Source organism: Thalassophryne amazonica, chromosome 9 (assembly GCF_902500255.1).
Source record: "Thalassophryne amazonica chromosome 9, fThaAma1.1, whole genome shotgun sequence".
Classification (NCBI taxonomy): domain Eukaryota; kingdom Metazoa; phylum Chordata; class Actinopteri; order Batrachoidiformes; family Batrachoididae; genus Thalassophryne; species Thalassophryne amazonica.
The window spans coordinates 80,909,115-80,963,764 of NC_047111.1; the positions used below are offsets into that span (position 1 = coordinate 80,909,115).

General features: G+C 41.0%; 1 pseudogene; it reads right to left on the reverse strand.

Annotated features, from left to right (window-relative positions):
* Window positions 1-307: 307 nt before the first annotated feature.
* On the reverse strand, window positions 308-37,382 carry LOC117517968 (annotated as a pseudogene).
* Between the last annotated feature and the right edge of the window lie 17,268 nt (window positions 37,383-54,650).

The following is a 54,650-nucleotide window of genomic DNA, read 5'->3' on the forward strand; positions in this document are numbered from 1 at the left end:
GGTCATGGACGACCTTGTTTATATGCAAGGACACAGGCTACATGAAGGTGAAAATTTGTACACAAGGTCATCTCACTAATCACTTGGATATGTTTGATTTTGGGCACATTCTCTGCCCCCATTCTAATTTTGACCCCAAGGAGCTGGGTGTCTGAAACCCGGATAATTTGATGAGGTCTTCGTGAATTGTGATCAAAATTGCTATCTAGATTGTGCCTTACGAAGATCTTACACAAGTTTAAGGTGTGGGTTCACTGGTACAATTTAAGGCAAATATTGCCCTTGTTAACTTTACTTTCTGGTTCTGGTCTTCAAGATGCAATAATGTTTGCAATCAGATGATTCCTTGCAGTCTGGTGCAGCTGGCTGGATTGTTTATACATTGGTCATGGTGGTGGTTTAGGCTTCTCATAACCACACTTGAAGCAGAAGTGTTTATTTGTGAAATAAGTAGATTGGCCTCTGGAAGCCTGTAATGATTGGGGTGGGGTGGGGGTGGGGTGAGAGAAAGAAAGAGAGAGAAGCACAGTATGAAGCTACAATAGTGTAGAATGTGATCTGATAAACCAATGAATTACCTCTTACTGAACACTTGGGGGCCTCAAGACACCGAAAACTTGTGAAGCCCACCTCATTAATGAGGTATTCTGTAAACTGATCAGGTTTGAGGTGAATACTGTGATAATTCTTGCGAATATTGTCCTGCAAAGTCAGACAGAAAATAGGTATCTGTTACAATTCTGCTAATTTTATATACAATAATTTTCAGTACATCAATAACCTTTGACAAATAAAAGTGCTTTGAATTTTACTTTAACAACTTGGACCACAAAGTTGTTTCTGAAGTCATGGCCCACATCACAGTTTCTTACAGTCAGTTTCTTCCTCCTGGTGTATGACTCCCAGGACTGTGGCTCCAGGATGAACAGTCCTCCAGGATGGAGATGTCTGTAGACTCTCTGAAAGAGCCTCTTGAGTCCACAGTCTCCCCAATTCAGGTGAACCCACTTTGTCACACTTAGGCACAGGATCACATCATACTCTGGCTGCTGAGTCAGTAGAAGATCATCATTCATCAGCACATAATTAGCCTGAAAGATAGAAGAGCTGTGCTGAGCACTTCGACTTCCACAAAAAAAACTTTGAAGGCACTGCCTGCTGCAGCTGTACAAGAATAAAGGCTCTGAGGTGAAGAAATTCCATCACTGAGGGATAAGACCTGTCATCAAAACTCACAGACAGACAGACATCTTTTGTGAGACAATTACAATATTAATAGTCTATGACTTGACAGCTGCTGTGAACACTGAGCAAGAGACCATAAATAGAAATTATTGAGGAGGTTCCTGCAATGTTCTCCTCAAAGTGCAATGCATTTCCCAATTTCATTGTTACCCTGCAACAATGACAATAAAGACGATTCTATTATGTATATGAAATCATTTGACTTACAAATATGTAATGATTGTAGCCTATTTATGGCAAATAATTCATGTACATGCTTATAAACAGAGACCAATTTAGTGGGTGCAACTGAAGGGGCGGGGGGGGGGGGGGGCATCCTATGGAAAGTTCAATGTCTCAAACAGCAGAGAAAACACCAACTACTTCTGAAAAAAAAACAAAACAAAACCTGGAACAGCATGAGCTAAGAGCCCATCTACACAGCAATGAATTCAGGCATATCTGCAAAAGTTTTGTGTCGTATCAATGTTTTATCTGGCGTTTTCAGGTCGCAGAGTGGATAAATATTAAAGCATCACATTTACATGTGTACAACCAATTCACAACTTTGGCGAAACAATGCCACTTCAGACAGGGCAAAGCCTCTATCGATTCGATTAGAGTCTCCCAAGGATTTCTCAGCTGTTTCTAGGGCAATTTTTTCTGTAGAATTTATTAAAACCATGTCCATTTTTGTATCTTGCATATTTAATTAGCTAATTTGCAAAATTATGTAAATGTTACTATGTAAATGATCTGTGAGTGATGTGAGATACTCCAATTTGCATATCCAAGATGGCCACCAACCATCAAAAGCATTTCCTTTCAGACATTTTGGCATGAATGTCACTCCATATCTCTGAGCTGAGTTAAGCAGGTTGCTGCACGTCAGCGCAGGACGTCTTATTTTGGGAGGGAAAAAAACAATTGCAGTTTGGGAAAACATAAAACCAACTAACAATGAACATAAATAAATATAGAAATAAATAACTGTTTCCTGTGAACACCTAAGTGACTCTTACACCTCCACTTCATCCCTGTTTTGGAGGCATGGAGTGACATTCATGTCAAAATGTCTGAAAGGAAATGCTTTTGACAGACATTACAGATTTTATTTATTTTTATTTATGTCCAGAGGTCAAGGATACAGTGACCAATTTAAAATGTTGACAGAAAATTCACAAGAGGTATCGATAAGTGGAATCGATATCGATAACATTTTAACACCCATCCCTACCTGGGAACAAAAACTGCAGATGGACGTGGAGGACACCTGCAGACAGTTTGCTATTAAGGACACATTTGTCAGACAATGCAAATACAGTAAAACTCACATATAATGGATTCGGGTGGACCAGCGAATTTTGTCCATTATAATCATAAAACGGACACAATCCATTATGTATAAAACGGACAAAAACCGGTTATATATATGTAACGGACAGTAGTGGGCACAGCTAACCAAACAGTTAGCTTTGATAACCGCTAACCCACTAACCAGTGGTGGGCACAGCTAACAAAAAAAAATTAGCTTCGATAACAGCTATTCAGCTAACTGAAAAGTTATCTTTTATAAAGCTAAACTGATAAACCACCCAAAAATTTATCAGAAGCTACAGCCAACCAATAACTTTCAGTATTGCTTCTGGTACCCTTGCAACAAACAAGCTGATTTTGAGTTTTAACACCATGACTGCTTCTGGTAGCATCAAAGGCGACCACAGACCCAAACAATGAGTTAGCAAGTCTGTCTGTGTGTCCTGCCCACTGCTGGAAGCTCCTGTTTACTACATATTTTGTAGGAGTGAAGCAATTGAGAGGAGCTTAGCTCAATTCTACACACATAAAACAAGTCATTATTCCTTAACAGAATACAGCAGTGCCGCAGTGAGGCAGCGGTTGTGGAAAATAAAGCAGTTTTGACTTATGGTTTTGATTTATAATCATCAAAATAATCTGGATAGAATAACTCCATTAATGTCAATTCTGTCATTTGTACAAAGTTAAAATATAACACATATCTTTTGATTTTAAATAATGCACTAATTCTGAAGTTTTGTAACAAACACAGACAGATGCCAAAGGGTTTATGGGTAAATGAGCCTCCACGAACACTGATTGGTTGACTCATTCATTCTATGTAAAAACCAACACGTTAATGGAGGTGTGTGTTGGTGTTTACATATAAATGTGCTTTTGTAAAATATGCCTTTTTTATTTGTTAAAAAAAAAGAGCCAAAAAGTCAAGTTGTGATAAGACAACCGTCTGATATAACCAGGGTCAAAATAAATAGAACACTGCCTTCTACTGACGTCGAGATGCTCATACTGCCATGAACACTACTGGCCGGTAGATGGCAGTAGAGACCGTGAAAATGTGCCAAAACAAATATTCCAGATAATACGTGTCTGCTACTTTTGTGGAATTTAATAAACGTAAACTGAATTTCAGACATCTTATATATATGGCTCTGGAACAAAGGTGACAGAGTTTGACATAAGCAGGATTCTAAAGAGCAAAAAGAAGCGATTGCAGCTCACAATTAATCCAATTGAAAATAATGGAGAAGCAACCTGGGCTTCTTCTGGCATTTTTACATAAAACAAACAATAACAATGTCTATAAACCCAGAGAATATATTCACAAGAGTTTTAGGCACAATATACAAAGGGTTTAATGCTGTTGTCAATGTGGAGCCTGATCAGAGCATCTCAAATGCATTTCTCCTGTCGTCAATGTACTGAGATTACCCATAATGCACCTGGACACAGCATGTCCACACTAAAACCTTCAAAATTAGTGCATTACTTTAAAACTAAAACATATATCTGATATTTTCACTTTATAAAACTTCAGACGTGACGTTAATTTAAATAACTTGTCTGAAATTAGTTTGGTTAAAATATTAACCATAAGTTAAAACTGTAGGCCTCTGGATGACTTGGAAGATATTGCCAGCGCATCAGTATGGGGTCAAAAGAAATTAGGTTTTTTTCTTTTCTGTGACCAGTTCTCCTTTACTTGCAGAGGATAGAGCAGTTTCTCCTGGAACTAGTTCTCGTCTGTTTGCAGCGGACCGAAATGTACATATACTATCAATCAATTCAATCAATCAATTTTTTTTTATATAGCGCCAAATCACAACAAACAGTTGCCCCAAGGTGCTTTATATTGTAAGGCAAGGCCATACAATAATTATGTAAAACCCCAACGGTCAAAACGACCCCCTGTGAGCAAGCACTTGGCTACAGTGGGAAGGAAAAACTCCCTTTTAACAGGAAGAAACCTCCAGCAGAACCAGGCTCAGGGAGGGGCAGTCTTCTGCTGGGACTGGTTGGGGCTGAGGGAGAGAACCAGGAAAAAGACATGCTGTGGAGGGAAGCAGAGATCGATCACTAATGATTAAATGCAGAGTGGTGCATACAGAGCAAAAAAAGAAAGAAACAGTGCATCATGGGAACCCCCCAGCAGTCTAAGTCTATAGCAGCATAACTAAGGGATGGTTCAGGTTCACCTGATCCAGCCCTAACTATAAGCTTTAGCAAAAAGGAAAGTTTTAAGCCTAATCTTAAAAGTAGAGAGGGTGTCTGTCTCCCTGATCTGAATTGGGAGCTGGTTCCACAGGAGAGGAGCCTGAAAGCTGAAGGCTCTGCCTCCCATTCTACTCTTACAAACCCTAGGAACTACAAGTAAGCCTGCAGTCTGAGAGCGAAGCGCTCTATTGGGGTGATATGGTACTACGAGGTCCCTAAGATAAGATGGGACCTGATTATTCAAAACCTTATAAGTAAGAAGAAGAATTTTAAATTCTATTCTAGAATTAACAGGAAGCCAATGAAGAGAGGCCAATATGGGTGAGATATGCTCTCTCCTTCTAGTCCCCGTCAGTACTCTAGCTGCAGCATTTTGAATTAACTGAAGGCTTTTCAGGGAACTTTTAGGACAACCTGATAATAATGAATTACAATAGTCCAGCCTAGAGGAAATAAATGCATGAATTAGTTTTTCAGCATCACTCTGAGACAAGACCTTTCTAATTTTAGAGATATTGCATAAATGCAAAAAAGCAGTCCTACATATTTGTTTAATATGCGCTTTGAATGACATATCCTGATCAAAAATAACTCCAAGATTTCTCACAGTATTACTAGAGGTCAGGGTAATGCCACCCAGAGTAAGGATCTGGTTAGACACCATGTTTCTAAGATTTGTGGGGCCAAGTACAATAACTTCAGTTTTATCTGAGTTTAAAAGCAGGAAATTAGAGGTCATCCATGTCTTTATGTCTGTAAGACAATCCTGCAGTTTAGCTAATTGGTGTGTGTCCTCTGGCTTCATGGATAGATAAAGCTGGGTATCATCTGCGTAACAATGAAAATTTAAGCAATACCGTCTAATAATACTGCCTAAGGGAAGCATGTATAAAGTGAATAAAATTGGTCCTAGCACAGAACCTTGTGGAACTCCATAATTAACTTTAGTCTGTGAAGAAGATTCCCCATTTACATGAACAAATTGTAATCTATTAGACAAATATGATTCAAACCACCGCAGCGCAGTGCCTTTAATATCTATGGCATGCTCTAATCTCTGTAATAAAATTTTATGGTCAACAGTATCAAAAGCAGCACTGAGGTCTAACAGAACAAGCACAGAGATGAGTCCACTGTCCGAGGCCATAAGAAGATCATTTGTAACCTTCACTAATGCTGTTTTTGTACTATGATGAATTCTAAAACCTGACAAACTCTTCAAATAGACCATTCCTCTGCAGATGATCAGTTAGCTGTTTTACAACTACCCTTTCAAGAATTTTTGAGAGAAAAGGAAGGTTGGAGATTGGCCTATAATTAGCTAAGATAGCTGGGTCAAGTGATGGCTTTTTAAGTAATGGTTTAATTACTGCCACCTTAAAAGCCTGTGGCACATAGCCAACTAACAAAGATAGATTGATCATATTTAAGATCGAAGCATTAAATAATGGTAGGGCTTCCTTGAGCAGCCTGGTAGGAATGGGGTCTAATAGACATGTTGATGGTTTGGATGAAGTAACTAATGAAAATAACTCAGACAGAACAATCGGAGAGAAAGAGTCTAACCAAATACCGGCATCACTGAAAGCAGCCAAAGATAACGATACGTCTTTGGGATGGTTATGAGTAATTTTTTCTCTAATAGTTAAAATTTTGTTAGCAAAGAAAGTCATGAAGTCATTACTAGTTAAAGTTAATGGAATACTCAGCTCAATAGAGCTCTGACTCTTTGTCAGCCTGGCTACAGTGCTGAAAAGAAACCTGGGGTTGTTCTTATTTTCTTCAATTAGTGATGAGTAGAAAGATGTCCTAGCTTTACGGAGGGCTTTTTTATAGAGCAACAGACTCTTTTTCCAGGCTAAGTGAAGATCTTCTAAATTAGTGAGACGCCATTTCCTCTCCAACTTACGGGTTATCTGCTTTAAGCTACGAGTTTGTGAGTTCTACCACGGAGTCAGGCACTTCTGATTTAAAGCTCTCTTTTTCAGAGGAGCTACAGCATCCAAAGTTGTCTTCAATGAGGATGTAAAACTATTGACGAGATACTCTATCTCACTTACAGAGTTTAGGTAGCTACTGTGCACTGTGTTGTTATATGGCATTAGAGAACATAAAGAAGGAATCATATCCTTAAACCTAGTTACAGCGCTTTCTGAAAGACTTCTAGTGTAATGAAACTTATTCCCCACTGCTGGGTAGTCCATCAGAGTAAATGTAAATGTTATTAAGAAATGATCAGACAGAAGGGAGTTTTCAGGGAATACTGTTAAGTCTTCTATTTCCATACCATAAGTCAGAACAAGATCTAAGATATGATTAAAGTGGTGGGTGGACTCATTTACATTTTGAGCAAAGCCAATAGAGTCTAATAATAGATTAAATGCAGTGTTGAGGCTGTCATTCTCAGCATCTGTGTGGATGTTAAAATCGCCCACTATAATTATCTTATCTGAGCTAAGCACTAAGTCAGACAAAAGGTCTGAAAATCCACAGAGAAACTCACAGTAACGACCAGGTGGACGATAGATAATAACAAATAAAACTGGTTTTTGGGACTTCCAATTTGGATGGACAAGACTAAGAGTCAAGCTTTCAAATGAATTAAAGCTCTGTCTGGGTTTTTGATTAATTAATAAGCTGGAATGGAAGATTGCTGCTAATCCTCCGCCTCGGCCCGTGCTACGAGCATTCTGACAGTTAGTGTGACTCGGGGGTGTTGACTCATTTAAACTAACATATTCATCCTGCTGTAACCAGGTTTCTGTAAGGCAGAATAAATCAATATGTTGATCAATTATTATATCATTTACCAACAGGGACTTAGAAGAGAGAGACCTAATGTTTAATAGACCACATTTAACTGTTTTAGTCTGTGGTGCAGTTGAAGGTGCCATATTTTTTCTTTTTGAATTTTTATGCTTAAATAGATTTTTGCTGGTTATTGGTGGTCTGGGAGCAGACACCGTCTCTACGGGGATGGGGTAATGAGGGGATGGCAGGGGGAGAGAAGCTGCAGAGAGGTGTGTAAGACTACAACTCTGCTTCCTGGTCCCAACCCTGGATAGTCACGGTTTGGAGGATTTAAGAAAATTGGCCAGATTTCTAGAAATGAGAGCTGCTCCATCCAAAGTGGGATGGATGCCGTCTCTCCTAACAAGACCAGATTTTCCCCAGAAGCTTTGCCAATTATCTATGAAGCCCACCTCATTTTTTGGACACCACTCAGACAGCCAGCAATTCAAGGAGAACATGCGGCTAAACATGTCACTCCCGGTCCGATTGGGGAGGGGCCCAGAGAAAACTAAAAACATTTAACATGTAGGTATTCAAGTCTTGGGCTTCAAACTTCATAAATTTTGTAAATGTTAAGGTTTGTTCACCACTCCTGCAAAAATATGTTAGGAGTCTAAAATTGATTGGACCAAAATTTATCGGAAGATAATTAGTCTGCCGATGGTTTTCAAAGTTATCTGAAAAGCTAATATGATAATGAAAACATTAGCTTGGATAATTAGCGGTTAGCGGATTAGTGGAACTGTGCCCACCACTGCCGCTAACTGAAAAGTTAACTTTACAAAGATGGGTCAAAATGCACAGAGCTATTCACAGAGCACTGCCATCTACTGCTTGGCAGTGTGAATAGCGCCCGCCTAAATACCACACAGTTATTGCTCTGAATAACAAACAGAATTTTCAATTTTGCAAATGCCTTTTATAAAAAAAAAAATACATTTTACAAATACACATTTATTTGTAAAATCCAACACACACATTACAGTCACTTGTGTGTTGGTTTTTACATACAGTAGTGTTCAGAATAATAGTAGTGCTGTGTGGCTAAAAAGATTAATCCAGGTTTTGAGTATATTTCTTATTGTTACATGGGAAACAAGGTACCAGTAGATTCAGTAGATTCTCACAATCCAACAACACCAAGCATTCATGATATGCACACTCTTAAGGCTATGAAATTGGGCTGTTAGTAAAAAAAAAAAAAAAAAAAAGTAGAAAAGTGTGGCATTCAGTCAGTGAGTTCGTCAATTTTGTGGAACAAACAGGTGTGAATCAGGTGTCCCCTATTTAAGGATGAAGCCAGCACCTGTTTTGATTGTGGTGGAGGGTGGACTTTTTTCTGGTTCCGGAGCACAGCGGTGTTCTGCTGTATCTGTTAGCTGTTTGAACTGAGCTGTTTGAGTTCTTTGAATTAACAGTCTTTTTCAAGACTTTTTTACTTTTTTTTACCTTTTCACCGTGCTCCAACGCCTAAAGAAGACCTCTAACGGTCGAAGCATCGCGACGGAGCTCTTTTATCAGCTAACTTTCATCAGCGTTGGCAAGCTAACTAGCTTGCTAACGCTTTCGTTTTTATTTTTATTTTATTTTTTAGCACTGTTGTCGTGCTGCTCCACAGCCTGCCTAGTGGATTTTTATTTTATTTTAGCACTGTTGTCGTGCGTTACCTGTGCTGCTCCACAGCCTGTCCAGTGGATTTTTATTTTATTTTTTAGCACTGTTGTCGTGCGTTACCTGTGCTGCTCCACAGCCTGTTCAGTGGTTTTTTATTTTATTTTTTGGCGCTGTTGTCGTGCGTTGCCTGTGCTGCTCCACAGCCTGTTCAGTGGATTTTTATTTTATTTTTTACCACTGTTGTCGTGTGTTACCTGTGCTGCTCCACAGCCTGTCCAGTGGATTTTTATTTTATTTTTTTACCACTGTTGTCGTGTGTTACCTGTGCTGCTCCACAGCCTGTCCAGTGGATTTTTATTTTATTTTTAGCACTGTTGTCGTGTGTTACCTGTGCTGCTCCACAGCCTGTTCAGTGGATTTTTATTTTATTTTTTAGCACTGTTGTCGTGCGTTACCTGTGCTGTTCCACAGCCTGTCCAGTGGATTTTTATTTTATTTTTTACCACTGTTGTCGTGTGTTACCTGTGCTGCTCCACAGCCTGTCCAGTGGATTTTTATTTTATTTTTTACCACTGTTGTCGTGTGTTACCTGTGCTGCTCCGCAGCCTGTCCAGTGGATTTTTATTTTATTTTTTACCACTGTTGTCGTGTGTTACCTGTGCTGCTCCGCAGCCTGTCCAGTGGATTTTTATTTTATTATTTTATTTTATTTATTTATTTATTTATTTATTTTTTTTTTTAGCACTGTTGTCGTGCGTTACCTGTGCTGCTCCACAGCCTGTCCAGTGGATTTTTATTTTATTTTTTAGCACTGTTGTCGTGCGTTACCTGTGCTGCTCCACAGCCTGTCCAGTGGATTTTGATTTTTATTTTATTTTTTTGGGCGCTGTTGTCGTGCGTTACCTGTGCTGCTCCACAGCCTGTCCAGTGGATTTTTATTTAGCGCTGTTGTCGTGCGTTACCTGTGCTGCTCCACAGCCTGTCTAGTGGATTTTTATTTTGTTTTAGCACTGTTGTCGTGCGTTGCCTGTGCTGCTCCACAGCCTGTCCAGTGGATTTTTATTTTTATTTTATTTTTTAGCACTGTTGTTGTGCGTTACCTGTGCTGCTCCACAGCCTGTCCAGTGGATTTTTATTTTTATTTTATTTTATTTTTTAGCACTGTTGTTGTGCGTTACCTGTGCTGCTCCACAGCCTGTCTAGTGGATTTTTATTTTATTTTAGCACTGTTGTCGTGCGTTACCTGTGCTGCTCCACAGCCTGTCTAGTGGATTTTTATTTTGTTTTAGCACTGTTGTCGTGCGTTGCCTGTGCTGCTCCACAGCCTGTCCAGTGGATTTTGATTTTGATTTTATTTTTTTTTGGCACTGTTGTCGTGTGTTACCTGTGCTGCTCCACAGCCTGTCTAGTGGATTTTTATTTTATTTTTTACCACTGTTGTCGTGTGTTACCTGTGCTGCTCCGCAGCCTGTCCAGTGGATTTTTATTTTATTATTTTATTTTATTTATTTATTTATTTATTTATTTTTAGCACTGTTGTCGTGCGTTACCTGTGCTGCTCCACAGCCTGTCCAGTGGATTTTTATTTTATTTTTAGCACTGTTGTCGTGCGTTACCTGTGCTGCTCCACAGCCTGTCCAGTGGATTTTTATTTTATTTTTTACCACTGTTGTCGTGCGTTACCTGTGCTGCTCCACAGCCTGTCCAGTGGATTTTGATTTTTATTTTATTTTTTTGGGCGCTGTTGTCGTGCGTTACCTGTGCTGCTCCACAGCCTGTCCAGTGGATTTTTATTTAGCGCTGTTGTCGTGCGTTACCTGTGCTGCTCCACAGCCTGTCTAGTGGATTTTTATTTTGTTTTAGCACTGTTGTCGTGCGTTGCTTGTGCTGCTCCACAGCCTGTCCAGTGGATTTTTATTTTATTTTATTTTTTAGCACTGTTGTTGTGCGTTACCTGTGCTGCTCCACAGCCTGTCCAGTGGATTTTTATTTTTATTTTATTTTATTTTTTAGCACTGTTGTTGTGCGTTACCTGTGCTGCTCCACAGCCTGTCTAGTGGATTTTTATTTTATTTTAGCACTGTTGTCGTGCGTTACCTGTGCTGCTCCACAGCCTGTCCAGTGGATTTTGATTTTGATTTTATTTTTTTTGGCACTGTTGTCGTGCGTTACCTGTGCTGCTCCACAGCCTGTCTAGTGGATTTTTATTTTATTTTAGCACTGTTGTCGTGCGTTACCTGTGCTGCTCCGCAGCCTGTCCAGTGGATTTTATTTTATTATTTTATTTTATTTATTTATTTATTTTTTTTTTTTTAGCACTGTTGTCGTGCGTTACCTGTGCTGCTCCACAGCCTGTCCAGTGGATTTTTATTTTATTTTTTAGCACTGTTGTCGTGCGTTACCTGTGCTGCTCCACAGCCTGTCCAGTGGATTTTTATTTTTATTTTATTTTTTGGGCGCTGTTGTCGTGCGTTACCTGTGCTGCTCCACAGCCTGTCCAGTGGATTTTTATTTAGTGCTGTTGTCGTGCGTTACCTGTGCTGCTCCACAGCCTGTCTAGTGGATTTTTAGTTGTTTTAGCACTGTTGTCGTGCGTTGCCTGTGCTGCTCCACAGCCTGTCCAGTGGATTTTTATTTTTATTTTATTTTATTTTTTAGCACTGTTGTTGTGCGTTACCTGTGCTGCTCCACAGCCTGTCCAGTGGATTTTTATTTTGTTTTAGCACTGTTGTCGTGCGTTACCTGTGCTGCTCCACAGCCTGTCTAGTGGATTTTTATTTTGTTTTAGCACTGTTGTCGTGCGTTACCTGTGCTGCTCCACAGCCTGTCTAGTGGATTTTTATTTTGTTTTAGCACTGTTGTTGTGCGTTACCTGTGCTGCTCCACAGCCTGTCTAGTGGATTTTTATTTTGTTTTAGCACTGTTGTCGTGCGTTACCTGTGCTGCTCCACAGCCTGTCTAGTGGATTTCTATTTTGTTTTAGCACTGTTGTCGTGCGTTACCTGTGCTGCTCCACAGCCTGTCTAGTGGATTTTTATTTTGTTTTAGCACTGTTGTCGTGCGTTGCCTGTGCTGCTCCACAGCCTGTCCAGTGGATTTTTATTTTTATTTTATTTTATTTTTTAGCACTGTTGTTGTGCGTTACCTGTGCTGCTCCACAGCCTGTCCAGTGGATTTTTATTTTTATTTATTTTTTAGCACTGTTGTTGTGCGTTACCTGTGCTGCTCCACAGCCTGTCCAGTGGATTTTTATTTTGTTTTAGCACTGTTGTTGTGCGTTACCTGTGCTGCTCCACAGCCTGTCTAGTGGATTTTTATTTTGTTTTAGCACTGTTGTCGTGCGTTACCTGTGCTGCTCCACAGCCTGTCTAGTGGATTTTTATTTTGTTTTAGCACTGTTGTTGTGCGTTACCTGTGCTGCTCCACAGCCTGTCTAGTGGATTTTTATTTTGTTTTAGCACTGTTGTTGTGCGTTACCTGTGCTGCTCCACAGCCTGTCTAGTGGATTTTTATTTTGTTTTAGCACTGTTGTCGTGCGTTGCCTGTGCTGCTCCACAGCCTGTCCAGTGGATTTTTATTTTTATTTTATTTTTTAGCACTGTTGTTGTGCGTTACCTGTGCTGCTCCACAGCCTGTCCAGTGGATTTTATTTTATTTTTATTTTTTTAGCACTGTTGTTGTGCATTACCTGTGCTGCTCCACAGCCTGTCTAGTGGATTTTTATTTTATTTTAGCACTGTTGTCGTGCGTTACCTGTGCTGCTCCACAGCCTGTCTAGTGGATTTTTATTTTGTTTTAGCACTGTTGTCGTGCGTTGCCTGTGCTGCTCCACAGCCTGTCCAGTGGATTTTTATTTTTATTTTATTTTATTTTTTAGCACTGTTGTTGTGCGTTACCTGTGCTGCTCCACAGCCTGTCTAGTGGATTTTTATTTTATTTTAGCACTGTTGTCGTGCGTTACCTGTGCTGCTCCACAGCCTGTCTAGTGTCGGATTCCCTGTTTGGGAATCCGCTAGCTTAGCGTAGCTACTAGCTCTTAGCCGTTTTAGCATGGCGGCTTCTCCTGTCTCTCCCGTACTTTTCTGCTCTGGGTGTGAAATGTTTAGTTATTCCTCGGCCTCTTTTAGCAGTAACGGTACATGTAATAAGTGCAGCTTATTCGTAGCTTTGGAGGCCAGGCTGGGCGAATTGGAGGCTCGGCTCCGCACCGTGGAAAATTCTACAGCTAGCCAGGCCCCTGTAGTCGGTGCGGACCAAGGTAGCTTAGCCGCCGTTAGTTCCCCCCTGGCAGACCCCGTGCAGTCGGGAAGGCAGGCTGACTGGGTGACTGTGAGGAGGAAGCGTAGCCCTAAACAGAAGCCCCGTGTACACCGTCAACCCGTTCACATCTCTAACCGTTTTTCCCCACTCGACGATACACTCACCGAGGATCAAACTCTGGTTATTGGCGACTCTGTTTTGAGAAATGTGAAGTTAGCGACACCAGCAACCATTGTCAATTGTCTTCCGGGGGCCAGAGCAGGCGACATCGAAGGACATTTGAAATTGCTGGCTAAGGCTAAGCGTAAATTTGGTAAGATTGTAATTCACGTCGGCAGTAATGACACTCGGTTACGCCAATCGGAGGTCACTAAAATTAACATTGAATCAGTGTGTAACTTTGCAAAAACAATGTCGGACTCTGTTGTTTTCTCTGGGCCCCTCCCCAATCAGACCGGGAGTGACATGTTTAGCCGCATGTTCTCCTTGAATTGCTGGCTGTCTGAGTGGTGTCCAAAAAATGAGGTGGGCTTCATTGATAATTGGCAAAGCTTCTGGGGAAAACCTGGTCTTGTTAGGAGAGACGGCATCCATCCCACTTTAGAGGGAGCAGCTCTCATTTCTAGAAATCTGGCCAATTTTTGGGATCCTCCAAACTGTGACTGTCTAGCGTTGGGACCAGGAGGCAGAGCTGTGGTCTTATACACCTCTCTGCAGCTTCTCTCCCCCTGCCATCCCCCTATTACCCCATCCCCGTAGAGACGGTGCCTGCTCCCAGACCACCAATAACTAGCAAAAATCTATTTAAGCATAAAAATTCAAAAAGAAAAAATAATATAGCACCTTCAATTGCACCACAGACTAAAACAGTTAAATGTGGTCTATTAAACATTAGGTCTCTTTCTTCTAAGTCCCTGTTGGTAAATGATATAATAATTGATCAACGTATTGATTTATTCTGCCTAACAGAAACTTGGCTACAGCAGGATGAATATGTTAGTTTAAATGAGTCAACACCCCCGAGTCACACTAACTGTCAGAATGCTCGTAGCACGGGCCGTGGCGGAGGATTAGCAGCAATTTTCCATTCCAGCTTATTAATTAATCAAAAACCTAGACAGAGCTTTAATTCATTTGAAAGCTTGTATCTTAGTCTTGTCCATCCAAATTGGAAGTCCCAAAAACCAGTTTTATTTGTTATTATCTATCGTCCACCTGGTCGTTACTGTGAGTTTCTCTGTGAATTTTCAGACCTTTTGTCTGACTTAGTGCTTAGCTCAGATAAGATAATTATAGTGGGCGATTTTAACATCCACACAGATGCTGAGAATGACAGCCTCAACACTGCATTTAATCTATTATTAGACTCTATCGGCTTTGCTCAAAAAGTAAATGAGTCCACCCACCACTTTAATCATATTTTAGATCTTGTTCTGACTTATGGTATGGAAATAGAAGACTTAACAGTATTCCCTGAAAACTCCCTTTTGTCTGATCATTTTTTAATAACATTTACATTTACCCTGATGGACTACCCTGCAGTGGGGAATAAGTTTCATTACACTAGAAGTCTTTCAGAAAGCGCTGTAACTAGGTTTAAGGATATGATTCCTTCTTTATGTTCTCTAATGTCATATACCAACACAGAGCAGAGTAGCTACCTAAACTCTGTAAGGGAGTTAGAGTATCTTGTCAATAGTTTTACATCCTCATTGAAGACAACTTTGGATGCTGTAGCTCCTCTGAAAAAGAGAGCTTTAAATCAGAAGTGTCTGACTCCGTGGTATAACTCACAAACTCGTAGCTTAAAGCAGATAACCCGTAAGTTGGAGAGGAAATGGCGTCTCACTAATTTAGAAGATCTTCACTTAGCCTGGAAAAAGAGTTTGTTGCTCTATAAGAAAGCCCTTCGTGAAGCTAGGACATCTTTCTACTCATCACTAATTGAAGAAAATAAGAACAACCCCAGGTTTCTTTTCAGCACTGTAGCCAGGCTGACAAAGAGTCAGAGCTCTATTGAGCTGAGTATTCCATTAACTTTAACTAGTAATGACTTCATGACTTTCTTTGCTAACAAAATTTTGACTATTAGAGAAAAAATTACTCATAACCATCCCAAAGATGTATCGTTATCTTTGGCTGCTTTCAGTGATGCCGGTATTTGGTTAGACTCTTTCTCTCCGATTGTTCTGTCTGAGTTATTTTCATTAGTTACTTCATCCAAACCATCAACATGCTTATTAGACCCCATTCCTGCCAGGCTGCTCAAGGAAGTCCTACCATTATTTAATGCTTCAATCTTAAATATGATCAATCTATCTTTGTTAGTTGGTTATGTACCACAGGCCTTTAAGGTGGCAGTAATTAAACCATTACTTAAAAAGCCATCACTTGACCCAGCTATCTTAGCTAATTATAGGCCAATCTCCAACCTTCCTTTTCTCTCAAAGATTCTTGAGAGGGTAGTTGTAAAACAGCTAACTGATCACCTGCAGAGGAATGGTCTATTTGAAGAGTTTCAGTCAGGTTTTAGAATTCATCATAGTACAGAAACAGCATTAGTGAAGGTTACAAATGATCTTCTTATGGCTTCGGACAGTGGACTTATCTCTGTGCTTGTTCTGTTGGACCTCAGTGCTGCTTTTGATACTGTTGACCATAAAATTTTATTACAGAGATTAGAGCATGTCATAGGTATTAAAGGCATTGCGCTGCGGTGGTTTGAATCATATTTGTCTAATAGATTACAGTTTGTTCATGTAAATGGGGAATCTTCTTCACAGACTAAAGTTAATTATGGAGTTCCACAAGGTTCTGTGCTAGGACCAATTTTATTCACTTTATACATGCTTCCCTTGGGCAGTATTATTAGACGGTATTGCTTAAATTTTCATTGTTACGCAGATGATACCCAGCTTTATCTATCCATGAAGCCAGAGAATACGCACCAATTAGCTAAACTGCAGGATTGTCTTACAGACATAAAGACATGGATGACCTCTAATTTCCTGCTTTTAAACTCAGATAAAACTGAAGTTATTGTACTTGGCCCCACAAATCTTAGAAGCATGGTGTCTAACCAGATCGTTACTCTGGATGGCATTTCCCTGATCTCTAGTAATACTGTGAGAAATCTTGGAGTTATTTTTGATCAGGATATGTCATTCAAAGCGCATATTAAACAAATATGTAGGACTGCCTTTTGCATTTACGCAATATCTCTAAAATCAGAAAGGTCTTGTCTCAGAGTGATGCTGAAAAACTAATTCATGCATTTATTTCCTCTAGGCTGGACTATTGTAATTCATTATTATCAGGTTGTCCTAAAAGTTCCCTAAAAGCCTTCAGTTGGTTCAGAATGCTGCAGCTAGAGTACTGACGGGGACTAGCAGGAGAGAGCATATCTCACCCGTGTTGGCCTCCCTTCATTGGCTTCCTGTTAATGCTAGAATAGAATTTAAAATTCTTCTTCTTACTTATAAGGTTTTGAATAATCAGGTCCCATCTTATCTTAGGGACCTCATAGTACCATATTACCCCATTAGAGCGCTTCGCTCTCAGACTGCGGGCTTACTTGTAGTTCCTAGGGTTTGTAAGAGTAGAATGGGAGGCAGAGCCTTCAGCTTTCAGGCTCCTCTCCTGTGGAACCAGCTCCCAATTCAGATCAGGGAGACAGATACCCTCTCTACTTTTAAGATTAGGCTTAAAACTTTCCTTTTCGCTAAGGCTTATAGTTAGGGCTGGATCGGGTGACCCTGGACCATCCCTTGGTTATGTTGCTTTAGACGTAGACTGTATTTCATAATTATTGTATGGCCTTGCCTTGCAATGTGGAGCGCCTTGGGGCAACTGTTTGTTGTGATTTGGCGCTATACAAGAAAAAAGTTGATTGATTGATTGATTGAACATGCTTTTCTCTTTGAAAGCCTGAGGAAAATGGGACATTCAAGACATTGTTCAGAAGAACAGCGTAGTTTGATTAAAAAGTTGATTGGAGAGAGGAAATCTTATACACAGGTGCAAAAAATTACAGGCTGTTCATCTACAATGATCTCCAATGCTTTAAAATGGACAAAAAAAAAAAAAAAGAGACGCGTGGAAGAAAACGGAAAACAACCATCAAAATGGACAGAAGAATAACCAGAATGGCAAAGGCTCACCCATGGATCAGCTCGAGAATGACCAAAGACAGTCTGGAGTTACCTGTAAGTGCTGTGACAGTTAGAAGATGCCTGTGTGAAGCTAATTTATTTGCAAGAATCCCCCGCAAAGTCCCTCTGTTAAATAAAAGACATGTGAAGAGGTTACAATTTGCCAAAGAACACATCAACTGGCCTAAAGAGAAATGGAGGAATATTTTGTGGACTGATGAGAGTAAAATTGTTGTTTTTGGGTCCAAGGGCTGCAGACAGTTTGTGAGATGACCCCCAAACTCTGAATTCAAGCCACAGTTCACAGTGAAGACAGTGAAGCATGGTGGTGCAAGCATCATGATATGGGCATGTTTCTCCTACTATGGTGTTAGGCCTATATATCGCATACCAGGTATCATGGATCAGTTTGGATATGTCAAAATACTTGAAGATGTCATGCTGCCTTATGCTGAAGAGGACATGCCCTTGGAATGGGTGTTTCAACAAGACAATGACCCCAAGCACACTAGTAAATGAGCAAAATCTTGGTTCCAAACCAACACAAATAATGCCTCGCAGATGTGAAGAAATCATGAAGAACTGTGGTTATACAACCCCTGGCAAAAATTATGGAATCACCGGCCATGGAGGATGTTCATTCAGTTGTTTAATTTTGTAGAAATAAAGCAGATCACAGACATGACACAAAACTAAAGTCATTTCAAATGGCAACTTTCTGGCTTTAAGAAACACTATAAGAAATCAGGAAAAAAAAAAATTGTGGCAGTCAGTAACGGTTACTTTTTTAGACCAAGCAGAGGGGAAAAAAAATAAAATGGAATCATTAAATTCTGAGGAAAAAATTATGGAATCATGAAAAACAAAAGAACGCTCCAACACATCACTAGTATTTTGTTGCACCACCTCTGGCTTTTATAACAGCTTGCAGTCTCTGAAGCATGGACTTAATGAGTGACAAACAGTACTCTTCATCAATCTGGCTCCAACTTTCTCTGATTGCTGTTGCCAGATCAGCTTTGCAGGTTGGAGCCTTGTCATGGACCATTTTCTTCAACTTCCACCAAAGATTTTCAATTGGATTAAGATCCGGACTATTTGCAGGCCATGACATTGACCCTATGTGTCTTTTTGCAAGGAATGTTTTCACAGTTTTTGCTCTATGGCAAGATGCATTATCATCTTGAAAAATGATTTCATCATCCCCAACCTCCTTTCAATTGATGGGATAGAAAAGTGTCCAAAATATCAACGTAAACTTGTGCATTTATTGATGATGTAATGACAGCCATCTCCCCAGTGCCTTTACCTGACATGCAGCCCCATATCATCAATGACTGTGGAAATTTACATGTTCTCTTCAGGCAGTCATCTTTATAAATCTCATTGGAACGGCACCAACAAAAGTTCCAGCATCATCACCTTGCCCAATGCAGATTCGAGATTCATCACTGAATATGACTTTCATCCAGTCATCCACAGTCCACAATTGCTTTTCCTTAGCCCATTGTAACCTTGTTTTTTTCTGTTTAGGTGTTAATGATGCCTTTCGTTTAGCTTTTCTGTATGTAAATCCCATTTCCTTTAGGCGGTTTCTTACAGTTCGTTCACGGACGTTGACTCCAGTTTCCTCCCATTCGTTCCTCATTTGTTTTGTTGTGCAATTTCGATGCCTTTAACAACCTTCCCATGTTGTTTGTATTTGGTCTAGAGTTTAGACACAGCTGACTGAACAACCAACATCTTTTGCAACATTGTGTGATGATTTACCCTCTTAAGAGTCTGATAATCCTCTCCTTTGTTTCAATTGACATCTCTCGTGTTGGAGCCATGATTCCTGTCAGTTCACTTGGTGCAACAGCTCTCCAAGGTGTGATCACTCCTTTTTAGATGCAGACTAATGAGCAGATTTAATTTGATGCAGGTGTTAGTTTTGGGGATGAAAATTTACAGGGTGATTGCATACTTTTTTCCTCAGAATTGAGTGATTCCATATTTTTTTTCCCTCTGCTTGGTCTAAAAAAGTAACCGTTACTGACTGCCACAATTATTTTCCTGATTTCTTATAGTGTTTCTTAAAGCCAGAAAGTTGCCATTTGAAATGACTTTAGTTTTGTGTCATGTCTGTGATCTGCTTTTTTTCTACAAAATTAAACGACTGAATGAACATCCTCCGAGGTCAGTGATTCCATAATTATTGCCAGGGGTTGTACAACTAAATACTAGTTTAGTGATTCACAGGATTGCTAAAAAAGCAGTTTGAACATAACAGTTTTGAGTTTGTAGTGTCAACAGCAGATGCTACTATTATTGTGAACACCCCCTTTTCTACTTTTTTACCAATAGCCCAATTTCATAGCCTTAACAGTGTGCATATCATGAATGCTTGGTGTTGTTGGATTTGTGAGAATCTACTGAATCTACTGTTACCTTGTTTCCCATGTAACAATAAGAAATATACTCAAAACCTGGATTCATCTTTTTAGTCACATAGCACTATGATTATTCTGAACACTACTGTATAATAAACCAACCAATCAGTGATGAGCAGAGGTTTATTTCCCATAATGCCTTTTTGCATCTGTGTGTTAATGTTCAAACCTTCACAATTAGCACATTACTTTAAAATTAAAAGAAACATGTTATATTTTCACTTTGTAAAAATGACAGAGTTAACATTAATATATATAAACTATCTGGATTAATTTGGTTTATAAATTAAAACCATAAGTCAAAGGTGGGTTCAAATCCCCCACCTGACTGGAAAATCATTAAGGGTCCTTGGGCAAGGCCTTTAATCCCATATTACTCCCGGTGTGTAGTGAGCGCCTTGTATGGCAGCACCCTGACATCGGGGTGAATGTGCGGCATAATTGTAAAGCGCTTTGAGCGTCTGATGCAGATGGAAAAGCGCTATATAAATGCAGTCCATTTACCATTTTCATGGCTTCTGCCACACATCTGGGGCACTGTATGTTGAATGTAAATTACTTTTTTTGTTGCAGCCTGGCAGCTAGGCCCCTTCTGCTGGAGTAGAGATGATTACCTGTGTAACCTCAAGCATAAGGAAAGAGGTCTAGAACAGAAATGGTAACTTCAAAATGCTATCTTAGACTATAAGCATGCATTATTCCCTAAAAAGCAGACCTATTACTCTGATTTGATCAACAAAAACAAGCATAATTCAAAGTTCTTGTTCAACACAGTGGCAACACGTATTCATGGACAACCACCTGTAGTTCACACTCTTTTTACAGCACAAGATTTCCTGGATTACTTTGAGAAGAAAATAGAAGACATTAGGTTAAACATACCCCAGCATGCCTTAACCCAGCCACTACACCCTGCTATTGAGGTGAACGCCATTACTGAGCTATTACCTAGATTTAGAGAATTTGATCTCACTAGGCATGCTGACGAAACTCGTAACGTCAGCAAAAAGCACAACCTGTTTATTTGATCCTATACCAACAAAACGGTTTAAGGACCTGTGGCCCACTCTTGGGCCGACTGTGCTGGAAATTATTAATCTTTCTTTAACTTCTGGATCTGTTCCTAAATATTTCAAATCTGCAGTGATTAAACCATTACTTAAGAAACCTAATCCTGACCCTAGTGTATTGAAAAACTATCTGCCAATATCAAATCTATCATTTTGCTCTAAAATTCTGGAAAAAGTGGTGTCACAGAAGCTCGTAGACTAGCTTACGAAGAATAATCTCTCTGAGCCAATGCAGTCTGCTTTTAGAAAATATTCCACAGAAACGGCTCTCACTAAAGTGGTGAATGATCTTCTGCTTACAATGGATTCAGACACCACTATGGTTCTGGTGCTGTTCGATCTCAGTACTGCATTTGATACAGTGGATCATCATATTCTACTTGATAGGCTGGAAAATCATTTTGGGATTACTGGGAGTGCCCTTGCATGGCTGACATCATACTTGACCAGTCATTCTCACTGTGTTTTGTACAGTAACACTACCTCTAACCTTAGTGACATGAAATTTGGGGTTCCACAGGGGTCTGTCTTAGGCCCCCTGCTTTTCTCCCTTTATATAGCACCCCTTGGACACATACTGCAGTGTTTTGGGATTAAATTTTATTGCTATGCTTATGATACTCAGTTATACATGCCAATAACTGCTGGTAATCTCGTTCACATAAAATCCTTAGAAGATTGCCTTGCATCAGTGAGAAGCTGGATGTCTAGAAACTTACTACTTTTCAACTCTGATAAGACTGAAATGATGGTTCTTGGTCCAGTAAGACATCGGCATAAATTTGAACACAACGTTCAGCCTAGGCTCGTGTGTCATACATCACACGGACAAAGTGAGGAACCTTGGGGTAATTGTTGATCCTACATTGTCCTTTGACCTCCATATTAGAAATATTACGAGGACTGCTTTCTTCCACTTGTGAAATATAGCAAAGATTCGTCCCATCCTGTCTATAGCTGATGCTCAGACCCTGATCCATGCGTTTATCTCTTCTACATTGGACTACTGCAATGTTCTATTTTCTGGTTTACTGCAGTCGAGCATTAGGGCTCTCCAATTGATTCAAAATGCTGCAACCAGACTTTTGACACAAAGCAGAAAGTTCGACCACATTACACCCATTTTGGCATCCCTTCACTGCCTTCCTGTCCCAGTGAGATCAGATTTTAAGGTTCTGCTACTAGTCTATAAACTGTTCACGGACTGGCACCTCCCTACCTAGCTGACCTAATTAAACTTTACATACCGGCTCGAGCTTTGCGTTCTCAGGGTGCAGGGCTACTTTGTGTCCCTAGGGTGAGACCTAGGGTGAATAAGAAGTCTGCAGGTCACAGAGCCTTCCCTTAGTGTGCCCCTGTTCTGTGGAATGATCTCCCTGTATCAATAAAACAGTCAGATTCTGTTGAGACTTTCAAGTCCAGACTTAAGACGCACTTATTTTCTCTTTCATATGGCTAGCATACTGGTATAGTTTTGTTTTACACTTTTTACTCTTAATTCATTTTATTAGAAAACAGAGCATGCCGTGGCCTCAACTTGACCTAAATTCTGGGACTTTTAGAAAAGCTTAGGGCTAGGGGCCGGTGATCACCTTAGTATTTCTTCTGTTTTTCTTGTTGATTAATGCTGGCAAATTATACAGTATTTCTCGTATTTCTGATGCCTGATTCCGTTTTTTCTCTCTGTTTAAGGTGCAGCTCCATCCATAGATGAGGGTTGTATTTTTGCTGGCAACCCTCCTTGTCCTGTGCACTAACAGCATTTCCTGTATATTCATTTTGTGAATTGTTCTGTAATTTATGTCTGTAGCATGGCCCAAGCAGAGGGTCGCCAGTTTGAGTCTGGTCTGCTTGAGGTTTCTTCCTCAGAGGGAGTTTTTCCTTGCCACTGTTGCTCTGGGGGTTAGTAAGGTTAGACCTGACTTGTGTGAAGCGCCTTGAGGCAACTCTGTTGTGATGTGGCGCTATATAAATGAAAATAAATTGAAATTAAATTGAAACTGTAGAGCTGAGCTCAGCTCTTTACAGCTGCCTGACTGCTGCAAAACACATAGCAGACAGGAACCAACATGTACAACCCCTGGCAAAAATTATGGAATCACCGGCCTCGAAGGATGTTCAGTTGTTTAATTTTGTAGAAAAAAAAAGCAGATCACAGACATGACACAAAACTAAAGTCATTTCAAATGGCAACTTTCTGGCTTTAAGAAACACTATAAGAAATCAGGAAAACAAATTGTGGCAGTCAGTAACGGTTACTTTTTAGACCAAGCAGTGGGAAAAAAAATATATGGAATCACTCAATTCTGAGGAAAAAATTATGGAATCATGAAAAACAAAGAACGCTCCAACACATCACTAGTATTTTGTTGCACCACCTCTGGCTTTTATAACAGCTTGCAGTCTCTGAGGCATGGACTTAATGAGTGACAAACAGTACTCTTCATCAATCTGGCTCCAACTTTCTCTGATTGCTGTTGCCAGATCAGCTTTGCAGGTTGGAGCCTTGTCATGGACCATTTTCTTCAACTTCCACCAAAGATTTTCAATTGGATAAGATCCGGACTATTTGCAGGCCATGACATTGACCCTATATGTCTTTTTGCAAGGAATGTTTTCACAGTTTTTGCTCTATGGCAAGATGCATTATCATCTTGAAAAATGATTTCATTATCCCCAAACATCCTTTCAATTGATGGGATAAGAAAAGTGTCCAAAATATCAACGTAAACTTGTGCATTTATTGATGATGTAATGACAGCCATCTCCCCAGTGCCTTTACTGACATGCAGCCCCATATCATCAATGACTGTGGAAATTTACATGTTCTCTTCAGGCAGTCGAGATTCATCACTGAATATGACTTTCATCCAGTCATCCACAGTCCACGATGGCTTTTCCTTAGCCCATTGTAACCTTGTTTTTTTCTGTTTAGGTGTTGATGATGGCTTTCGTTTAGCTTTTCTGTATGTAATCCCATTTCCTTTAGGCGGTTTTCTTACAGTTCGGTCACAGACGTTGACTCCAGCTTCCTCCCATTCGTTCCTCATTTGTTTTGTTGTGCAATTTTGATTTTTGAGACATATTGCTTTAAGTTTTCTGTCTTGACGCTTTGATGTCTTCCTTGGTCTACCAGTATGTTTGCCTTTAACAACCTTCCCATGTTGTTTGTATTGGTCCAGAGTTAGACACAGCTGATCTGAAACAACCAACATCTTTTGCAACACTGTGTGATGATTTACCCTCTTAAGAGTTTGATAATCCTCTCCTTTGTTTCAATGACATCTCTCGTGTTGGAGCCATGATTCATGTCAGTCCACTGGTGCAACAGCTCTCCAAGGTGTGATCACTCATTTTTAGATGCAGACTAATGAGCAGATCTGATGTGATGCAGGTGTTAGTTTTGGGGATGAAAATTTACAGGGTGATTCCATAATTTATTCCTCAGAATTGAGTGATTCCATATTTTTTTCCCTCTGCTTGGTCTAATAAAGTAACCGTACTGACTGCCACAATTTTTTTTTCTTGATTTCTTATAGTGTTTCTTAAAGCCAGAAAGTTGCCATTTGAAATGACTTTAGTTTTGTGTCATGTCTGTGATCTGCTTTTTTTCTACAAATTAAACAACTGAATGAACATCCTCCGAGGCCGGTGATTCCATAATTATTGCCAGCGGTTGTATAATGGTATGGTTTATAATGTTTTTGACCATTACTAACTATACCAGCAAAAAACTGTGAGCAGACTAATGCGTCAACGCCTCCCAACGTCGAGTGACGTCAGACATGTCCTTCCAGAAGCGGGGGTGTTGCTATATGACACCTGGCTTTTTTCCACAACCCGAAAAAGCTGAGGGATCGCCATCTTCGATTTGTGTATGTAGAACCACGAAAAAGCTTTAAAGAAAGAAAAAAAAAAAAAAAAGCAGAAAGATTTTCCCTTTTTTTCAGCTACTTTTCGGAGGTGACGCCGAGCCAAGGGAGGACTGATGTCTTGGTGGGGTACTGATGGAACCACAACAGCAGGCAGACCCACACAGAGCAGCTGGAGTTCAGGCTTTATCCCTGGGCAGAGCGCGGGCAGGGAGCCGGGATCATGGAGCAGACCGACTCGATCCGAAATTCATCACTTTTGAATACATGCAAACACCCAGTTTGACCAACGGAGCTTAGTTCTGCAGCTTACACGAGGTAAGAATAATTTAAATATAAAACGTGACATTACTGCACTGCTAAAGTGCTCAGCTAATGTTAGCTTAGCCTTTTAACACAGTTGAGTGAATGCTTTAATTTGTAAATGGTTCAGTCTGTTTTTATTTTTTACCAAATAAAGGTACAGTTTTCTTTTTTTTTTTTTTTTTCTTTTTTTTTTTACATCTGAGACCACAAAAAACTCAACTTTAAATAACTGATTTTTGGGGGGCATTTTGTCATGTTTTTTTTGTTGTTGTTGTTAATTTTTTTTTTAACTGTTTAGTGTTTCTTTATATTTTAAGAAATATTTTTATTTGTCCTACAATCAAAACATGTGCTGTGCAGGCAACCTAAATTCAGACGCACTTCAAAAACTTCCAGTGATGAACACCATGAAATCCAGCTAAAAGAAAATGACAACCCACCAGAGGTCAAAGCTGCAGAAGAGTCCTTCATCTGGTTAAATATCCTGAGAATCCAGGAAACCAAGCAACTATTTTATTATTTTTTAAAAGCTGTTTCATTTATATTTTAAGAATAAATGAATGGATCATTAAAAATGTCCACGAAATCAAAGTTAAGGCAAAAGACATTTGCACAGGGAGAAGCCCTGCCCCTGTTGCGCAGAATTTTAAAACATTCACAATCCCTAGTCAAATTCATATTTTAGAAATGACTGTCCTGATCACAACATTAAAGGCAATCACATATTCTGACATCATTCCAAGTTGAAACGACAACTTAAAAATTATTTCATCATGAGGTTTATGTCACAAACTCAGCCACTGGGTGTGTGCAGCCAGTACATTCTGAGTGCCTGGTCCCAAGCCCGGATAAATGAGGAGGGTTACGTCAGGTAGGGCATCAGCGTAAAAACAAGCCAACCCAACTATGCAGACTCAGAATCGAATTCCCATACTGGATCGGTCGCGGCCCGGGTTAACAACATCCGCCACCGGTGGTATTGCCCAACAGGGTGCCGGTGGAAATTGGGCTACTGCTGGGCGAAGACGACGAAGAAGAGGAGGAAAACGCGCCACACACAGCGGGAGAAGAGAAAACTAGAAGGGTGGAAATGCGAGTGGGGACTTTGAATGTTGGTAGTATGACTGGTAAAGGGAGAGAGCTGGCTGATATGATGGAGAGGAGAAAGGTAGACATATTGTGTGTGCAAGAGACCAAGTGGAAGGAAGTAAGAGCAGGAGCATCGGCATTGGGTACAAGTTGACCATGGTGAGGACAGAAAGAGAAATGGTGTTGGGGTCATTTTAAAGGAAGAGTATGTTAACAGTGTGTTGGAGGTTAAGCGAGTGTCTGACAGGGTGATGAGTGTGAAGTTGGAAATTGAAGGGGTGATGATGAATATCATCAGTGCATATGCCCCACAGGTAGGTTGTGAGATGAAGAGAGAAAGAAGATTTCTGGAGTGTGTTAGATGAGGTGGTGGAGAGTGTGCCCAAGCATGAAAGAGTGGTGATAGGAGTGGACTTCAATGGGCATGTTGGTGAAGGGAACAGAGGTGATGAGGAAGTAATGGGTAGATATGGTATCAAGGATAGGAATGGGGAAGGACAGATGGTAGGTGATTTTGCAAAGGGATGGAAATGGCTGTGGTGAATACCTACTTTAAGAAAAGGGAGGAGCACAGGGTAACATATAAGAGTGGAGGAAGGTGCACACAGGTGGACTACATTCTTTATAGGAGATGTAAGGCTAAAAGAAATCACAGACTGTAAGGTGGTAGCAGGAGAGAGTGTCACTAGACAGCATAGGATGGTTGTCTGTAGGATGACTTTAGAGGTAAAGAAGAAGAAGTGAGAGCTCAACAACGGATCAGATGGTTGAAGCTGAAGGAGGAAGACTGTTGTGTGAAATTTAGCGAGCAGGTGAGAGAAGCACTGGTTGGAGGGGAAGCAATTTTGGACAAGTGGAAAAGTACTGCAGATGTGGTGAGGGAGACAGCTAGGGCAGTACTGGGTATGACATCTGGACAGTGGAAAAAAGACAAGGAGACTTGGTGGTGGAATGAAGAGGTCCAGGAAAGCATAAGGAGAAAGAGGTTGGCGAAAAAGTTTTGGGATAGTCGGAGAGATGAAGAAAGTAGACAGAAGTACAAGGAGATGTGGCGTAAGGCAAAAAGAGAAGTGGCAAAAGCAAAGGAAAAGGCATATTGTGAGCTGTACAAGAAGTTGAATAGTAAGGAAGGAGAAAAGGACTTGTACAGATTGGCCAGACAAAGGGACAGAGCAGGAAAGGATGTGCAGCAGGTTAGGGTGGTAAAAGATGCACATGGTAATGTGCTGACAATTGAGGAGTGTGTGCTGAGAAGGTGGAGGGAATATTTTGAAGAGTGATGAATAAAGAAAATGAGCGAGAGAAAAGGCTGGATAATGTGGTGAGAGTAAATCAGGAAGTACAAGAGTTTAGCAAGGAAGAAGTGAGGGCTGCTATGAAGAGGATGAAGAGTGGAAAGGCAGTTGGTCCAGATGACATTCCAGTGGAGGCATGGAAATGTCTAGGAGAGATGGCAGAGTTTCTAACCAGATTGTTTAATAAAATCTTGGAAAGTGAGAGGATGCCTGAGGAGTGGAGACGAAGTGTGCTGGTTCCTTTTCAAGAACAAGGGTGATGTGCAGAGCTGCAGTAACTACAGAGGCATAAAGCTGATCAGCCACAGCATGAAGTTATGGGAAAGAGTAGTAGAAGCTAGGCTTAGAAAACGGGTGAAGATCTGTGAGCAGCAATATGGTTTCATCCCGAGAAAGAGCACTACAGATGGAATGTTTGCTCTGAGAATACTGTTGGAAAAGTACAGAGAAGGACAGAAAGAGTTACATTGTGTTTTGTAGACTTAGAAAAGCTTGATAGGGTGCCAAGAGAAGAGTTGTGGTATTGTATGAGGAAGTCTGGAGTGGCAGAGAAGTATGTAGGGTAGTGCAGGACATGTACAAGAATAGTGTGACAGCGGTGAGATGCGCAGTAGGATGACAGACTCATTCAAGGTGGAGGTGGGATTACACCAAGGATCAGCTCTGAGGTCCTTCTTGTTTGCAGTGGTGATGGACAGGTTGACGGATGAGATCAGACAGGAGTTCCCATGGACTATGATGTCTGCAGATGACATTGTGATCTGTAGTGAGAGTAGAGAGCAAGTTGAGTCTAGTCCTGGAGAAGTGGAGATATGCTTTGGAGAGAAGGGAATGAAAGTCAGTAGAAGCAAGACTGAGTACATGTGTGTGAATGAGAGGGAGCCCAGTGAATAGTGCAGATACAAGGAGTAGAAGTGGTGAAAGTAGATGAGTTTAAATATTTGGGGTCAACTGTTCAAAGTAATGGGAGAGTGTGGTAGAGAGGTGAAGAAGAGAGTGTAGCAGGGTGAGTGGGGTGGAGAAAGGTTGCAGGAGTGATTTGTGACCGAAGAATATCAGCAAGAGTGAAGGGGAAAGTTTACAAAACAGTAGTGAGACAGCTATGTTGTACGGTTTTTAGAGGACGGTGGCACTAACAAAAGACAGGAGGCAGGGCTGGAGGTGGCAGAGGCTGAAGATGTTGAGATTCTCTTTGGGAGTGACAAGAATGGACAAGATTAGGATGAACATAGAGGGATAGCTCAGGTGGACAGTTTTGGAGACAAGTCAGAGAGGCGAGATTGAGATGTTTGGACATGTGCAGAGGAGGGACCCAGGGTAGTTTTGAGAGAGATTAGGATGCTGAGGATGGATCCACCAGGCAGGAGGAGAAGAGGGAGACCGAAGATGGAGGTTCATGGATGTGCTGAGAGAGGACATGCAGGTGGTTGTTGTGACAGAGGAAGATACAGAGGACAAGGGTGAGATGGAAACGATTGATCTGCTGTGGCGACCCCTAACGGGAACAGCCGAAAGACAAAGAAGATGAAACCCTACTTTAAATGACACCACAGTTATGTAAAATCATCTGTTGCATTTATATAAACATTTTTATTTATTTAGTGTCTGTTTTTTCTGGTTAAAAGGATATACGAATAATCTACCAGATATGTGTACATTTCCATGCAATTTTATTTTGTATAAAAATAAATGTCTAAGGTTCCTTATGTTAAACAAGAAATCATCTAATCTGAAATAACTAAGTTATGGTTTTAATTTACAGATGAAAGGTTTCTACTAGAATTATTTTTGACTATTTTAATTACAGTGTTCTAAATGTTTTTCTACAGTAATCAGAAATTAATTTGATGTAAAAAAAAAAAAAGAGACATTTGCAAGGATTTTTCTTCAGAAAATCTGCTGTCTGTGACATTCTGCAACTGTAGTCTTCCGGTTTTGGCCTGATGCCATCGTGTCTACTGGACAGTGCAAAGCTACATCATAGCTCAGAGTGGCAAAAGTTGGTTTCAAAAAAATGACCCGTCTCATTTGCGACGCCTCGTGCCATGGCTGAAGCCTCCGGGGTGAAAGGGCCATTAGTTAGTGAAAGCGAATTGGTCCACTGATGGTTTTGAAGTTAGATGAAAAGCTAATCCACTAACAAAAAGTTAGTTTCACTAATTACCAGTCAGTGGAACTGTGCCCACCACTGTAAGGGATTAGTTAGAGTCAGGAGGTGTTGAACGATCTACGAAGATATCCTGAATATTATTACATCAGTAGCAGAATATAATCTTAAAATAATGTTGACAATAATAGTGCTATCTTCTAAGGGGCAATGTATCATCCACGCGACAGGCCTGAACAGGCCTACCTAGTTCTGACCCAATGTTCTCAAATGTACTGTAGGTTTTTGGCTCAAATATGATGAGTAGCATGATAACAATGAAGGTTCAAGTTGGAGGCCACACACATTGAGGTGATCAGACAATTGTAAGTGCCTGAAGCCAACACAGAAGACATTCTCCAAGTTCAGTTTCATCATATGAAAGAGAACTCACAAATTAGGCAACCCAAATAAAATAAAGGTCTGTATTATTCATATAAGGAATACCAAAAGACGAGATCAGTCAGTTTTAGCATCACTAATCTCCCCACCACCAATTGCATGGGTGCAAAACAATATTTGGGATGAGCAAAAGTAATGTACTGTACATATTACTGTCATAATCCCCCAGATCTCAGGGTATATATGCCCCCCACTTTTTTCTTCAAAGTTTAATTCTAATCCAATTGCATTTGTTCTGCAAATCTGATTGGTTAATCGTGTGAGATTTCTGATCATAAAATATAGCACTGACGGTGGCAAAATATTTGACCGTTTCGCATTTGATGTATTACTCCACGCCCTGACTACATTACTAGGCAGATGGCAATGATGGCACTGTCCTAGAGTGAGAGAGAAACTGGTGGAGCGACAACAATGCTGAGTTGGGTGAATTTAATCTATCATACAACAGTATTGATATGGATTCTGACACAGAATTACTCAATGCAGCTGACCAGATGGAGAAATCTGTGGGTCGCTTACAGAATTTCCAGTTTGGCATGAAGACGCTGTTGCTACAGAAGCTTCACCGACTGATGTAAATACTGCAATTACTGCTGTGATAACCGTTAAATACAATACTAACAGTGAATATTTGATTACTTGGGACCAGGAATCTTGCAAAATTTCCCTAAAACTATGCTCTGTGTAATAGTTTTATCAAACTATATTATTATATGGGGTTAGATGTAGTCTTCAGTGGTGAAGCGGTCTTTCGCTGAAAGCACGGATCCAGATCGAATTACTTACATAAAAAAAACTGTGCAAACAATGGAATTGGATTAGAATGGTGTCTTTTGTGTCCATTTGCGGACGTTAATGCTAGATTTTACGGTCGCAAATTAAGTTTTACCAGCTCCGCGTTACCGCAAATCATCAGACAACAGGGTTATTCCCAAGTACAGACTCCCAAGCATTGAAACACAAAGGAGACCAGGGCTCGGTTTCATAAAGCAGTCTGATCTTCAGTCTACTAAACTTACTTAGTCGACTACAGTTAGTTGTTCAACATTATCTGTCTAATCACAGTTTCATATCGTTGGCTAAACTTGTCGATTAGCCGCCTTTAGTTAGTCAACGGTTTTCATGGGCATAACGGCCTCACACGTGCCGTTGCCAAGAGACTGCTCCAATGCACGACAGTTTTGTTTACTTCCAGGTTGGTTGTTGTAATCAACTATCCAACCTTTGTTTCGTTAACTGGCTTAATTAACATTTATGAAAACATAAAAACTGCAGAATGACTTGCTTAGCACTTAGCCTAGCATTTCGCTTTCTTCTTCCACACTTTCATCAAGCCTTTTGTGCACACAACGCTGCTCAGCATAATAACAATGCCCGGTGGCTAATGTGAGAACTGTCACAAACACATCATGACAATCTCTTCTTCTGCCTGCAACCATGGCCAAAAGCGGAGGAAGCTCTCCTTTTGGAGGAATACGAGTGAGGTAGGGGTGCTCGAGGTGTTCCATCAAGTGTTGGTACCGTGATAGCTGCCATTTTTTGGAGGTAAGACACTGAAGTTTTGTTGACTAAAATAAGATTAGCCTCCTCTGTGCCAGGCTAAAACTTCAGTTTGGTAATGTGAAACTTTAACTGACTAAGCAATTGTGCAACAACTAACGTCAAAAAATTAGTCAACTAAGTGAGTTTATTCGACTAAACAAAATTAGACTGCTTTATGAAACCAGGCCCAGGTCTTAAGTGGCCCATGACTCCCCAATTAGCAGCCATGACTCAGGTACTGCAAAGCAGCCAGCTGCTGTCCAACAAACCAGTCACGCAGATCACACTGAGAATTACCAAATTTTATACATTGTCTTGAAATGATAGTCCTGCCATCTCAAGGCTGACTTATTACATTGCTAGAAGTCAAAATCTGTCAAACAGATGTCAGTTTCTGACTCTTCATGCGGCTCGCGCCTGTGGCGCTCTCTTGTCCGGACAACCAGCTGTTTCTATAGGACAAGTAAACCGCCAGGATTACTTGTCCTATGGACAAGTACACTAAAAAGCTTATTGTCAATGTCTGGCTGAGGAACTGGTTTCAGAGAATGAAAAAAAAAAGCTGCTAGAATGGCCCAGCCAATCACCTGACTTAAATTCAATAGAAAGAGTTCATAGAGAGGTCCACGGAACCTTCAAGATTTGAGACTGTGTGGAGAATCACACTAAGCAATGCATGCGACTAGTTTCTCCATACAGGAGGCATCCTGAGGCTGTCATTACCAGCAAAGCATTTTGTAGGAAGTATTAATAAATTTTAGTAAGTGTGCTCAATACTTTTTCCTGGTGTCATTCCATTTTATTACACATAATTTTCTGTACATACTTGTTTTAGTTCATTGTATGTGTGGATTACTTTGGTTGTTACCGGCATCTAGTGAAAATTTCATGTCTGTAGGACCTTTAGAAGTATATTTATTGAGAAAAATGGTGACATGTTTATTACTTATTTTACCTGCTCCGTGTGCATGCATGTGCATGCACATGCGCACACAAGCAGCAACGATGAATAGAAAAAGACATGGATTGTACATATCGTAGCATCCTCGGTTGTGGAATCTCTCCAGACATATGCACGGATTATCAACAAAGTCCATACACATCCTCGGATACAAATACAGACTCACCTTCCTCAAACAATGTTTGAAGCATGCATTCAGTGAAACAAACGGTCATGAAGCAGCATTTCATGAGGCAGTGTTTCATATGACCTTGCAAACACACATAATGGAGTCAAAGGGACAGCTAACCACAATGCAACATTTTCATCAGTATTATAAAAATGAAAATCAAGTAAAGTCAAAGGAATGTTAAAGCGTTTCTTTTAAGTTGAAGCAAAGTAATTTGGTGAAACCTTCTATACCTGTGTCATACTAATGCTTTCTTCTCAGGTGTTGTCACCAACAGCAGCTAATGTAATAGGAACATCTAGGTCAAATATTTGTAACAGTATTATAAGATGGAATGGATGTAAAGGTCAATTTCAGTTTGTATAGGGGCCAAAAGTTATATTTGCTCCAATTTTGGTAACAAAGTTATGCAACTATTGGTTGAGATAACAGGATTAATGAATGGAATAGTTTTGACAGTGTTGAATGCTCGCTCTCTACAGTAATGGTCAAACAATGTCAACATCCAAATAGTGTTCACTTCCTGATGAAGGCTTCTAGCAAAACACGAAGTGCATTTTTTAATTATGATTTGCCCGTAAAATAAAGGCATTTTAACTTTTTTATTAGACTGAGTGCCTTGGTATCTTTTCAAGACTTTATTTGAACAAGCCCTCTACCAAAGAGCACCATCTTAAAACAGGTATAGCTCCAAGTAGCACTCCAACTCCTCAGCTTTTCTAAATGTCAATATCCACTTGATTCTATGACAAGGGCTGTGTAATGAAAATTGTGAAATCTGAGGAAAATTTGCAGGGGTCGAGCTGGGGTCTAGGGCCCGTGGGCCCCAGAAATCAAATTCATTTTGTATTTAATGATACATTTTCAGCATCTCCTGGAAGAAAAAAAAAAAAAAAAAAAATCGCAAAAGAAGTGCATATTTAAATGATCCTAGACTCAACCTTTCAGTTGTACTGTCAATGATAATGTTGAAATAACAGAATATGAAATGGAAGTAGGACCTGGAATGATTTTCCTTTTAACTGTAAAACAAATTATGCATTAACTCAGAACAATTAAACTACATGAAATTCATGAAGACTGAAAAGATTGTTAAAACATTTTCAAAGCTTGTACAATATTTTGAAAATCAGGGTAAAGTATCAATAACATACCTTATAGTAAAAAAGTCACATATTGTTGTGTAAATTCCTGTAAATCCACAGTGTCTTTTTCCCATGAAAAAAGTCTACATTAATAAAAATGCATTTACATTCTAGTGTAAATTCATAAATCCATTCAAAGCCACAATGTCTTTTTTCCAATGAAAGAAAGTCTAGATTAATAAAGAGTCACATAATGTTCTCTAAAATCCTGTTTGAACAGCACAATGTTTATTTTCCAGGGAGAGAAAAAATCTTATTTGTTATTCCTGAGGGCACAGTTCACTTTCCCGTTTATCTTTCAGATGTGTTCATGAAGCCAGTGCAGTTCCACGGATTCTTGTCCTTATCAGACTTTTTCAAACCGTCTTTCTCATCATCTTCGCTCTGTTTGATGTCACTCCGTCACACAGACATGCTGCAAAATTCTTTTCAAAACTTGAGAGCTTTAAAAGTTTGTGATGCCCACATGCTACGTTTAGCTTCAGCGTCTTGCAGGAGCCACACAGCATCACTGCAGCAACAAACCATTCCCGCTTTATGACAACTGTCACAGCAGCTACACTGAGTAGCATTTTTTCTCCGCGAAGTTCCGTGGATCCGAGGACACAGATTTGTATCTGTAACACACAGATCAGTGTCTGTGGACTTATAAAACTTGCACGATGTCGTGAAAAGAAGGGAACGCTTTGCGATAGGCATTTTAAAAACTCAGTGACGATCACAATTACAAAGTACAACACTAACATCCCCCCTCCTCCCCATTATGAAATCTGTGGAATTCCTCAGATCCGCTAAGTTTTCACAGCCCTGTATGACATACATTACCTGTACCATGATAACTAAGCATGGCAGATGGTGCAAACTATTAACTCGACCAACTCTATTAACTCTACCAATAATTTTCATCACTTTCTACCAAAAATGGAGCAACTTTAACTTTTGACCAATGAACAAACTGAAATTGACCTTTGTCATCATTTTTTCTGTTTTTACCCCACAACACTTAGTCATAGATAGTCCAAACTATACTTTTTATCTTTATGATTCAACAAATAATGTGGTATACTTTTAAATATGATGGGAGCATTTTTAAATTTTTACCCCTGTGTAATTTTTACCGATCCCTACATGGCTACAACTACCATCCTAGATGATCACCATACATTTTTGCATCAGCCAGGGTAAACCAAGGCTGGATTGTAGTGGTACTGAAAACTTGCTTGACCCAGGCACTATAGAGAGCAATTCCAAGTCAACAAACAGTTAACCGCTATAGGATTTTCCTTAATCATTGCAATAGGTAATTGTTTTAAATTGTGTCTCTCAATTGTTTTCTTTTACGTTAAGTAATCTGCAAAACTAAGGCTGAAAATGTCTATGTACAGGTGCCATAAACATGTCCCCCCACTGGGTCCAGTGGTGAACTAACCTCAGCCTCATTTTGAGTCAGGAAAAACTGTCCTTTTCACAAACTTGGTCCTCAAGGGCAAGGACATTTTCTCTCCTATTCCAATTACCCAAGTGTGGTTTCTTCCAGTTCTTGACTAGCTAAATATGTATTGACAGAGCAAGTTGATGTTCAGCAGAGCAGTGAAAAATATTAAATGTGCAGTGACAAAGGTCCTTGAGATATTTTGCATAGTTGTTATATTCTGGCAGAATAAGGTTTCAAGATTTGCCACGCAACCATTTGGCTTCATTTTTGCACATTCATTGGGAATAGAAGTGCAGCAACCACCTGCATTTACAGCCCATTAATGACAGAAAAATTCCATCTTACCGTGATGAAGGACACATTTGAAGGGAAGTCTCCAGGCTGGGCAGCAGCCATTTCTGTGAGTGGAGGGTGGTGCAATAGGACCCCTGGTGATCAGCAAAGACATAGGAAAAGAGCAGCTCACAGAGTGACCAGCAGGACGCAAATCAAGGTCTTCTTGCTTCCTTCCTGTGTTTTGTTGTCCCGAATCTGGGTCTTGGCTTGTCTGCATGACAAGCGTCATTTCCAGCCTCTGAGGGGTTATGTTCTCCTTTCACAGATTCTCCATTTTCAGACCTACTCTCAGCTTCATTCTGCTTTATATCAGGGCCCGTGTGCTTTCACTTCCATTCCCTCTCTCCTGTCTGGTGTGCTTTCTCTCCTGCCATGCACGTCGAGCCTCTTGTGTCTGCAGCTCCGACAGATAATGTCGGATATTCTTACGGGCTACATGTATCAGACTACTGTCAATATCCAAGCCCAATATGTGGGCAGGTCTGAACATTTTAGCAATATAGAGTGTAACGTGTCCTGAATTGCACCCAAATCTAGCACATCTTTACCCCGAAACCATTCTGGAAGTAGCACATGAACTCGTGAGTCTTCAATGGCCCCAGGGTTACGGTAGCCATAATACTTGTCGTAGTTCCCATACTGAAACTTCTTTTCCGTTGGTCCTTTGCATGGTTGTAGGACTGCTGGTGCCTGGCCCAGTTTGGGCCCTCTCCTTGGTGTGTGGAAGGAGGGACTTTCTTGATCCCCCTGTGTCCCAATTCCTGTCTCCAGATGCTGTCTTTACAACAGGGGTAGAATGGGTCAGAGGAGGGTCTACCTTTCCAGAGTTGCGTCTTCGCTTGCGTCTACTTGTGTGCTGGTGAATTCCTCCTAATATGGGGGAAGTGAGGACTGTCCACAGAAAGACACATTGTTCTTCCTGCAGCTGCTATCAGCCGAGTGTTCACGGCTGTCTCTAGTGACACTGGAACCTTTTGGCTCTTTGGAGACATCTAGTGCAGAACATGAGGTTAACATAGCTGGAAGCAGTGCAGAGGCACTAGTTTTAGACTCGCTTTTCCTGATTCTGACAGATTGACCTGTGTGGTTGATGTCCACTACCTCATGGTGTCTGTTACGGTGTCTCTTCTGCCACTACTCCTGTAGGCAGAAAACCAAAACACTGCTGTCTGCCATTCCACTGTTCAAGTTGAGTGGGTCAGTAATGTCCCTCGGGATGAGAATTTCCAGGGTCACGATTCTTTGCTGGCAGAGGGGATGATTAGGAGTCTCTGCATTCAATGCTCGGTTTACCTCCTCATCCAAAAGGCTGTTGAGATTCAGTGGGTCAAAAATGTTACACCTAGTTGGAAATTTGTGGGCAGCACAGAGTCACTCTCAGAATTGGTCCGTCGTTTCTCTTGCTAGAATTTGGATGCTTAAAACCAGACGTCGTTGTGATGCGGCGCTTTGTTAGCTTCACTTGTTGTTGTTTGAGATGCTGAAAGTTGTTCCTGCGGTGAATGTTATTGTTGTTCCCTCTTGCAGTTTGTTCTGTAGCCTCTGGCTTGGCAGGACTGTGCGTTGTGGGGGTGTGATTCGGCGATGCTGCGCAGTACCTGGGTCAGGACAACCGGCAACAAAGTTCGGTGCAGCTGCTGTGGCCTCCACCATCACACCTATATTACAACTTGCTGCACATGAGAAAGCTGCAGAGGTGATGCCGAATTGGCCTGCGGGCTGCCAGTTTGTACGGTTTTGCTGCTCAACAGACATTCTGTTGTGTTGCAGTGCTGATGCAGACATGGATCTTTCAAAATCTGAAAGTCAGACAAATTTTGAGGCATTTAGAGCAACAAAATTAGTTCTCTTCCCTTAACCAAAATATTTTCAATATTTTCTTGCAGTCAACTTTTTGAGTCATTATGGCCACAATCAAGGAGACAATTACAAAACACCCATACTTCTGTATTGGTTAATGGAAATAAAGTGGCCAGAGCTACAAAGGCATTCATTCCTACAAATTAATAAAAATAAATATCATTTAGTCTATAATGTCAGACAAATATACATGCCTTTTAAAACTCTCCCAGTTAAAAGTGACATTTTCACACTCTTGGGTTTGTATGAACAGTGTTGCCAAACCCAAAGGTATTGACTTTACACCAAGTCAAAATATGAAAAAAGGCACATGCAGGTGCATCTCAAAAAGTTAGAAAAACATGAACTGATATTTTTTGTCAGTTATTTCAGAATGCAACTACAGGAACGAGCTCACAGAGCGCAAACCTCCGCCAACACTAGTTTCCAAATATGGTTTTTCAAATATAGTTTTCAAATATGGCAGTTTGCACTTCATTGTCAGAAATGATAGTAACTGAGGCACTTTTGATTGATACGAGGTCTGTCAGAAAAATATCGGACCTTTTTGTTTTTTTTCAAAAACCGTATGGATTTGAATCACGTGTGATTGCATCATCCAAGCTTGAACCTTCGTGCGCATGCGTGAGTTTTTTGACGCCCGTCGGTTGTGTCATTCACCTGTGAGCAGGCTTTGTGTGAGCAGTGGTCCACCCACCCTCTCGTCGGATTTTTATTGCGAATGAATGTCTGAATGATTTGGAGCTTTGCTGCATCAATTTTTTCCAGAAACAGAGACCTCCAGGTGGACACCATTTGGAAAATTCTGTTGGCTTTCAGAGATGATTTTATGGGGATTACACAGATTAAAGAGTGCTCCAGTTGGTTTAAAGACCACCCACAGCTGCTGAGAGCGTGCCGCGCTCCGAGCGCCAATCGACAGGCTGAATCAACCAGATCATTTCCAACATGAAGGCTTTGTTGATCCGGGACGTCGTCTGACTTACACAAAATGGCAGGAGACTTGGACCTTAGCACTTTTTCGGCACATTCCACTGTTAAAGGAGTTTTTTTCATGGAAAGAAAAGCGGACGGATGCGCCATCGTGCCGCTCATGGCGCGGGACAAAATCGAGAAATTCATCACGGCGTTGCTTTGCGCCATGCGGCTCCACCGTGACACGCGGAATTCCTCCGCTCCTCTTTCCATGACAAAAACTCCTGTAACAGTGGAATGTGCTGTACATTTCCAAACTGGATGCTGTGTTTTATCTGGGACGTCCTCTGACTAGCACAGGAATTGCTGAAGACGTGGACATCAGCACTTTTTCGGCACATTGAGACAGACGTGTGGAGGAATTCCGTGCGTCGCGGTGGAGCCGCATGGTGCAAAGCAACGCCGTGATGAAGCCTCACAGGAATGTTCTGGCATGTCCAGGTTCATCCACAATTTCTCGGTTAGTCACACGACTGAAAACCCACCGACAGCCGTCTGAAAGCCATCTCAAAGCCGTCCTGTGAGACAAACAAGGAGGTGGTTTTGTCCCGCACCATGAGCGGCACCGGTGGCGCATCCGTCTGCTTTTCTTTCCATGAAAAAAAACTCCTTTAACAGTGGAATGTGCCGAAAAAGTGCTGATGTCCACGTCTCCTGCCATTTTTGTGTAAGTCAGACGACGCCCGGATCAACAAAGCCTTCACGTTGGAAATGATCTGGTTGATTCAGCCTGTCGATCGACGCTCGGAGCGCGGCACGCTCTCAGCAGCTGTGGGCGGTCTTTAAATCGGCTGGAGCACTCCTTAATCTGTGTAATCCCCATAAAATCATCCCTGAAAGCCAACAGAATTTTCCGAATGGTGTCCACCTGGAGGTCTCTCACAGTTTCTGGAAAAAATTGATGCAGCAAAGCTCCAAATCGTTCAGACATTTATTCGCAATAAAAATCTGACGAGAGGGGTGGACCACTGCTCACACAAAGCCTGCTCACAGGCGAATGACGCAACCGACAGGCGTGAAAAAACTCATGCATGCGCACGAAGGTTCAAGCTTGGCTGATGCAATCACACGTGATTCAAATCCATATGGTTTTTGAAAAAAAATAAAAAGGTCCGATACTTTTCTGACAGCCCTCATCAATAATGGAAAATGCACACCAAATAGGCTTTTCAATATTCAAATGTCCATAATATCCAGAATCCGGATCAAACTTTGTCAGGCGACAGCGAGTGTCAGTCTGCACCTCACTTTCAAATACAACAGTGATTGGAGCACATTTGATTAAGATATATAAATATACATGGGGCTTTCAATGTTAAATTTAAATGGCCAATCTGACTTTGTCAATAGATGAAAGATTCCACCCTACATAATCTCAAATATGAAAGACATTTGATATTTTTGACTGTTATGATTTTTTGAGAATTTGTTCAATGTTAAAGATGGGGATTTTTCCAATTTTTTTGACCTTGAAAATTTAATCAGTTCTTGCCTATGAGGATTAGGGATGCACAAATCCACAATTTTTCACTTCTGATCCCGATACCTGAATCTGGATATCTGCCGATACTGATATTTTCCAATCCGATAGCAGAGCTCTGTTTGCTTTAATATTATATCATATGTTGATTTTATATGAGGGTTTTCTTAAAAGGGAGACCTTCAGCTTCAATTTGCCAGAAGTATTCAATTCAAATTCAAAGGATTCAAAAGAATTTTATTGTCATATGCACATGTTCCCTGCACAATGAAATGTGTCTACTGCATTTAACCATCCTAATTGGCAGTTAGGAGCAGAGGTCGCCTTTAGGCGCCGGGGACCAGCTCCAGATGTATATCCTTGCCTTATGGTCAACAACAGGGCTGAGCAAACCATGACCGGCCTCATGACGACAGACGACACACATAACACACAAAAGCCGGCCCGGTACATGAAACATAAAAAGCAACACAAGGTAAAACTTGGGAAAGAAAAACCTTCATAGCTGCTGCATTGAATCATGCAGCAGCAATGAAGGAAAAAACCCATCAGCACAATGAACAATGATCACACACAACAACAGGCGAGAGACGGCGACTGAGATTCGTAAGAGTCCAGTTATCAGACAGAACACTCCGGCGGCAGCCTTTAGGCGCCATCAACGGCCTTGTTCGTCCAATCTGGAGGGGGAGGGGCCCCAGCCCTGAACAGTCCACTGTCCACAGTCAACATCAGAGCTGGAGAAGCTGAGGCGGGGGAAGACCAGGGAGTGAGGCTTGAGTGCTGTTCTTTCCAGGAGGTTTTTAATCACAGCGGCCTTGAAGCGCAGCTGTGTTTTGGGAAGCCGAATGAAAATCCAGATTAGCAGACGCCTGAAAGATTCCACAGTCTGAGACAGAGTGGCTTTCAATACATCTGAATTAGGAGAGGAGATGTGGTCATTACTGACGATCAATGCGGTTTTCCAGTGCAGCCATTCCCGAGATGGTATCCAATGCGTGGTTAACACCCGCCAACTGAGCTGACACTGCCCTTCCAATCGAATCAATCATGTGGGGCAGCCTGGACGGGCCAATTATTGCCACTTCCACTTTCTTAATTTTCCGGTAAACCAGCGCTATGCCCGCTCCACACAGCAGGAACCGGTCACCACCGTGCCAAATATATACACATCTTCAACGTCCTCCACAGACAGCGTGTAAAGGCACATGACCTGTACGTAACCCCTAGTGTCCCGGCAGGACAGGTCGGGTCCGCCGTTCCCGAGTGTGTTGTAGAAAAAAAATAGTGTCAATTGCGTTCAGAGACCACTTTAACAGATCCATTTTTGCTGTTTCCAGAAGAGCAAAGCTGGCAGCCTCACAGACAACACGCCACAGAAGCAGGAAAGATAAGGAGGGAGGGAGAAGAGAAAAATGTGACCGTCTCGGCCGAGAGCAAGGAGGCAAAAAAAAAAAAAAAAAAGTATCTAAGATGAAAGCCTAGATTTAATGTTTTGGTGAAAGTATTATAGACGTAAAGAGAAAAGGCAGCACTCCCCCTCTCTCTCGCTCTGTCTCTCCCTCACGCGCTCTGACTCTCCTTCGCGAGCGCGCTCTGACTCTCCTTCGCGAGCGCGCTCGACTCTCCTTCGCGAGCGCGCTCTCTCTCGCGCTCTGACTCTCCTTCGCGCGCTCCCTCTCTCGCGCGCTCCCCTCGCGCGCTCCCTCTCCCTCGCGCGCTCCCTCTCCCTCGCGCGCTGACTCTCCCTCGCGCGCTGACTCTCCCTCGCGCGCTCGCTCTCCCTCGCGCGCTCGCTCTCTCGCTCTCTCTCTCGCTCTGACTCTCCCTCACGCTCTCTCTTGCTCCGACTCCCTCGCGCTCTCTCTTGCTCCGTTCTCCTTCGCGCGCTCTCTCTCTCTCGCGCTCTCTTGCTCCGTTTCTCCTTCGCGCTCTCTTGCTCCGTTTCTCCTTCGCGCGCTCTCTCTCTCGCGCGCTTCTTGCTCCGTTTCTCCTTCGCGCGCTCTCTCTCTCGCGCTCTCTTGCTCCGTTTCTCCTTCGCTCTCTTGCTGTTTCTCCTTCGCGCGCTCTCTCTCTCGCGCTCTCTTGCTCCGTTTCTCCTTCACGCTCTCTTGCTGTTTCTCTTCACGCGCTCTCTCTCTCTCGCGCTCTCTCTTGCTCCGTTTCCTCGCGCTCTCTCTTGCGTTTCTCCTTCGCGCGCTCTTTTTCTTCTCTCTCATTTTCATGCTGCACAAACTTTGAACTTTTTGGAGACACGAAGCCTTTCAACTGTAAAACCGTAAATTTCTAGATGTATCATCACAGTGACACTCATGCGCAGGATTTTAATAGAGATTTTTTCCCTTTCAACGGACAAAATCTCTGTTCAGCTCTCCTCAGCTGTGATCTGAGCTGGCGTTTCACAGGCTCAGGATGCTGAAGTGGCTAAATCTTCTGCAAGAATTCAATACATTTTTCGAAACCGTGCTCAATGAACAGACAATTTGAACCTGAGAGCCGGTGTGGAAATTTGCCATGCCCACGGCTGCGGAAAAGAGCTCTCTCAAACAGGTCAGCTTCAGAAAACCTCCCCCCCTCCCCTCTGCATCAAACAACCAGAGAGCAAACAACAGCAGTTGAGAGGATTGACAGTGGCTCCTCACGTATCGGAAAATGTCACGGGTTGGATAGGTAATTTTCGATACTTGAATTACTTCAGTATCGGAAGCTGATCCCCATACCGGATCGGTCACAACTTTAATGAGAACATGAATCTTCAGTAAAAATTTCATAAGGATATGAAAAATTGTGGGCTGCAGACTGTTCACTACAAAAGGGGTGAAACATAACTTCACTGGCAGAGGTAAGATGTTCCACATTTGACCTAATACAAAATCCAACAACTTTTTTATTTTACATTTGATAATTACAGTTGAAAGCACACTCCCCCTGAGATTATTATTACTGTTATTGCATCCTTTGCAGGCGCGTAATAACGGACTACGTAGACATTATTGTAAAAGTGGTCCCACAAGCATTGACCTCCTGTGACATCACAAAACTACCATCGATATTAAGACAAAAGTAAGGAAGTCCCTTCAGCTTATCCTTTAACTCTGGGTTGCCACCACCCGAGCTTCTCTTAAGCCAGAGGGCCTATTTCACCAAAAATCACATAGCCATAACCATCATTTCCACCGCCTCTACTGGTGGTTGGCTCTCACTGCGGTATGTATCACTTCCTGTTCCGGAGCACAGCGGTGTTTTTCTGTATCTGTTAGCTGTTTAATCTGCGCAGTTAGATTGATCTAGTTATCTAGATTACAATTTGTTTCCCAGTGTAATCTTCACGTGCCTTAACTAAGCACTCCTTCTGCTGAATCCCTCTAAATTATTTACACATTATTCACTTTGCTGATTTTAGGAATCCGCTAGCTTAGCGCAGCTACTAGCTCTTAGCCGATTTAGCATGGCGGCTCTCCTGTCTCTCCCGCACTTTTCTGCTCTGGGTGTGAAATGTTTAGTTCCTCGGCCTCCTTTAGCAGTAATGGTACTTGTAATCAAGGGGTAGGTTTGGTCTCAGCTTTGGTGGGGACATACCACCCCCCGGCCCCCCTGCCCACCACCACCACCCCCTAACCCACTCATACCTAGGGATGGGTATTGATAAGATTTTATCGATATCGATGCCATTATCGATTCTGCTTATCAATCCGATTGCTTATCGATACCTCTTGTGAATTTTGTACTAAAAGTAGTCTTTCCAGGTTTTCTATGTATTTCAATGAGTCTTAACTTGACTCAGCAGAGAGACGCGCAGCGTTTGGAGCTGTGTGAACAGAACTGAGGACGATTCTCGTTTCTTTCTCACAACAAGACAGGAGTCCCAGTTAGTAACTTTAATCCGCACAAAAGTGACTCACGATTGACATATTCAGGGATGAAAGTGGTGAAAAACAAAAAAAAAGCTGAAACCCAAAATTACCCCCCCCCCCCCAGCACCACCTGCACAAAAATTTTGAATTCTAGAAGCTCTGAAATGCAATTGGGGCTATTCCAGACAATAAACTGGAGTGAGTGCAGCATCCATTTAGGTGAGGGGGAAAAAAAAAACAAAACTTCCTTATTCAAATTCATTCCAGTAGTATTCTGCTCTTACAAGGATGCAGCAGTTTTCTAGTTTGGCAGATAGTTCTGGAGAAATCACTGAAGAAATTAACACACTGAAAATATGGTTTGACCGAAACAACTGTCATTAAACTAAATAAGACAGGGATGAAATGGAGGTGTAAGAGTCACTAGGTGTTCACAGGAAACATTTATTTATTTCTGTATGTATGTATTTATTATTTATTTATTTATGTTCATTGTTAGTTGGTTTTATATTTTCTGTTGTGTTTTTATTCAGGTTCTTTTTGTCTCTTTCTCTAAAATTGTATAATAACTAATCATTAGATTAATATATAAACAAAAATAAATAAAAAAATATTACAGTTTGTAATACAATTGACTCTTTTACGACAACAAACGCTTATTATACAGAAAAATGCACCGAACGCGATGACAGCTGCAACTGCTTAATGCTAAATTTAACACTGAAAATGCCATAGACATGCTAACTCGTTAGCATCGCTCCGTTTTTAAGTTATAACATACTATCAACTGTTTCAGAAGACCATAACAGGTCGGTTTAACATAAAAAAGGTAATACTCACAGATGTATGCACTTTAGGGTTTTAGTGGGGGAAAATTAAGATACAGCTAAAGAAAAAAATGAATAAACGAAGCAATAGATCGAAGCACTGCTTCAATCTGCGAACCACTGCTTCGATTGGTTCAAGGTTCAAAGCAAAGCCGCGTGCAGAAAAGTTGATTACGGAGCCGTTGCAGGGTCTGTAATGAACTTAGAGAAGTGATCATTTTCCTGACAAACACCCCTAAAAACAACGGCCACTCTGAAGGACCGATAACGGAATCGTTAAGCAAAAAGCTTATTGATGTCGGTGGATCGAATAATTTCTTAACGATACCCGAAAGGAACCGGTTCTCAATACCCATCCCTACTCATACCATTAGACGCACAAGTACAGCATAATACATAACATATGACGACATAATGCTGAATAATTTAACACTTTATTTACATTATTAAGTGTGTAGGCAAACAAACAAATAGCTTAAATAACAAAATAGCACCCAAAATCACGAATCAATTCTATAGGCCTACACCTGAGAAAAAAAAACAACAACAAAAAAAAATACTTGTGGAGATAAAAAAAAAAAAAAAAAAAAAAAGTTTTTGCAACCAAGATGTATAATCTATTCTCTTCATCAATAATGCAGTTGTAGGTATCTGGCAACCTAATTTGCCAAAAAAAAAGGGCTTTCCAATGATATGGTGTATTACGGTAAACGTAAGCCTGTGATGTCATAACGCAGAGGAAAAACACGGAAGTTTCACACTAGTGCGCCGCTGATTCTCATTACCGTAAGTTCTCATGTAAGGCCTCACTCTGAAAAATTTCAACACTAACAGCAACCCAAGAACCCGTGCTTTCCAACAGTATGCTATAGAGGGTTTTCATGTGACGTATCGGTCACGTCATTTTGTGTCCCGTGGCCATTCTGGATTACGACGCGGTGGCCGCTGTGATTACACTTCGTGCATTTGGCGAACAATTGCACAAGTTTCAACGTCGATGTGAAGAATCCTCACGGCACCGGCGCTGTGAGGCGCTGTGAAATCCACTGCTCCCAGAATTTTATTTTATTTTATTCGGCAAAAAATTATATAACAATACATAAAAATACTGCAGAGGATAACACAATAACGGTTCCAATACAGATGCTTATGTAGCGGGATGAAAGTCCCAATTGAAAAGACGTTCCCGCTAGCTTGGCTAACGGGGAGTTCCCCTTTGGCTGACCTGGTAGAGGAGCAGTCTTTTGTGCGAGCCGCGTGGGTTCGATCCCCACCGTCGTCCCGGCCACGAAGGTCCTGCTGCTTCACTTATTTACGTTGTGGTCCTCGAGTACCGAGCTGCTGATCCACAAGCTGCCCTTCCAGCGCCTGGTGAGAGAAATCGCTCAGGACTTCAAGACCAACCTCCGCTCTCAGAGCCCCGCTGTGATGCTCTGAGGCCGGCGAGGCTGACCTGGTCGGCGGCTTCCTAGTTCACAGTATCGCAGTGTGACACGGTTGGCCAGTTCATTACATCAACACTAAACTCACTATCTGGTATAAGATACGGATCCACTGAACCAACTGCTACACATCGATCACGATTAATAGCTTTATTTCGAGGATTTAAAGCCTCGTAATAACCGGACATTCTCCATTTTTCTATCACGCGTCAGCCTCCTTGTAATACGGCACCTGTCCTGCAGCAAATCGGTCACGTGAATGAAAACCCTCTATATGTTGCATATATTACGGTAAAGTGCGTTCGGTGACTTTTGAAACGAGGGAAAAGTATGAAAAAGAGTGCAAAAGTGACAGAAAAGTACAGAAACAGACAGCAAACATAAATGTAGTAATTTTGTGGAAAAGGCAGGGTGTTAGTGTCATTTGTGAAGGTGTGTGCGTGTTTGTGTGGGTGTGCAGTTTATTTTAAGTGTGGCGCACAGCATTGCTCGCAAGCCCCCCCCCTTCTTGTTTTTCTGCACCGGAGCCACCCATCCTCTGCGCTCCGGGACCTCCCACTTTACAAATTAAGCACTGCCTGCCACCATGAGATGCGCTTTGTTTACGTCCATGTGAGAAGAACGTGAGCCAATGAAATTGCAACATGGGTAACCCTGTCACTGGCACGTCGAAAACACAAAACGTGAGGACTAAAATTATAGTATCGAGTTCGCAAAAAAATAGTGAATGATTTTGTATATAAAAAAATGCTAAATATTGGTAGGGACTATTTTGCCATCCCAAAATATTGGTTGTGACTTGTCCTATGGTCCATATGCAACCTACCCCCTGCTTGTAATAAGTGTAGCTTATTCGTAGCTTTGGAGGCCAGGCTGGGCGAATTGGAGACTCGGCTCCGCACCGTGGAAAATTCTACAGCTAGCCAGGCCCCTGTAGTCGGTGCGGACCAAGGTAGCTTAGCCGCCGTTAGTTCCCCTCTGGCAGATCCCAAGCAGCCGGGAAAGCAGGCCGACTGGGTGACTGGAGAGGAAGCGTAGTTCTAAACAGAAGCCCTGTGTACACCGCCAACCCGTTCACATTTCTAACCATTTTTCCCCACTCGACGACACCCGCCGAGGATCAAACTCTGGTTATTGGCGACTTTTTTGAGAAATGTGAAGTTAGCGACACCAGCAACCATAGTCAATTGTCTTCCGGGGGCCAGAGCAGGCGACATTGAAGGAAATTTGAAACTGCTGGCTAAGGCTAAGCGTAAATTTGGTAAGATTGTAATTCACGTCGGCAGTAATGACCCGGTTACGCCAATCGGAGGTCACTAAATTAACATTAAATCGGTGTGTAACTTTGCAAAAACAATGTCGGATCTGTAGTTTTCTCTGGGCCCCTCCCCAATCGGACCGGGAGTGACATGTTTAGCCGCATGTTCTCCTTGAATTGCTGGCTGTGAGTGGTGTCCAAAAAATGAGGTGGGCTTCATAGATAATTGGCAAAGCTTCTGGGAAAACCTGGTCTTGTTAGGAGAGACGGCATCCATCCCACTTTGGATGGAGCAGCTCTCATTTCTAGAAATCTGGCCAATTTTCTTAAATCCTCCAAACCGTGACTATCCAGGGTTGGGACCAGGAAGCAGAGTTGTAGTCTTACAAACTCTCTGCAGCTCTCCCCCTGCCATCCCCTCATTACACCCATCCCCGTAGAGACGGTGTCTGCTCCCAGACCACCAATAACCAGCAAAAATCTATTTAAGCATAAAAATTCAAAAAGAAAAAATAATATAGCACCTTCAAACTGCACCACAGACTAAAACAGTTAAATGTGGGTCTATTAAACATTAGGTCTCTCTCTTCTAAGTCCCTGTTGGTAAATGATATAATAATTGATCAACATATTTTTATTCTGCCTTACAGAAACCTGGTTACAGCAGGATGAATATGTTGTTAGTTAAATGAGTCACACCCCCGCGGTTCCCACATAACTGTCAGAATGCTCGTAGCACGGGCCGGGGCGAGGATTAGCAGCAATCTTCCATTCCAGCTATATTAATACAAAAACCCAGACAGAGCTTTAATTCATTTGAAAGCTTGACTCTTAGTCTTGTCCATCCAAATTGGAAGTCCCAAAAACCAGTTTTATTTGTTATTATCTATCGTCCACCTGGTCGTTACTGTGAGTTTCTCTGTGAATTTTCAGACCTTTTGTCTGACTTAGTGCTTAGCTCAGATAAGATAATTATAGTGGGAGATTTTAACATCCACACAGATGCTGAGAATGACAGCCTCAACACTGCATTTAATCTATTATTAGACTCTATTGGCTTTGCTCAAATGTAAATGAGTCCACCACCACTTTAATCATATCTTAGATCTTGTTCTGACTTATGGTATGGAAATAGAAGACTTAACAGTATTCCCTGAAAACTCCCTTCTGTCTGATCATTTCTTAATAACATTTACATTTACTCTGATGGACTACCCAGCAATGGGGAATAAGTTTCATTACACTAGAAGTCTTTCAGAAAGCGCTGTAACTAGGTTTAAGGAATGATTCCTTCTTTATGTTCTCTAATGCCATATAACAACACAGTGCACAGTAGCTACCTAAACTCTGTAAGTGAGATAGAGTATCTCGTCAATAGTTTTACATCCTCATTGAAGACAACTTTGGATGCTGTAGCTCCTCTGAAAAAGAGAGCTTTAAATCAGAAGTGCCTGACTCCGTGGTATAACTCACAAACTCGTAGCTTAAAGCAGATAACCCGTAAGTTGGAGAGGAAATGGCGTCTCACTACTTTAGAAGATCTTCACTTAGCCTGGAAAAGAGTCTGTTGCTCTATAAAAAAGCCCTCCGTAAAGCTAGGACATCTTTCTACTCATCACTAACTGAAGAAAATAAGAACAACCCCAGGTTTCTTTTCAGCACTGTATCCAGGCTGACAAAGAGTCAGAGCTCTATTGAGCTGAGTATTCCATTAACTTTAACTAGTAATGACTTCATGACTTTCTTTGCTAACAAAATTTTAACTATTAGAGAAAAAATTACTCATAACCATCCCAAAGACGTATCGTTATCTTTGGCTGCTTTCAGTGATACCGGTATTTGGTTAGACTCTTTCTCTCCGATTGTTCTGTCTGAGTTATTTCATTAGTTACTTCATCCAAACCATCAACATGTTTATTAGACCCCATTCCTACCAGGCTGCTCAAGGAAGCCCTACCATTATTTAATGCTTCGATCTTAAACATGATCAATCTATCTTTGTTAGTTGGCTGTGTACCACAGGCTTTTAAGGTGGCAGTAATTAAACCATTACTTAAAAAGCCATCACTTGACCCAGCTATCTTAGCTAATTATAGGCCAATCTCCAACCTTCCTTTTCTCTCAAAAATTCTTGAAAGGGTAGTTGTAAAACAGCTAACTGATCATCTGCAGAGGAATGGTCTATTTGAAGAGTTTCAGTCAGGGTTTAGAATTCATCATAGTACAGAAACAGCATTAGTGAAGGTTACAAATGATCTTCTTATGGCCTCGGACAGTGGACTCATCTCTGTGCTTGTTCTGTTAGACCTCAGTGCTGCTTTTGATACTGTTGACCATAAAATTTTATTACAGAGATTAGAGCATGCCGTAGGTATTAAAGGCACTGCGCTGCGGTGGTTTGAATCATATTTGTCTAATAGATTACAATTTGTTCATGTAAATGGGGAATCTTCTTCACAGACTAAAGTTAATTATGGAGTTCCAAAGGTTCTGTGCTAGGACCAATTTTATTCACTTTATACATGCTTCCCTTAGGCAGTATTATTAGACGGTATTGCTTAAATTTTCATTGTTACGCAGATGATACCCAGCTTTATCTATCCATGAAGCCAGAGGACACACACCAATTAGCCAAACTGCAGGATTGTCTTACAGACATAAGGACATGGATGACCTCTAATTTCCTGCTTTTAAACTCAGATAAAACTGAAGTTATTGTACTTGGCCCCACAAATCTTAGAAACATGGTGTCTAACCAGATCCTTACTCTGGATGGCATTACCCTGACCTCTAGTAATACTGTGAGAAATCTTGGAGTCATTTTTGATCAGGATATGTCATTCAAAGCGCATATTAAACAAATATGTAGGACTGCTTTTTTGCATTTACGCAATATCTCTAAAATTAGAAAGGTCTTGTCTCAGAGTGATGCTGAAAAACTAATTCATGCATTTATTTCCTCTAGGCTGGACTATTGTAATTCATTATTATCAGGTTGTCCTAAAAGTTCCCTAAAAAGCCTATATAAAAAAAATTGATTGATTGATAGCCATACACTATGATTTATTTCTCAGCTTGTACAAAGTCAAAAATGCCAATCTTTGGATCAGCTAAAAGTCTGGTCCTAGGGGATGTTGTGGATGCAAAAAAATTAAATACTACTTGGTAGGAGTAAATGAGTTTTTTTGCCTAACAAATGAATTCCAATTTATGTCTTTATTTGCGTGGCATTTGAGCTGTGGTTAGTTGATATGTGATTAAAGTGGATACTTTTGTAGAGGAGACTTCGCTTGACAATTTGATGTGTAGTAAGTGTATGTTGGTGTCAGCATTGGTTAGTATGCTTTCAAATGTTCCAAAACGGGGCAAGTCCCCAAATTTGGGGACTCTCGGGTTTAAGAGGTTAAGATGAAATCTAATTCAAATTTGAACAGCGAAAAAATGTAGGCCCATTTTTTAAATACAACATTGGAGGAGAGGAGCTACTTTCTTTACAGCTTGTAGTAACTAGGGATGGGTATCGAGAACCGGTTCCTTATGGGTATCGTTAAGAAATGGTTCGATCCACCGACATCAATAACTTTTTTACTTAACGATTCCTTTATTGGTCCTTCAGAGTGGCCGTTGTTTTTTGGGGTGTTTGTCAGGAAAATTAATTTCTCTACATTGATTACAGACCTGCAACGGGTCTGTAATCAACTTTTCTGCAGCGCGGCTTTGCTTTGAACCTTGAACCAATCGAAGCAGTGATTCGCAGATCAAAGCAGTGCTTTGATCATTGCTTCGTTGATTAATTTTTTTTCTTTCACTTTACCCCGCTAAAACGAGCATATGGCTGTGAGTATTATTTACCTTTTTATGTTAAACCGACCTGTTATGGTCTTCTGAAACAGTTGATATATGTATTTTATAACTTAAAAACGGTACCGATGCTAACATGTTAGCATGTCTATGGCATTTTCAATGTTAAAGTTAGCATTGAGCAGTTGCAGCTGTCAAGTGTTTGTTGTTGTAAAAGAGTCAAATGTATTACAAATTGTAATTTTTTTTTTTACATTTATTGTTATATTTATTAATAATAAAGCACAACAATAATAGTAATAATAATAACTAATGATTATATACACTTTTAGAGAGACAAAAATAACCTGAATAAAAACACAATAGAAAATATAAAACCAACTAACAATGACATACATAAATACCTACATACATACAGAAATAAATAAGTGTTAGTTATAAATGTAATAAATAAAAGTGCTAGTGACTCTTACACCTCCGTTTCATCCCTGTCTTATTTAAATTTAATGTTTTTTTCTGGTCAAACCATATTTTCAATGTGTCTATCTGCCAAGCTAGAAAACTGCTGCATCCTAGTAAGAGCAAATACTACTGGAATGAATCTGAATAAGGAAGTTGTTTTTTTTTCCTTACCAAAATGGATGCTGCACTCACTGCAGTTTATTGTCTGGAATAGTCACAGATTGCAAGTTACGTTCTAAAAATAACCCCGATAGGCGAAATCCGCGAAGTAGTCAGCGTTATTTTTTACAATTATTATAGAGTTTTAAGGCTGTAAAACCCCTCACTACACACTTTATACACTTTTCTCAAACAGGCATTACATTTCTCACTTTTCTCTCCTGTGTAAACACTCAAAGTTCAAATCTTAGTAGAAAGAAAATAGAATGTTTTCCTATAAATAATTATGCTTTTAGAACTAACAAATTTAATTTTAATGATAAACCTATGAGGTTGGACACGTAAGAAATTATTAATAGTGACTCACCAGTATTTCACAGTTCCTCTGACCGCGCCTCTTCGTCGTGGCGCCGCTCCACTGTCCTGATTGGCTGATTACTCAGGTGGTATGAAAAATATTACTCTTCTGCGAAAAGGGTGTATTGCTATTTATTCTTTAGTGTTTTATCCAATCATATTGGCGTATCATTTATAGGTATATGAAAATATACACAGTGAGGAAAATAAGTATTTGAACACCCTGCAATTTTGCAAGTTCTCCCCTTAGAAATCATGGAGGGATCTGAATTTTCATCTTAGGTACATGTCCATTGTGAGAGACATAATCTAAAAAAACCGAAACAAAACAAACAAACAAAAAAAACACAAATCCGGAAATCAATGTATGATTTTTTTTTTTAATAATTTATTTGTATGTTACTGCTGCAAATAAATATTGAACACCGGTGAAAATCAATGTTATATTTGGTACAGTAGCCTTTGTTTTCAATTACAGAGGTCAAACGTTTACTGTAGTTTTTCACCAGGTTTGCACACACTGCAGCAGGGATTTTGGTCCATTCCTCCACACAGATCTTCTCTAGATCAGCCAGGTTACTGGGCTGTCGCTGAGAAACAGACTATGAGCTCCCTCCAAAGATTTTCTATTGGGTTTAGGTCTGGAGACTGGCTAGGCCACTCCGAACCTTGATATGCTTCTTACGGAGCCACTCCTTGGTTATCCTGGCTGTGCTTCGGGTCACTGTCATGTTGGAAGACCCCTCCACAGCCCATCTTCAATGCTCTAACTGAGGGAAGGTTGTTCCCCAAAATCTAGCAATACATGGCCCCGGTCATCACTCCTTAATACAGTGCAGTTGTCCTGTCCCATGTGCAGAAAAACACGATGCTTCCACCCCATGCTTCACAGTAGGGACGGTGTTTTTGGGATGCCACTGAGCATTCTTCTTTCTCCAAACACGGCGAGTGGAATTAAGATCAAAAAGTTCTATTTTGGTCTCATCTGACCACATAACTTTGTCCCATGACTCCTCTGGATCATCCAAATGGTCATGGGCAAACTTAAAAGACGGGCCTGGACGTGTGCTGATTTAAGCAGGGGAACCTTCTGTGCCATGCATGATTTTAAGACATGACCGTGTATTACCCACAGTAACCTTGGAAACAGTGGTGCCAGCTCTCTTCAGGTCATTGAACAGCTCCTCCCATGCAGTTCTGGGCTGATTCCTCACCTTTCTTAGGATCACTGATACGCCACGGGGTGGGATCTTGCATGGAGCCCCAGTCCAAGGGAGCTGACAGTCATGTTTAGCTTCTTCCATTTTCTAATAATGCTCCAACAGTTGATCTTTTTTCACCAAGCTGCTTAGCAATTGCCCTGTAGCCCTTTCCAGCTTGTGGAGGTCTACAATTTCATCTCTGGTGTCTTTGGACAACTCTTTGGTCTTAGCCATGTTAGTTGAAGTCTTTTGATTGTATGGGGTGGACAGGTGTCTTTATGCAGCTAACGACCTCAAATAGGTGCTTCTAATTTGGAATAATTAGTGGAGTGGAGGTGGACTTTTTAGAGGCGGACTAACAGGTCTTTAAGGGCCAGAATTTCTGCTGATTGGCAGGTGTTCAAATACTTATTTGCAGCAGTAACATACAAAGAAATTTAAAAAAAAAAATCATACATTGTGATTTCCAGATTTTTTTTTTTTTTTTAAGATTATGTCTCTCACAGTGGACATGCACCTAAGATGAAAATTTCAGACTCCTCCATGATTTCTGAGTGGGAGAACTTGCAAAATCGCAGGGTGTTCAAATACTTATTTTCCCCACTATATATATATATTATATATATATATATATGGATGGGTATGATACGATGCCATTATCGATTCTGCCTATCGATCCGATCCTTATCGATTTCCTTATTGATACCTTGGTGAATTTTGTACTAAAAGTAGGCTTTACAGGTTTCTATGTATTTCATTGAGTCTTAAAGTAAATAAATATGAAATTGGTCACTGTATCCTTGATCTCTCGACAAATAAAAATAAAAAAATAAAAATAAAACGGTGTTTAACTTTGAAGTTATTAATTCAGACTGGATTTTATCGTTCTAACTTGACTCGTCAGAGAGCCGCGCAGCGTTTGGAGCTGTGTGAACAGAACAGAGAATTCTCGTTTCTTTCTCGCAACAAGACAGGAGTCGCAGTTAGTAACTTTAAGCCGCACAAATGTAACTCACGATTGACATATTCAGGGATGAAAGTGGTGAAAAACAAAACAAAAAAAACATAAAATTACCCCCCAACACCACCTGCACGAAAATGTTTCAATTCTAGAAGCTCTGAAATGCAATCTGGGACTATTCCAGACGATAAACTGGAGTGAGTGCAGCATCCATTAGTGAGGAAACCCCCCCC